The 72089-nt window shown below is 38.0% G+C and overlaps 2 protein-coding genes across 2 annotated transcripts; one reads left to right on the plus strand and one right to left on the minus strand.

Annotated features, from left to right (window-relative positions):
• Positions 1-44378: 44378 nt before the first annotated feature.
• LOC149493645 (Tetratricopeptide repeat (TPR)-like superfamily protein) lies at positions 44379-46296 on the plus strand. The gene has a single exon (XM_089725639.1). It carries the CDS (start codon positions 44444-44446, stop codon positions 46172-46174), a length of 1731 nt encoding a protein of 576 aa, XP_089581765.1. The 5' UTR covers positions 44379-44443; the 3' UTR covers positions 46175-46296.
• Positions 46297-48811: 2515 nt separating this feature from the next.
• Positions 48812-55549, minus strand: LOC105635528 (very-long-chain aldehyde decarbonylase GL1-9). The gene is made up of 3 exons (XM_089726006.1): positions 55223-55549; positions 54443-54799; positions 48812-49631 (listed from the first exon to the last, which is right to left on the minus strand). Exons 2-3 carry the CDS (start codon positions 54671-54673, stop codon positions 49086-49088), a joined length of 777 nt encoding a protein of 258 aa, XP_089582132.1. The 5' UTR covers positions 54674-54799; positions 55223-55549; the 3' UTR covers positions 48812-49085.
• Positions 55550-72089: the final 16540 nt, after the last annotated feature.

A 72089-nucleotide genomic window follows, 5' to 3' on the forward strand; every position in this document is an offset into this window, starting at 1 on the left:
CGCTCCATCCCTTTCCCCCCTCCCGAGGACATGCGAGCGGGAAAACAGATGACACTTACCGATGCTCATCTTGAGGGCTTCCCGTTGTTTTCCCCCCGGAGAAATTCGATGGTTGATTTGTTTTTTTTTTTTTTTGTTTTGGAAAAGAGGGTGATAAAAATCTTTTGGATATGCGGTGCCGATAAATCGGTCTTTACAAAATTATTTGAGTCGCCACCCATTATTTCGGCAATGAGACCATTTCCAATTTTATTTTTAAAAAAAGTGACTTCATTTAACCCGATTTTATTCAAGGCCCTTTTATTTTAGAAAACTGGTCAGGCGTACCAAGTACGATTCTAGGTAAGGGAATTGGGTACGTCGGCCCGTTGGAAGCCGACGCCTGGAAAACCGGCCTCTTTTAACCTACGATTTCTAATTGATTTTATTTTTAGAAAAGCCAATTTATTTAATTAAACCCCAACCCGATTGAATCGAACCGAGTTCCTATGTGGAAAATTAATTAACCGTCCCAATTAGATTCATTCATTGCATTCATCACAAATAAATCATCACATCCACCATTCATCCATAATACATATCAAATAAAATAAAAGACCCGCTCTTGCCTTATGGTTCAAGGCGGGCGACAAACCGGATTTAATAATATAATCAATAATAAACAATAAGAAATAAATCCTAAAATCTCATAATCATCAATAATTAATTGATCTAGTTTGATTAAGACTCAGTTTGCCCATAATTGATCATTTCTCAGATTAAGCTTAAAAGATTTATTTGATGAAATGAAACTAGACAAAATAATAAAAATATACTGGAACTGGAAGACAGTCGCGTCACGCAGGTGTTCTACGAAGAACAGTCGCGTGGCACAACTTTTGTCTTTTTATTCTGGAATTAAGAGCAGTCGCGTCACGCTGGTGTTCTATGGAAGAACAGTCGCGTGGCGCAACTCTTGTCTTTTATTCTGGAATTAAGAACAGTCACATCACGCGGGTGTTCTATGGACGAACAGTCGCGTGGCGCAACTCTTGTCTTTTATTTTGGAATTAAGAACAGTCGCGTCACGCGGGTGTTCTATGGAAGAACAGTCGCGTGGCGCAACTCTTGTCTTTTATTTTGGGATTAAGAACAGTCGCGTCATGCGGGTGTTCTATGGAAGAACAGTCGCATGGCGCAACTATTGTCTCTGTGCCGGAACTGTTTGTGACTTATTTAAAACACCCAAACATATTAATTATTTATTAAAGGTGTAACATTAATACGAATATGAAGGCCAAATTCATACTGAGTACACAAACAGCTGCGTCACGCAGGTGGTCCCATCCCGATCAAGGACTTTTGGACATGAACAGTCGTGTCATGCGGGTAATAGCCGCGTGACGTGGCTGCTCTGGTCCGCAACTACCTTTCAAACCTTCTTTTTCTACGTGTTCTTTTTGTTTAAAGTGATTAAAACCAACCCAGAAGAGTTCAACAATGGGCAAACTTACGTTTTATCAATAACGGTTCAACCAAACAATGTGAAAATGAGATTTTTTAAGAGATAAAATACTAGAAATGAAAAAAGAAAAGTTAGAATCGTTACCTAGCCCTCAGATTTGAGGATTGCATACGCTGATATTGATTTAGAGATAATGTTTCACAATCCCAGAAGCACAATCACAAGTTCTCTCACCAAAATAAAATCGTTTTTTTCTTTTTTCTTGCTTTCCTCTCTTTTCCTTTTTTTTTTATCTTTTTGTGTTTTTGATTTTAAACCTAAAATATCTATGACTTGATCTTTCTCAAGTTTACTCAGTTGAGTTCTTGAGAGAAAGCTCCAGTCGTTAGACTCAAAAAGAATTGTATATCTTAAAGGAGAAATGAGAACAAAATCTTAAAATGTTCAAAAGTCCCGTTTTTGCTGTAAAATGTTCTATTTATATGGCTAGGGCAACAGAGCATAGTTGCGTCACGCAGGTATTAGCCGCGTGACGCGCCCGTAAGCTGCGTGACGTAGCTTACTTTTCATACAGTTGCCGCGTATCCATACAAACAGTGCAGGCCGTTTGCACGGGCACGCGCTAGAGGTGTCAGCCTTGTTAGAGCTGCGTGACGCAACTAAGAGTGCGGTCACACAGGTAATAGCTGCGTGACGCAGCCCTAACGTGGGTCAGACTCCTTTAGGCAGTTTGATTCAGGTTTTGGTTCAAACACTCCTGGTTAATCGTGAAAACTTATCCCATGTCCTCATATCATCATCGGGTCAGGTGGGGGCATAAAATTACGCGTCAACAGTTTGCCCCCCCACTTTATCATTAATTGTATAAACAATTAATGTTAAAATGGTCCATTGACGCGCCTTCTATCAGGCAATCATTTCCGAAGCTCGGTTTGATTGGCTTGAAAAGATGCTGAATTAATCATCCGGTCACCTCCTAAGCTCGGTTTGATCGGCTTTGCCGGTTTCCACCCAATATGTGAATAACTTCAAAGCTCGGTTTGATCAGCTTGGAAGACACCTCCGAGGCTCGGTTTGATCGGCCTGAAGGACTTTGAAAGTTTGGTCACCTTCTCAACTCGGTTTGATCGGCTTTGTCGGTCTCCTGTGAAATCTGAAGAGATATCCTCGAGACTCGGTTTGATTGGTCACGAAAAATATTGATTTGATGATAAAGTCTTCAAAGCTCGGTTTGATTGGCTTGAAGGGCTTTGATCTGGCCACCTACTCAGCACGGTTTGATCGGCTTTGTTGGCTCCAGTCGGATCAGAAGAGGCATCCTCGAGGCTCGGTTTGATCGGCCCGACAGACGTTGGTTTTGTCCTAGTCAACTTCGCAACTCAACATCATTGACTGGGGAAGAAATTTCAAACAGCTTCGCAATACATCATCACTGTTCGGTGGGAAAATTGAAATTGGCCTGATTAGCTTCGCAACAACACCATCACTAATCAGTAAACAGGATTGACTCAATCGGCTTCGCAATACATCATCACCGGTTGGCCTGAAAAATTGTCAAAAGAAAAAGAGCAATATTTGTGTACAAACAGACCTTGCCTTTTGTTAGAAAAATGTTGGGGCGTCACATGCCCCCATGCATTAATCATGAATTGTATAATTTGATTGATTTTAGCAAAAATTTTGCAAAAATTTAGGCTGAAATTTCCATGCATACCTTTTCGATGTAGTGGTTGAGAAAGAACTTACTTGAGGGTAATCCGGGCAATTTGATGTTCTTGCCCCCTGTGCGGTGAGTAGATAAAAATTGTTGAAGTGTACGAGCCGCATATCAACGTCGAATTGCCGAAGTGGACCATTGTGGGCTTCTAAATGGACCGTACGGATCTTTTGGGCTTTGTAAGAGGATAATGGGCCCGTCACTCTTTTTGGGCTTTGAAAAGTGGGCTTGGGCCCGTTGGTTGGAAAAATGGGCTTGGGCCCAGATATTTACTATAAGTAACTTCTTTCTTAATCAATTCATTTTCACTTATTCACAAACCCTAAGCAATAGAAAACTCTTTGAACTTTTCAACTAAAAAAGATCTATGGGGAGTTCCTCCTATGAACCAACTCGCCTGGTTGAAATATTTCAAAGATTTGAAACCTGATTATGGTTTCCTTTCTTGGCTCGTTGCTCACTTTAATCCTAACACCATGGTTTTCTGGTTTGAAGACACTGAAGTAACCCCGACTTATGAGGAAATGTGTGCTGTAATGGATCATCATCCTGAACAAGATGAAACTCCTGCCCTTCCCCCAGGTCCTAGGTATAATCTAGCTGAGATCGTAGCCCTGTGTCCAGTTTACCTTCCTGATGGTATAAACGTGGATCAAGGTCTTCCCTTGGAACCTTTATTGAACAAGGTTTTGTCCGCTGATTTAGATCTTCCTTGGATCCGAGCTTGCTGCTTCTTGCTACTGAATGTGTATGCCATGAAGAACCGTCAACCCAGAATTGGAGATTTTGACTTCTGACCGTTGTTCGTGACATGCAATTGCACCATCGTACTGTCTTTATGATGATCATGGGAGAAACAATGTGTTGGGTTAGAGATATTGCCCTTCACATCACCGACTTCAATGTTCATCATCGCGGTTGTCCATTGCTATTGCAATCCTGGGCTCTGGACAAATTAAGCCTAATTCCTCCTGTTCCAGCTCGCTTGATTTCGACCTACGGGGCTGCCATTTTTCAATCTCGGTCTCGGAGACGCTTCGATTTTGGTGGTAACCCTACCATTCGGTGGACTTGTCCTTGGTGGAGGATTAGACTGGTCACGACTGGGAGTATGAATCTCAACTATGTGTTGTATGCCAATCTAGACCGTTCCATGGCCTATTTCCCTGATAGGATCAGCAGTCAGTATGGGATGATACAGCGCGTTCCCAGAATTCACAACTTTGAGAGTGGTCTCATTACGCAGCATCTGCTAACCAATCTGGTTGACCATTGGCGAGACCGAAACACCAGGTACCTAGGTGAAGGAGTGATGCAGGACACTGTGACACCCGAGTACGTGAACTGGTTTTATGCCTTATGATGGTTTTAGGTTCTGCAAGGATCAGTGTCTGATGGTAGCCCTTGTTGAAATAAATGTTGTTATTGCTTTCTCTGTCTTCTTTTAAGCTCGAGCTTTGAGCTCCTATTTAATGTATCTGCTTTCTTTGAATCAATGAATTTACTAGCTCTGCCTTTATTAACTCCTGCTTTCTGCACATGTGAATCAATAACAGACAACAAACTTCTTTCTTTCGAAATTATTTGTTGTGTTAGTTATTTGGGCCTCCTGCCCTTGGGTTAATAAATGAAAGCTCATAAAGAAGAGATTATTCTACAAAGACAAAAAGCTTACGCTTGGAAACAACAAAGAATGGAGTGATTGCTCTATCACCTGTACAAATCAGACAAAAATAACAAATGTAACTCCTTTTATGTATGCATGAACTTATGCAAGTGTAAAGGTTTATTCATGGTTTTATTGATCCTTTCAGGGAAATTACTGAGAAAATGGTATTCGTCCCTCTAATCAACGTCTTAAAAGAGTTCATTGTTTAGGCAGGGCCAACAGCCAGCCAGGACGTTTCAAACCAAGCGAGTCGATCTTTGTTTAAATAAGCAGAGAGGAAGATCTTGCATTCTTCGACCACAACCCCGAAACAGGAAGAAAGGTTTTGAAATTCAAATCTTTTATTAATCTTACTTCTTTTCAATATTATACAGAAGTAAAGAAAGTTTATTCTAATACAATGGTCGTTCGCTCTAACTACTTGATTTCCTATTCTCCTTCGAGTCAAGTTGATGGCGTTGAGCAACCAGTTGCAAGCATGTCACAAATGCATGGCATAGATTTCGCATTTAAACTAAGCACCATGCGTTAATCTCGAAACTCTTTATTTCATTTTTTTTATTATTTTTATTATGCTCTAACTTTTGCCTAGGCCGCCCTTTCGGGTTTTCAACTTAGCTGATTTTTTTTTTTAATCGAAATCATCATTTCAGACGTAGAACCTTTTCATTTGATCTTGATTGACGATTCGATTGACAGGCTCTCCTTCCATAGTGACTAATTCAGCGGTGCCTTTAGGTAGCAGCTTCTGAATTCTGAATGGTCCATGCCAGTTGGGCTTGAATTTCCCACCAGAATGATGTTGGGCTTCATGATCCAATAACCTGATCAACACCAAATCTCCATTCTTTAAAGCCCTTGGATGCACTCGCTTGTTGTAGAAACGAGCAATCCTCCTTTTTCTCATATGATCCTGGAATCGAGCATTCAGTCTTCTTCCGTCTAAGAGTGCCAGGTCTTCATACCTCTTCTTGGCCCATTCTTCTTCGGTCAGACCAGCTGTGAACCCCTTTCCCCGGATGCATAGGCATGTGATGCATATGACAAAAGAAAGAAATGCACGTGAGTGTGTGAGTCGCCACCTTGTTTAATTATTTTAGGGTAAACTAGGAAAAAACCCTGAATGACTTCAATTTTAATTAACCTAGTTACTAGATTAATTATCCCAATGTGTAAGGCATGGTATGCAAACCCGAGATGGATCCCGAGACTATGTCATGCTGATAAACTAACCGATGAATGAATGTTTTGCAAGGTGAATGATGGATTAATGAAATGTTTGAGTGATTTTGATGATTTCGACTTGCCACCCGGGGTGAAATCCCGAACGTGCCTACGTACTTCCGTTTGAATGGAAGATCAAAGTCAACGTAGTTCGATAGGCCTTGTTTCAAGGGCTTTGAAGGTGTATGCTTAATGCATGAGTGTGTGTGTGTATGCTCCGTGCATGTTTGTGTATGCTTTGTGCATGTTTGTGTATGCTTTGTGCATGAGTGTGTATGCTTTGTGCATGAGTGTGTGTATGCTTTGTGCATTTTGTTTAGGCATCTCGCCAAAGATTGATTGATTTTTAGGCATGTTGCCAAAAATGTTGATTTTGAGGCATTTGTGCCAAAATGGTTCATTTAAACGATTTGTCGCTCAAAATTGTTGATTTTAAGGCATTTGTGCCAAAATGGTTCATTTTAAGGCATTTTGCCAAAAATGTCGATTTTACGGCTTTGAGCCGAAAAAGGTTGATTTTAAAGGCATTTTGCCAAAAATGTGGATTTTACGCGATTTGTCGCTAAAATGGTTGATTTTACGGTTTTTTACCGAAAATGGTTGATTTTAAAGGCATTTTGCCAAAATGTTCGATTTAAGCGATTTGTCGCTAAAATGGTTGATTTTAGGCCTTTGGCCAAAAATTGGTTCATTTTAAGGCATTTTGCCAAAAATATCGATTTTACGGCTTTGAGCCGAAAAAGGTTGATTTTAAAGGCATTTTGCCAAAAATATCGATTTTAAGCGATTTGTCGCTAAAATGGTTGATTTTAGGCCTTTGGCCGAAAATTGGTTCATTTTAATGGCATTTTGCCAAAAATGTCGATTTTACGCGATTTGTCTTTAAAATGGTTGATTTTACGGTTTTTTACCGAAAATGGTTGATTTTAAGACATTTTGCCAAAAGATTGATTTTAATGTAGGCAATTTGTTGCCAAAAACGTGATTGAACGAGGCCGTTAGCCACAATTATTGATTAATTGGACTTTTAGGCGAAGTGTTCGAAATAAAGGCAATTACACCGTAGTTATTGATTAACTAGGCATCTTAGCCGATATTGTCGGATTTAAACTTTAATACCACGATTATTAATTAATCGGGCGTTTAAGCTTAAATTCATTTACTTGAGGCAATTTATTTGCCAAATTAATGACGTGAATGCATTTATGCAGTTGTAGAATTATTAAGAGTAGAGGAGAAGTATGCATGAAGTGCTAAAATTAAATAGGCAGAGTTTCGTTTTCGTACCTGATTTAATCGGCGACCACTTCTTAATTCCAGATTTAAGCTCCTTGCTTAGGGAAAATTAATTTAGTTTTTTGTTCAATTTTAGTGTCCAAATATCACAATAAAAATGCAATAAAAATTAAATAAAATGCAAAAAAACGGTAAAAGAATCGCAAAGAGCGCGGGGGGAGAAAGATCGTCCGTCAACACAGACAGCGGTGTCGAAATTGGACTGAAAATGGCCTATTTATAGGTCATTTTCGGGTCCAGGGCGGCAGGTGCCGCCCGGCTGGGCGGCTGCTGCCGCCCGGGAGGCGGGGCGGCTGTTGCCGCCGTGTCAGGCGGCTGCCGCCGCTGTGTCCGGCGGCCGGCGCCGCCGTGGCCGGTGGGATCCCCCGTATTTCACTCCAAGGGCTTTTCCGGGAGTTCTGGACCTCCAAAAATTATTCCGGGACCAGTTCTGCGATCCTCGCGACATCCCGGACGTTTTAAGTACCATATTGGCATACTTTCGGTGAACTTCCAAAATGGCCTTCGGTCCGGCCGGACTGTTTGCAGTCCGGGATAATTGGCTCTTTGAGCCTCAAAATTTGAGTATTCACACTAGCTTCTACTAACACTCTGAGAGACTTCTTTTCGAGCTCTACCGGTAACACTGCCTCCATCCCGTATACCAATTCAAAGGGAGAATGTGACATCCTACCGAGTCGAGTCTTAGCACTGAGTCGAGTCATTTCATAGAGTCGAGTTGAGTCGGGCCAAACCAAACCCGGTTGAGGTAGAACGGGATTATAAGTGGACTTACTTGATTGAGAGAAAAAGATCAAAGCATATGGGTGAGGATTTATTTGCATTAAAAGACCAAGCTTGGGTCTTAAGTAGTAACCTGTTGACAATTGAGGTACCATTTAGGAAGTCTCACATAAAAATTCATTGATATTTTGATGGCCTACCCGTAATAACCATTTCACTTTCCCATTTTCATCTTTATCTTCATCTTCTTCATCTCCTTCCTTTCTCCATCCATTTTCATGGTAGTTAAGCCTTAACTTCAACTTCTCTTCTATCCAAGTAAGTAAACCTTCTTGAAGTTCATAATTGAATCATTTGGTGCTATTTGTAGAATATTCATAAGAATTCTTATTTATAGGTGAAGTGAGTTCAAAGGTAGTAGAAAAAGGAAGTTAAAGAAGAGCTCAAGCTTTTTGGAGTAAAGGTTTGATATCTCTTTTCATTTACCATTTTCTTTGCATGAGAATTTGTGTGGTGTGTTGCTAATGAGACAATATTGCTTCATGTTGAGTGGGAGGACTGGTAATGGTGAGAAAACAGGGGAGGAATTGAATAAATGAAGTAAATAGTGAGTTTATGCTGAAACAGGTTTTGCTGGAAATTTTACCAGTAACTTCATCTTGATTTTGACCCCATTTAATGATGGAATTAGGAAGTGTTATAGAATAGTTATTTGTTCCTCTATGTGTTAGCTTTACATGGGTTTTTGAATCATCCAAATCAGAGTTGTATATTGAGAGATATGACCAAAAGAGTACAGACTGTGCAGGCTGGAAAACGCGACGCGCGCGCGAATTGCATGACGAGCTCGCGACTTGTGCCTGAAACTCACTGACTCTCATTTTGCACTTTACGCGCTCGCGACTTTCATTTGCGCGCTCGCGACTTTCACCTGAAACTCTCTGACTCTCATTTGGTGCTTTATGCGCTCGCGACTTGTGCCCGATAACTCACTGACTCTCATTTTTGCATCTCGCGCTCGCGACTTTGCAAGGCGCGCTCGCGACTTGTGTTTTCATGCACTTTTGGACTTTATTTTCTATGCAATTGGATTCCTTTGCTCAACTTGTATGCCTCCAATCATTTTACAACAAAAATACAACATTAGAACATGTATCAAAACAACATGCAAGCATACAAATAATGTGAAATCAAATAAACATTATGATTTATGAAGTTATGAACTATGAATATGATGTTGTGTTATATTATTGACATACCAACATTAGGCTCCATTGAGGTTAGGTAGAAACCACTTAGATAAGGCTATGTCGCGACATAGGATAGCAGATCTGCACCTCATACAGTTTGATACTCCGGCTACAGGCCGTTGAGTGGATATGATTATATATGGGCCATAGCAGCCAAGCATACAGTATTCATCTAGTTTCATACAGTTTTTCTTATCACTTCGGTTTCACTATAACCTTATGGAGCCATACAGATATCTTAACATAACATTTCATGAATCATACAGTATTATAAACAGTACGAAAGATAATCAAGGTATAAGGAAAGGATCATGCTATATGTGCTTATATGTTTAATTATCCATATGCATTTACATGCTTATTTCTATCTATGTATGTGCTTAATTGTTTCTTTATATGTTGAGATATCCACTGAGCTTTATTTGCTCAGGGAGTTACCTGTTTAACTCGAAGGTTTTGAGTTTGGACCGTAGAGAGTCAGCTTGCAATTGCTGCAGTTCATCTGTAGAAGACTCAGTCTTCAGGGTAGCTACTCATTTGGATGTGTATCTTTTGTCTACCCTTTTTATGGCATGTACAGGGCACACAGTTGGGCCCATTTCATTTTGACACTAGTATCATGTCTTGTAAATATAAATTACATTATTATTGTAAACAACATCAGCATGATATTATATTCAATATACATTATGATATCAGTATGACAAGACATAAAGTCAACCAGTTTGTAGCGTCTCGGTTCGGTTCATTCGGGTTAACGGGTGGACCGGAAAGGGATGTTACAAATTTTGGTATCAGAGCCCTAGGTTTAGTTTCCCCGGGCTTGCATGCATAAGTCAGTATAGTGTACATGCCATGACTACCCTGATGAACTAAGCAGTTGTTATTCTTTTAGGAGGATGTCTCAGGAAGGTGAGAGCGAGTCACACGCCTCCAGAGCAGTGGAGGGTGAGGCTCCAGTAGCACCAGGTCAAGCCAAAGCAATGGAGGGTGAGGCTCCAATAGCACCAGGTCAAGAGGTGTTGTTAAAGCAACTTGCAGATACTTTTAGACAGATTGCAGGGGTGATACCTCAAGCACCAATAGTAGTAGAAAGAGAAAGAAAGCCCCCCACTAGAGAAGCTTCGGAAATATGGGGCGAAAGAATTCAGTGCTAACAAGGATGATAGTCCAGAAATAGCTGAGTATTGGTTAGATGGGACATCGAGAGTTCTGGAACAATTACAATGTACACCAGAGGACAAGTTGGTTTGTGCCACATCATTGCTCATAGATGAGGCATATACATGGTGGACTACTGTTCAGCAGCGGGTATCAGCAGAGCAGCGTACATGGCAATTCTTCTTGGATGAATTCAAGAAAAAGTTCATCACAGAGGCTTACCTAGATGCGAGAAGGAAAGAATTCTTATACCTGAGGCAGAACAGAATGTCAGTTGCCGAATATGAAAGAGAATTCACCAGGCTCAGCAGGTATGGTAAGGGGATAGTGACTATAGAGGCCGAAAGGTGTAAAAAGTTTCAGGAAGGCCTAAACGATGAGATTCAAATGGGAGTGGTAGCTTCCAGATTCAGAGAGTTCTCAGCTTTGGTAGAGGCAGCTCAGGAGATAGAGCGAATTCAGGCCAGTCAGCGTACCAGACGCCAGCGGTCTCAGCAGAGGAGAGACCAAACTCAGAGTGCACCCAGTGCATATCAGTCAGAAAGCAAGAGATTCAGAGGTGCTAGTAGTTCAGCTAGTTCTAGACCTTCTTTTAGCCAAGGCGCAGCTAGGGTTACTAACGCGCCAGCGGTATCAGTTGTGGCTAGTTCTGCTGGAGGTAGTCGAGGTTCAGGCAGAGGAACTGGTAGAGGCACTAGTAGAGGTGCAGAGTCAGCCGGTTATACTTTTCCACTTTGTGAGCATTGTGGCAGACGGCATGGTGGAGATTGTTGGTTGGTGACTGGTAAATGTTGGATATGCGGAGCATCAGACCATCAGAAGAAGGATTGTCCGAACAGGGCAAAAGTTCCTATACAGTTCATAGCAGGCAGAGGGAGAGGTGAGAGCTCCGGAGGGCAGAGACAGCAGTCAGAGACTGTGGACAGACCCGATATAAGAGGTCCAGCCAGGGTCTATGCGATGCGAACCAGGGAAGATGAGGAAGCTCCAGATGTAATAGTTGGTGAGTTTTCTTTATGTGATCATACAGTTTCTGCTTTAATTGATCCTGGCTCATCTCATTCATACATTAGTGTACCTAAACCTTGGGTTAAAGGGTTAGAAGTTGCATATGTGAGTCAGGGTATGTTAGTTACTAATCCATTAGGAGATGTAGTACAAACTCATATAGTGGTCGAAGGATGTCCAATTGTTATTCATGGAAAAGAGTTTCCAGGAGATCTGATGGAGTTGCCATTTAGAGAATTTGATGTTATTCTGGGTATGGATTGGCTATCCAGACATCAGGCTATAGTTGATTGTGCAAAGAAAAGGGTGACATTATATACAACAGCAGGGGAAGAGATTACAGTAGTCGGGAAGCGGCGAGATTTTCTGGGTAATGTGATATCAGCCATGGCAGCAAAGAGATTAATTCAGAAGGGTTGTGAAGCATACTTGATATGGGCATTACAAGCAGAGAAAGAACAGTCAGAAGTGCAAGACATACCAACAGTGTGTGATTATCCAGACGTATTTCCAGAAGAGTTACCAGGGTTACCACCAATGAGGGAAGTGGAGTTTACCATAGATGTCTATCCTGGAGCAGCACCAGTATCAATTGCACCTTACAGAATGGCACTAGCAGAGCTAAAAGAGTTAAAGATTCAGCTACAGGAGTTATTGGATAAAGGCTTTATCAGACCCAGTGTATCACCTTGGGGAGCACCGGTATTATTTGTAAAGAAGAAAGATGGATCACTCAGATTGTGCATTGACTATAGACAACTGAACAAACTGACAATCAAGAATAAGTATCTATTGCCTCGAATCGATGATTTGTTTGATCAGCTAAAAGGTGCAGGTATGTTTTCTAAGATCGACCTTAGGTCGGGATACCATCATTTGCGGATAAAGGAAGAAGATATCGCTAAGACTGCCTTCAGGACCCGATATGGTCACTATGAATTTTTAGTCATGCCATTCGGTCTCACAAATGCACCAGCAGTTTTCATGGATCTCATGAACCGCGTGTTTCATTCATATCTGGATCAGTTTGTGGTGGTGTTTATAGATGACATTTTGGTCTACTCCAAAGATAAGGTCGAACATGATAAACATTTGCGGATTGTACTTCAGACACTGAGGGATAAACAACTGTATGCCAAGCTCAGTAAGTGTGAGTTTTGGCTGGAAGAAGTTTCTTTCTTAGGACATGTGGTGTCATCGGAGGGTATCAAAGTGGATCCTCATAAGATTGAAGCTATTGTTGATTGGAGACCACCCAGAAATGTCACAGAAGTTCGAAGTTTTCTGGGTTTAGCCGGCTATTACAGAAGGTTCGTAAAGGGATTCTCCATCATTGCATCACCTTTAACAAGATTATTGAAGAAAGCAGTTGTATTCCAATGGGATAATAGATGTCAGCAGAGTTTTGACACTTTGAAGAAAAAGTTGACTGAAGCACCAGTGTTGACCCAGCCAGTGTCAGGTAAAGACTTTGAGATTTACAGTGATGCCTCTCATATTGGGTTAGGATGTGTACTCATGCAAGACAGAAAAGTGGTAGCTTATGTCTCCAGACAATTGAAGCCACATGAATTGAATTATCCAACCCATGATTTAGAATTGGCAGCCATTGTTCTAGCATTCAAAGTATGGCGGCATTATCTGTACGGTGAAAAGTGTTACATTTACACAGATCATCAGAGTTTAAAGTATTTACCGACACAAAAGGACTTGAATTCAAGACAACGGAAATGGATGCAGCTTTTGGCTAATTATGATTATGTCATTAATTACCATCCGGGCAAAGCTAATGTGGTAGCTGATGCCCTTAGCCGCAAATCATTGTTTGCTTTGAGAGCAATGAGAATTAGCATGGAGTTGCAACAGCAGGGAGTTATTCTAGCACAGATGCAAGTACAGCCATCTTGGGTTCAGGAAGTTGCAGAGGCACAGAAGAAAGATGCACAAACAGCACTATGGGTGAAACAAGTACAGGAAGATCATGGTGGGAAATTCAGATTGGATAACAGTGGAGTCTTATTCTATGAAGACAGAGTTGTTGTACCACAGATAGGGGAGCTTAGACAAAAGATTTTGCATGAAGCTCATAACAGTCCATATACAATGCATCCAGGCAGTACCAAGATGTATCAAGATTTGAAGAAAGGCTATTGGTGGCCGGGCATGAAGAAAGATATCGGAAATGTTGTAACAAGATGTTTAACATGTCAACAAGTAAAAGCAGAACATCAACTGCCAGCTGGGTTACTTCATCCAATAACAGTGCCAACATGGAAGTGGGATCAGATCACGATGGATTTTGTTACTGGATTACCTCAGACGCAGCGGAAGCATGATGCAGTATGGGTGATCGTGGACAGATTAACTAAGTCCGCACACTTTCTACCAGTTCGGATGGACTATTCTCTGGACAAGTTAGCAGACATTTATGTTAGCGAAATAGTTCGACTACATGGAGTTCCATCATCCATTATATCTGATCGTGATCCAAGGTTTACATCGAAATTTTGGGGTAAACTGCAGAAAGCATTAGGAACGAAATTGCATTTCAGCACTGCATTTCATCCTCAAACAGATGGCCAATCAGAGAGAGTCATTCAAATTCTAGAAGACATGATGAGATCATGTGTCATAGAATTTGAAGGCAGTTGGGACAAATATGTACCTCTCATGGAGTTTGCCTACAACAACAGCTACCAATCAAGCATTAAGATGGCACCATATGAAGCATTGTATGGTAGACCATGTAGGACACCTGTGTGTTGGACAGAACTGAGTGAGAAGAAGATTTTGGGTCCAGATTTGGTTAGAGAAATAGAAGAGAAAGTGGAAATCATCAGAAAACGGCTGAAAGAAGCAAGTGATCGACAGAAGTCTTATGCTGATTTAAAGAGAAAGGATATGGAGTACTTGGTCGGTGATAAGGTATTTCTGAAAGTTTCACCATGGAAAAAGATCCTAAGGTTTGGACGAAAGGGTAAGCTTAGCCCTAGGTTCATTGGTCCATACGAGATTGTTGAACGTGTAGGACCATTAGCCTATCGCCTAGCGTTACCTTCAACCTTAGATCGAATTCATAATGTCTTTCACGTATCAATGTTAAGGAGGTATCGATCAGACCCATCGCACGTGTTATCAGCAGAAGAGATTGAAATTCAGCCGGATCTCACTTATGAAGAAGAACCAGTTCAGATCTTAGCTAGAGAAATTAAAGAATTACGGAACAAGAAAATAGCATTGGTAAAAGTTCTTTGGAGGAATCATAAGACAGAAGAAGCAACTTGGGAATCTGAAGACACCATGCGACAACAGTATCCGCAATTGTTCACAACAGGTAAACTTCGGGATGAAGTTTTTATTTAGGAGGGGAGAATTGTGACATCCTACCGAGTCGAGTCTTAGCACTGAGTCGAGTCATTTCATAGAGTCGAGTTGAGTCGGGCCAAACCAAACCCGGTTGAGGTAGAACGGGATTATAAGTGGACTTACTTGATTGAGAGAAAAAGATCAAAGCATATGGGTGAGGATTTATTTGCATTAAAAGACCAAGCTTGGGTCTTAAGTAGTAACCTGTTGACAATTGAGGTACCATTTAGGAAGTTTCACATAAAAATTCATTGATATTTTGATGGCCTACCTGTAATAACCATTTCACTTTCCCATTTTCATCTTTATCTTCATCTTCTTCATCTCCTTCCTTTCTCCATCCATTTTCATGGTAGTTAAGCCTTAACTTCAACTTCTCTTCTATCCAAGTAAGTAAACCTTCTTGAAGTTCATAATTGAATCATTTGGTGCTATTTTTAGAATATTCATAAGAATTCTTATTTATAGGTGAAGTTAGTTCAAAGGTAGTAGAAAAAGGAAGTTAAAGAAGAGCTCAAGCTTTTTGGAGTAAAGGTTTGATATCTCTTTTCATTTACCATTTTCTTTGCATGAGAATTTGTGTGGTGTGTTGCTAATGAGACAATATTGCTTCATGTTGAGTGGGAGGACTGGTAATGGTGAGAAAACAGGGGAGGAATTGAATAAATGAAGTAAATAGTGAGTTTATGCTGAAACAGGTTTTGCTGGAAATTTTACCAGTAACTTCATCTTGATTTTGACCCCATTTAATGATGGATTTAGGAAGTGTTATAGAAGCGTTATTTGTTCCTTTATGTGTTAGCTTTACATGGGTTTTTGAATCATCCAAATCGGAGTTGTATATTGAGAGATATGACCAAAAGAGTACAGACTGTGCAGGCTGGAAAACGCGACGCGCGCGCGAATTGCATGACGAGCTCGCGACTTGTGCCTGAAACTCACTGACTCTCATTTTGCACTTTACGCGCTCGCGACTTTCATTTGCGCGCTCGCGACTTTCACCTGAAACTCTTTGACTCTCATTTGGTGCTTTACGCGCTCGCGACTTTGCACTGCGCGCTCGCGACTTGTGCCCGATAACTCACTGACTCTCATTTTTGCATCTCGCGCTCGCGACTTTGCAAGGCGCGCTCGCGACTTGTGTTTTCATGCACTTTTGGACTTTATTTTCTATGCAATTGGATTCCTTTGCTCAACTTGTATGCCTCCAATCATTTTACAACAAAAATACAACATTAGAACATGTATCAAAACAACATGCAAGCATACAAATGATGTGAAATCAAATAAACATTATGATTTATGAAGTTATGAACTATGAATATGATGTTGTGTTATATTATTGACATACCAACATTAGGCTCCATTGAGGTTAGGTAGAAACCACTTAGATAAGGCTATGTCGCGACATAGGATAGCAGATCTGCACCCCATACAGTTTGATACTCCGGCTACAGGCCGTTGAGTGGATATGATTATATATGGGCCATAGCAGCCAAGCATACAGTATTCATCTAGTTTCATACAGTTTTTCTTATCACTTCGGTTTCACTATAACCTTATGGAGCCATACAGATATCTTGACATAACATTTCATGAATCATACAGTATTATAAACAGTACGAAAGATAATCAAGGTATAAGGAAAGGATCATGTTATATGTGCTTATATGTTTAATTATCCATATGCATTTACATGCTTATTTCTATCTATGTATGTGCTTAATTGTTTCTTTATATGTTGAGATATCCACTGAGCTTTATTTGCTCAGCGAGTTACCTGTTTAACTCGCAGGATTTGAGTTTGGACCGTAGAGAGTCAGCTTGCAACTGCTGCAGTTCATCTGTAGAAGACTCAGTCTTCAGGGTAGCTACTCATTTGGATGTGTATCTTTTGTCTACCCTTTTTATGGCATGTACAGGGCACACAGTTGGGCCCTTTTCATTTTGACACTAGTATCATGTCTTGTAAATATAAATTACATTATTATTGTAAACAACATCAGCATGATATTATATTCAATATACATTATGATATCAGCATGACAAGACATAAAGTCAACCAGTTTGCAGCGTCTCGGTTCGGTTCATTCGGGTTAACGGGTGGACCGGAAAGGGATGTTACAGAGAAGCTCCATTTACTGACTTGAAAGTAGTGCGATGCCCCAAGAGCGCAAAAGGAAGTTTCTCAGCCCAGCTTCTGTACCTTTCGCACATCTTTGACAGGATTCTTTTGACCTCCTTGTTCGCTGCTTCTACTGCACCATTAGCCTGAGGGCGATAAGGAGAAGAATGGTGATGCTCAACCTTATATCTATAAAGCAATTGGCCAACTTCTGCTTGAAAATGAGAACCATTATCTGTAACTATGTGATGCGGAACATCATAGCAATAGAAAATATTCTGTTCAATAAATCTTGCCACATGCTTGGCGGTTAGGATCTTATAAGATTGAGCTTCGATCCATCTAGAGAAGTAGTCGACTGCAACCAATATATACTGATGGCCGTTTGATGCTGCTGGCGAGATTTTACCAATGACGTCTATACCCCATGCAGAAAAAGGCCAAGAAGGAGTTGTTGGATGGAGTTCAACAGCAGGCAAGTGGCTTTTATTGTCGTGGTATTGGCAGGCTTTGCAACGACGCACATACTGAACACAGTCGCCTTCCATCTGCATCCAAAAATAACCTTGCCTCATGATTTTTCTTGCTAAGCTCATGCCGCTTAAATGAATACCACAAACTCCTTCATGAACTTTTCTCATTATGTCTTCTCCCTCTTTCTTGCTCACACATCTCAACAACATCCCATCCCAAGCTCTTCTGTAGAGTTCACCATCAGCCAAGACATAGTTCAAAGCCATTTTCCTTAAGACTGCACAGTCTTCTTTCGTCGGATCATCAGAAAAAGTACCGTCTTTCATATACCTCAAAATATCCGTAAACCATGGTTCTTCCTCCGACTCCACCTGATTCACATAATGTTCTTGATAGCACGGGATATTGGCTGCGGTAATGATAAATGGTTTCTTCGGAACTTTGCTTAAATCCTGCCAAGCCGACGCTAAGTTTGCCAAGGCATCTGGAATTCTGTTATAGGTTCTTCCTATGTGAGTGAAAGTGATCTTATCAAACAGTGCTGCCTTCTTCAACAAATACTCAACATAGGGTTTCAGTCTCTCTTCTTCGACTTTCCATCTTTCGTTGGCGTGCTCAATAACCACTAAAGAATCTCCTATCACCTCAACTTCCTTAGCACCAGATGCAAGAAGGGCTTCCATTCCCATGATGCATGCTTCATATTCTGCCATGTTGTTAGTGACCGGGAACAGTAGTCTCTTGCACATGGTTGTGACTTCGCCGTTAGGTGCTTCTATGACAATACCAGCCCCAGCTCCATTTCTGTTAACTGATCCATCAAAGTACAACTTCCAAGCTCCTATTTCAACGCACAGCAAGTGTTCATCAGGAAACTCCAATTCCCATGATTCGTCGTCTGTCATAGGGTTTTCTGCTAGGAACTCTACCACGGCTCGGCCTTTGACCGTCTTCTTCGTTACGAACTCCGCATCCACACTAGACATCTGAATCAACCACTTAGACAGCCGTCCCTCTAGAGTAGGTGTTTTCTGCAAATACTTCAATGGATCAATTTTGGAGACGAAAGTGACCTTGAAGGAATCAAAATACGGCCTCAACTTCTTTATCGACCATACTACTGCCATGCATGTTTTCTCTATCAGATTGTATTTCTCTTCGATGGGTAGTAGTTTCTTGCTGATGTAGTAGATAGCTTTCTCTACTCCAGCGGAGTCCGGCTGTACCAACATTGCTCCAACTCCTGCATCTTCTATAGATAGGTACAAGATTAGAGGTTCTCCTGGTCTTGGCGAGCTGAGCACCAGTGGATTCATCAGATATTTCTTTATGTGGTCAAAGGCCTTCTGGCAGTCCTCATTCCACTTAACTGGCTGATTCTTCTTCAGTAACTTGAAAATTGGAGCTCAGGTGATGGATAACCTCGAAATAAACCTGCTGATGTACTGAATTTTACCCAGGAAGCTTCTCACCTAACGTTCTGTTCTCGGCGGTTACATATCCTGAATGGCTTTTATTTTGTCTGGGTCAACCTCAATCCCATTAGGTCCTACAACAAAACCTAACAACTTTCCTTTCGTTACTCCGAATACGCACTTCTTGGGATTGAGTCTCAAGTTGTACTGTTTGACCCGTGCGAAGAACTTCTCCAGCATCTCTGCGTGTTCTTCCTGTGTTTTTGTCATGATCACCATGTCATCTACGTACACTTCCAATCCCTTATGGATCATATCATGAAATAAAGTAGTAGCCATCCTCTGATATGTTGCCCCGGCGTTCTTCAGTCCAAACGGCATCACTCTATAGCAAAATGTTCCAAAGCTGTGGTGAAGGCGGTCTTATGCTTGTCCACTAAGGCCATCAGTATCTGGTTGTATTCGGAGAATCCGTCCATGATAGAATAACATCCCATTCCGGCAGCGCTGTCTATCAAAACATCTATGTGCGGAAGTGGAAAGTCATCCTTAGGCGAGGCTTTGTTTAGGTCCCTGTAGTCGACACAGACCCTTATCCTCCCATCTTTCTTCAGCACCGGGACTATATTTGCCAACCATTCCGGATAGTGAACTACTTCTAAAAATCCTGCATCCAATTGCTTCTGGACTTCAGCTTTGATCTTGTCCTGCCATTCTGGTCTGACCCTTCTCCTTTTCTGTTTCACTGGCTTGATATTCGGATCAGTAGGGATGAAGTGCTCTGCTATTGATCTGTCGATCCCTGGCATGTCTGCATAACTCTAGGCAAATACCTCTGAATTTCTTTTAATGCATTCTTGAAGATCCTGTCTGAGCTCAGGTTTGAAGTCTAATCCGATTTCAATTATTTCAGGATCTTCGGTGGTGCTTAAATTAAATGCAAAATGATGCAATGCATTTATGTCAAATATGCGCGTGGTATAATCAATGCCATGAACATGACAGTCAGGAAAACAAGAAAACAAATAGTCAAAGTTCACTTCCATTGATTGAAATAAAAGAGGAAAACCATCCATATTGTTCTCAAAACAAGCATTAGAAAAACAAAACACAGGATTAATTGCCTGTTCAATACATTCATTACAAGCATCTTTTATTGCCAGGATCACTTCATCTGGATTTGCATCTCCTTCATCTTCCTCCGGGGTAGCTTCTTTCTCGGCCTCTCCATGCTCTATCATCTTCTCCGCTTTCCTCTCTGCCTCTTCGGCATCTTCAGCAGCTAGAACAGACTGGAGGATCCTCACCTTGGCTTTTTGCTCTTGCACTAACCTGGAAGCTTCATCCCCAATCCCCAAAAAGTCTTCAAACTCAGATATCTTCTTCAACCAATCAGATTCAGTGCTTGCTTCTATCATATCCACTGTAAACTCAGTCCCATCTACCAGCTGTTCTAAGGAAGGTTCGGGCGACTTGATTAGCTTCTCCTCATAATCAGTCATAAATATCTCTAAACCGGGATAGGTCTTCCCCTTACTTTGAAATTCTCCCTCGGCTTGTGGAACAAAGAAGATATGATTCAAATCTAACCCTCTAACTGGAGACCGAATCTCATACTTCTCCTTTTTCCTGTTCTCAGAATATCCCAATCCGCGCTTGTCTTGCTGCCCAGACGCAGATGAGAGAGGCTCAAATCTTCCTTGCAGTTCCCGACCTAAACCTCGGCCATACTGCCATTGCATTTTCTTCATCATCTTTCTCGAGAAAGGACTCATCCTATTTACTGCACTCTTGCTCTCGGTGGTGGACGCATTAATCATTGCCACCTGAAAACCCAATAACGGTACCACCAGCTCTAGACCTTCCACTGTAGCCACATTCAGATCCTCTTGTGCGTTGACTGTTACCACGTCTGTACCCCACGGAATTTTTACTTTTCTGTGCAGGGTGGACGGAACTGCACCCAAAGGATAGAGCCAAGGCCTCCCCAACAAAAGAGCATAGTTGGCTAAGATGTCGAGCACAACTACGTCTACCCAGCTTTCCACGGCTCCTGTGGATATCTTTGCTTTAAAAGTCCCCTTTGCATTCCGCATAGTATTGTCATAGGCTTTGACCACCATATTTGACAGCTCAAGCTCTGACTCTTCAATTTTAAACTTAGACAACATTTTCAGCGGGCACACGCACAGTGCTGATCCGTTATCCACCATCACATTCCGAGTATCTCGTCCATTGACAGTGGTCTGAATGTACAACGGCTTACAGTGGTTTCTTCCCTCCGGTGGGAGGTTTGAGTCAAAGAAATTGACTTCACCGATTCTACGCTGTAGCACGTTGATCATATCAACACTCTGGATCCGAGCCGTCACTCTGACGAAAGTCATGGCTTCAAGCAAGGCCTCTCTATGTTCTTTAGATGCTATCATCAAATCCCATATTGAAATGTCTGCTCTAGTTCTTTGTAATTGACTCAGCACCGAACTGGCGGTCACCCCACTAGGTGTCTTGTTCTGACTGCTTTCTCCAACCTCGACAGTCTTCTTTTGCCCTTTTTCTACCTCTTCCTCTTTCTTTTTCTCTCTCGGCTCCTCTCCGCCTTTCTCTGTCACCTTCTTCTTGGTTCCATCAACAGCAATCTCTTTTCCCTTAGCCTGCACACTGCTCTCGGGATTGTATACTCGCCCACTACGGGTCAAGCTCTGAACACCTACTTCATTCACTTCTTCCTCACTGCTGTAGTACCATTGTTCCTCTTGGTCGGCTAAGCTCTTTTGAATGGCTAGCTGGAGTTGCTCATCCTCTTCTTCCGGCACATCACCCACCTTTACCGTGATGCTTTTCTCGATTTCAATCTTCACTGGCACCTTTTCTTCGTCATCGCTACTGCAATCGTCCCATATGTTCAACATGGCGCACATCCGCTCTTCCCATTCCGCTTCCGCCAATACCACTTCTTCTAGCAATCCACTCCCGATCGCGTTGACCGATCCACCCGATTGAGACTTACGGGATGGATAATTATACTGATATTGGGGAAGCGGGTTGTTCTTGGTGCTTGGCTTGCTCTTGTCTAAAGGCTTAGTAATCTTCCCACTGTCGATCAAGTCTTGAATATCGTGCCTCAATTTGAAACATTCATCAGTTGAATGTCCCTTGCACTGATGATAATCGCAGTTTCTGTAACATCCTCTTGAGTTGAGTCGGGTTGAACCAAACCTGGTTGGGGTAGAATGGATGATAAGTGGACTTATTTGCATGGAAAGTTTAGGACTTGTTTGCCTCCAAACATACAGTGTGGGTATTAAGTTGTGTCTTTGTACACTTGAGGTACCAAGTAGATATGTTACACAGCCAAGTCATTTCTTCTAGAGACTACCCATTCTTATCAGCTCACTTTCCCATTTTCATATTCTCTTCTTACTTTCCCTCTCATTTCCTTGCAAGTTTCATGCACGTTAAGCACTAAGTCACCTCCAAGTAAGTAGAATTCCTTGAAGTGTGATGTTATTCACTCTTTTATTGAGTTATATTGGAGATGAGTTATGAGAATTCTTGTGTATAGGAGAAGAAAGTTCCAAAGTTGCAGAAAAGAGAAGTTAAAACAGAGCCCCAGCTTTGTGGCAAGACAGGTTTGATATCTCTTGTTATTTCCCATGTTCTTTGCATGAAAAATTGTGTGGAGTGTTGCTCATGAGATGATATGTTGCTTGTTGTTGGGTGGAAGTACTGGAAATGATGTGAAAACAGGGGATGAATATATGAAGCGGAAACAGAGTTTGCTGGAAATGTTACCAGCAACTTCATCTTGATTTTGAACCCATATAATGATGGAATTAGGAATTGTCATAGAAGAGTTATTTGTTCCTTTCTGTGTTAGCTTTACATGGGCTTTTGAATCATTCAATTTGAAGTTGTATATTGAGAGTTATGGCCAAAAGAACACAGACTGCACAATCTGGAATCACGTCGCGCGCTCGCGCATACTGGAAAGCAAGTCGCGCTCGCGATTTCCTATTGCGCGCTCGCGACTTGAGTCAGGTAGCTCTCTGACTCTCAATTGCACAACTCGCGCTCGCGAGGATCACATGCGCGGTCGCGACTTTGGCCAAAAACTCTCTGACTCTCAATTGCACAACTCGCGCTCGCGAGGATCACATGCGCGGTCGCGAGTTTGGCCAGAAGCTCTCTGACTCTCAGTGTGCGCATCTCGCGCTCGCGAATCACACAAGCGCGCTCGCGACTTCATCTCGCGCTCGCGACTTGTGCTGCGCGGTCGCGACTTCAGCCAGAAACACACTGACTCTCTGGATGCACAAGTCGCGCTCGCGACTTTCACATACGCGGTCGCGACTTGTGCTGTGACACTCTTTTACCTTTCATTTGCTATGTAATCACATTTCTTTGCTCAACATGCATGCACCCAATCATTTTACAACAAAAATACAACATAAGAACATGGATTAAAACAACATACAAGCATTCATATGATGTGAAATCAAATCAACATGATGAGTTATGATGTTGTGACACTATCTATGTGCTATTGTATTACATTGTAGTTATGCAGTAAGCTCCATTGAGGTTAGGTAGAAACCATGTAGATAAGGCTATGTCGCGACATAGAATAGCAGATCTGCGCCCCATACAGTTTGGAACTCCGGCTACAGGCCGTTGAGTGGATATGATTAAACCGTGCGGTGCGAATCCGGTTAGGGGCACCAAAACGGACAATATTGGCATAGGCGAATCCGGTTAGGGGCCTATAGCATACGGTTTTACCCAGTTTCATACAGTTTATCTTATCACTTCGGTTTCACTATAACCTTATGGAGCCATTCAGATATCTTGACATAACATTTCATGAATTATACAGGATTATAAACAGTACAAAAGATAATCAAGATATCATGAAAGTATCATAATGTGTGAGCTTATATGTGCCATATATGTTTCCATGGTTCTTTCTATATATGTATGTGTTTAATTGTTTCTTTATTTGTTGAGATATCCACTGAGCATTATTTGCTCAGCGAGTTACCTGTTTAACTCGCAGGTTTTGAGACTGGTCCATAGAGAGTCCGCGTACAACTGCTGCAGTTCATCTGTAGAAGATTCGGTCTTCAGGGTAGAAACTCATTTTGTTTTTCTTTTTATGGCATGTACAGGGCACACAGTTGGGCCCATTTCATTTTGTAAACTTGTATCATGTTTTGTAAATATATAAATTACATTATTTTTGGAAACAGTACCAGCATGTTATTATATTCAATATACAGTATGTTTTCAGCATGTCAGACCATACAGCCAACCAGTTTGTAGCATCTCGACTCGGTTCATTCGGGTTTACGGGTGGACCGGGAAGGGGTGTTACAGTTTCTGTCCATATATCTCCCTCGCACGGGTTTAGTCGGGTCAACTGGCAGCTTCGACAACACCCCATTCTTGATGCATGATCTTAACATTGTGCTCAAGGGTCTTCCTAAATCAGTGAATTCTCTCCTACCCCTTTCATTAACTGATCCCACTATGGCATTGTTGTTGCCTGACTGGTTCTGATTACTGCTTCCGGCACCTCTGTCACTATAAGAAGTCCAGTAGTTGCCAAACCCTCTATTCTTCTTCTTTTCTTCCTTATATAACTCCTCAATGTTCAAACCAGCACTTTGAACTAAAGAAAAGTCTGTGAGAGGTTAGGTCAACATCCTTTCCTTGAAGAAGGGCAGTAGGCTCCTACTGAAGATACGGATCAATTCTTTATCTTTTGGTCTTGTCTGAACTCTATACAACTTGGTTCTCCATCTTCTGTAGTAGTCGGAAAAGCTTTCATCCTTCCCTTGCCTTAAACTCTCCAGATCACGCAAACTGAATTCATCACTCTCTTCAGTCTTGAAATGCTTGAGAAAAGCTGTTTGCAGTTTGATCCAATTCTTTTGAACCTCCTCATCTAAGCCGTCATACCATCTCTTATAATCCTTGTGTAGTGTTTGCGGAAATGCTCGCAAAACATCTTCCTCATTATACCGGTTCATCTGGGATACTCGGAGAAATTCAGACAAATGAGAGCAAGGGTCATTATCTCCTTCGAATATGGTATGCTTGAATGTTTTAAATGAGGCCGAACTAGTCGGGTGTAAAACATACTCAGTGATGTGAAAATTAGTGACTGGGTCTTTCTCCTTTACTGTCGCCATTTTGTCAAATCTTTCTTTCAGATCTGTAAGTTGCTTGAGCACGTCATTCTCAACAGGGGTAGTGTTTCCCACAGAAGCTTGATTTTCTGACACAGGTTCCGGAATTTGCCTCTCTTTAGCCACAGGTTGGTTACTAGAAGCGGGTGGTACTTGATTTTGGGCCCTATCTTGGGCAAGAACAGCAGTCACAATCTGAGCAATGGTTCTTATCTGAGCCTCAGAAAATCCGGTCTCATTTTCCGTGTTATATGCCATTTCTACTGGATCTGAGTCGGACTCTGAATCTGATGAACTTGAATGGCTCACTGAACTAACTGGAGTAAACTCGGGGATTGGGGATATTCTGACGAGACGCTGACCAGGATGTCGGTTCCAAGCTCTCGAAGCAGTTTCTCAGGAAGGATCAATTCTGGCAAAAAATGTCTGAGTTAACGAGGGTCCTGTATGTATGCATGAGAAAATGGAAGCACATAGGATGGGAAATGCATTTCTAATGTGCTAATGATCAGTATGGAAATAAGATCTCAATTTCAACGACTGGACCAAAGATTCGATGTGAATAATATGACAATAACTTATTTTGTATCTAAACATTTCTGGCATTATCTGTCGTCGACTGTTCCTTTTGGATTTACGGTTGACTATTTTCTCTCGAATCCCTAACTTTTGCCTTGGAATGAAAGATTTTCCAAGCGGGATTTTTATTTCATTGTGTATATTTTGTATCCTTACTTTTTGCCTTGGAACATATGGTCCCAAGCAGGATTTTATTTTGTTTTGTTACAAATATTGTAATCTCTCACCTATCTTCAGATAATGCGAGAAATGTTAAAATACAAAGGAATTACAACCCCTTTATAACTTCCTTTTCTTTTGGGCATTAATTCACTATAAGTGATTGCATTATATTATTCAAAACGAATTTGGGGTCCAGTCTCAAAATCAATGTCAAACGTCCATACCGGACATTAGCTCTTATTAATGCATGGCTGAAAAAAAGAGAGTGTTACATGGTGCATGAATGTCACAACATATGTATAATTTATATCACACAGGGGAACGGGAGTTGGGAAATGCATGCCTTCCAACCTTATTTCTCCCACACACGGATTCCATTGGTATAAATTCCGACATCTGTTTTTTAGGAATTGGTCTAATCTTGACAACCAACAGGGGGTTTTGAGATTGACGATATAATCTCTCGGAAATGAATGCGGCATTACAACAGCAAATAGAATTGGATGCACCTTAGGGGAAGTAACTAAGGCTTTCAACTATATGCATTGGCTTTAGTCTTATTGGGCTTAACAAAGTCTGGGTTCCGCAAACAGGATTCGGGCTTTGTTGGGCCTACTCCTTTTGACGCACCTTTAAGGTACTAGGCTTGCGGTTGGTAGTAATGTTAATTCTCGGATGGATGCACCTAAATCGCATGGTTTAGGCTAGATCCACCGTCAAACTTAACACCAGTACCGAAGGGTAGTATGGGTAGAATTAGGTGAGAAGAGAGAAATGCGAATGAATGCAAAAATCCTAGAAAGAAAAAGGAAAGCAATTAAGCATATACGGACGATTAAAAATTTTCCAATGGCTTTTCTACTCAATTTTATTTTTTTAGAAAACATAGATTTTTTTAGAGTCAACTCCTAATTGCAACCACTAAATTATTTATTAAAAACAACCGGGGATTAGTGGGTGCAAAGTCCCCAGTGAAGTCGCCAAACTGTTTTCCCCCCGGAGAAATTCGATGGTTGATTTGTTTTTTTTTTTGTTTTGGAAAAGAGGGTGACAAAAATCTTTTGGATATGCGGTGCCGATAAATCGGTCTTTACAAAATTATTTGAGTCGCCACCCATTATTTCGGCAATGGGACCATTTTCAATTTTATTTTTAAAAAAAAGTGACTTCATTTAAAAAAAAAAAAGTGGTTCAAACAATGTGAAAATGAGATTTTTTTAAGAGATAAAATACTAGAAATGAAAAAAGAAAAGTTAGAATCGTTACCTAGCCCTCAGATTTGAGGATTGCATACGCTGATATTGATTTAGAGATAATGTTTCACAATCCCAGAAGCACAATCACAAGTTCTCTCACCAAAATAAAATCGTTTTTTTTTTTTCTTGCTTTCCTCTCTTTTCCTTTTTTTTTTATCTTTTTGTGTTTTTGACTTTAAACCTAAAATATCTATGACTTGATCTTTCTCAAGTTTACTCAGTTGAGTTCTTGAGAGAAAGCTCCAGTCGTTAGACTCAAAAAGAATTGTATACCTTAAAGGAGAAATGAGAACAAAATCTTAAAATGTTCAACAGTCCCGTTTTTGCTATAAAATGTTCTATTTATATGGCTAGGGCAACAGAGCATAGTCGCGTCATGCAGGTATTAGCCGCGTGACGCGCCCGTAAGCTGCGTGACGCAGCTTACTTTTCGTACAGTTGCCGCGTATCCATACAAACAGTGCAGGCCGTTTGCATGGGCGCGCGCCAGAGGTGTCAGCCTTGTTAGAGCTGCGTGACGCAACTAAGAGTGCCGTCACGCAGGTAATAGCTGCATGACGCAGCCCTAATGCGGGTCAGACTCCTTTGGGCGGTTTTATTCAGGTTTTGGTTCAAACACTCCTGGTAATCGTGAAACCTTATCCCATGTCCTCATATCATCATCGGGTCAGGTGGGGGCATAAAATTACGCGTCAACACCCGTATGTGGAGTTTATACTGGGAAGAGATTATGATGAATTCTGCAAGATGTTTCTGATACAGCCTATTGGATCTCGGTTTGATGATTTTCAGGCACCTTCCCAGCCTCCTATCACACGTTCTTCTCGGGCTTCAGGCCCCTCGTCCAGGACTCCAAGGAGGAGGCCCCAGACTGATCCTTCTTCTTCCACTCCGGTTGAGGGTCCATCTCAAACTAGGCCCAGTCGGATGCCAGGTCCTTCCAGGGCTCCCCGAGCCATTTCAGAGGCTACCAGATCACTTCATCCAGGCCTGGCCCACCTACGCCTTCCATACAGCATTTCTTACTATACTCTTGACAGCACTCTAGCTTTTCGAGAGGTTTCCCTGGAGAATGTGGATCGCCTGGATCTTCCTCCTGAAGACATTACTGAGGTATAGGCCGATAAATCTCTCACAAAAAGGATTCATAAGAGATTTGATATTGACTTAATATTTTTTGTGATTTCCAGGTTCCCCCCGGTTTGGTTAATCAGATGATTGAGCTGATGCTCGGGATGCAGCAAGAACTATGTTCGTCCTGGACTCTGAGGGCTTTTGATGATCAGAGGGGGAGGAGGCCCCGCCGCTGATGCCGTGGCTGCTAGATTTTTCCTGCTTTTTCTGTACTTTTTTCTTTTGCCTGTGCTTCTGTACTGAAGTTTGATTGTACCTGCACTGGGTTAGTACTGAACAATTCATTGTATGCATGTTTATTTACTTCAATCAAGAAAGAACAGGGTTTCTTCTCTCCATTTCCAACTGCTCTCTTTTTTTCTTTCTTTTTTTTTTTTTTTTTTGGAAAAGTATTTTGAAGAAGAGAAAAAAAAACTTATTCTGTACAAAAAAGAAAAAAAAAATTTTTTTTTTGGCGGGGGGCGTGCCCACCTCGGAGGGCGGGTCTGACTGCCTCCGACGGTGGGCGCGACCGCCTCGGAGGGCGGGTCTGACAGCCTCCGGGCGTGCTTTTTCTCTATAAAAGCCGTTTTTTGGCCCCCCTTTTTTTTTCACTCTCTCTTTCGGAATTTCGAGCCCAAAAGCAAATTTTCGGTCAGTTTCTTCTCTTTTCTTTCTTTCTTTATTTTTTTTTAAATAAATAAATAAATAAAATAAAATAAAAAACATCAATCCCTTCTACAACCATAGCATGCACAGCTAGACTAAAAGTCTCTCCAAAGTTGAAAAGATCAATTTGGGGAGGTACAGTCTTTCTCCTGTTATTACTCTTAGGGGTGTAGTAATTGATTGGGATTTTTTACGGGCCTGTATTAGACTTTGGGACCCTGAGGCCCACGTTTTTCGATTTGGGGCCATGATGGAAGAGATGTGCCCTCTTTTTGAGGAGTTTTTGTGCTATTATAGGGTGTGACCCCAATGCCCCTTTGGTTAAGCATGAGGTAAAGATTGCGTATGTTAGGTCGTTTGAAAACCCGTTTCAGTTCAGTCAACCGCAGGCTAGGGCTATGATTATTGATGACCGGAAAGCAATTTTGTTGCCCCTGATTGACGAATTTTCAGAGGCTTGTCCAGACGACCCAAACCGGATGAGGCTGAGAATGCGGGCCTTGGTTTTTTGTTTATTGGCTGGCTTCTTGTTTAACCAGGACCCAGGCTTTGGGGATTTGCGCGTCTGCCCCATGGTTCGGCAAATGGAGGATATGGGTTGTATTGGCGGCATTGTGCTAGCAGAGACTATTAGGAGCCTTGACAGAGCTGCTTTGGGCTTTGATGATTGGACAGTCTCTCCAATTATTCTCCAGGTACTTCCCCTTATTATTTTTTTCTTATTTTTTCTTTCTTCCTTTTCTTTCATTCCTTTGTAATAGAAAGGATCCATTACTCAGGTTTGGTTGAAGGACCACCTCCAAGTGGTTGCTACTCCTACTCTCTTGCCCTATAGCCCCACTCAGTATCGTATGCGGAGGATCCTGATCACACACCCATCTACTGATGCTTGGACTTCATGGCTGATTGAGTTGGGCCCAAATGAGATACTGTGGTTCATCTCCTGGTACAACATCACCCGCTTTATCCAGGTCAGCTTCCGCCATACTAGGGTTTACCTTTTAGGCCTTACACACTGTACTTGGTATTGCGCTTCGCGCGTCTTGAGGCAGATGGGGATAGATCAGACTGTTCCGATTATGGATGACTTTTCAGCTGATTCAGCCATCACTCCGGGTGTTACCCGAGCTGTCCTTAGGGCTTGGGTTAGAGATCATCATATGGTTAGGCCTTTACCTAATCCTGCCAGTGTTCAGACTTCTCCTGAGTATCGAACCTGGTTCATTGCCACTGTCTGGCCGGTTGAGAGACCAAGGAGGACCGCACTGCTGAGTACACTTGAAGGTTGGGTTCAGGTTGACGCTGATGATGAGGTTGGGACTAGTGAGGAGATTGTGTTGGCTCCTCGGATAGGCGAGATTGGATAGAGTTTACCAGCTAGGGATGACTCAGAGGACGTTGCTCCACGAAGGCGACGGGATACCTAGACTTTTATAGGCTTTTTACTGTTTTTCTTTTATTTTGACTTTTATTTGGCACTTGGACTTTGGATTTTGGATGTATGTTTTTTTTCGGACTCTTTGGACTTAGACTTAGACTTGTTTATTTTGTTTGGACTCTTTCGCTTTATGCTTGACTGCAGATAGTTTGACTTTATTGCTTAAATTGAGAATGTCAATTGGCTTTTAGGCTTTCCAAGCATTTTCCAACTTTATTTATTTAAGCTCTAATTTTTGCCTAAGTCGCCCTTTCGGATTTTCAACTTAGCGAGCTTACCCATTTTTGCCTAAGCCACCCTTTGTGGGTTTTTAACTTAGCGGGCCCCGACTTTTGCCTAAGCCGCCCTTTCGGGTTTTCGACTTAGCGGGTTTTTTTTCTTCTCTTTTTTTCTTTTTTATTTGGCAAAGAAGAATGAAATTATGAAATGATTTTTTTATTAATGTTTAGACCGCGCCCAATGAGGGCTGCCTACATATCTCCGATATATAATTTCTTTTTTTTCCGAGGAGAATCAGGTCTAATGTAGCTCTTTTTACATCATGCAATGCTTATTATACAAAATATCTTTTTAACTTATCTAAATTACATGGATTTGTGAACTCCAAACCATCTAAATTAGTCAAGATGACGGCTCCGCCAGACAGTATCTTCTTCTACACATAGGGTCCAGCCCAATGAGGATGGAACTTCCCATGTGGGTCTGTGACTGGTTGTCTAATCTCTTTCAAAACCAAACAACCTTCTTCCAGTTTTCGGTCTTTGACCTTCTTATTAAAGTGTCGTGCCATCCTTCTCTGGTAAACTTGAGTTTGGTGGATTGCTTGCAATCGCTTCTCATCCATACCCAAGAGTTGCAAATGATAATTCTCAGCCCAATCTGCTTCGCTGATTTGGCTTTCCCGGATGATTCTTGTTGACTGAACTTCTAGCTCGACAGGCAACACTGCTTCCATACCATACACTAGGGAATATGGGGTTGCCCCAGTAGGCGTTCTAATTGAAGTCCTATATCCCCATAGAGCATTTGGCAACTGTTCATGCCAAGCTTTGTGCTTTCTCGCTGTCTTCTGCAAAATGATTTTTATAGCCTTGTTTGCAGCCTCTACAGCCCCATTTGTTTGTGGACGATAGGGAGAGGACTTATGGTGTTGAATCTTCTTCTCATTCAACAAATCAGAGAATTGACCCTGAAAATGAGACCCATTATCAGTTATGATCTTGAATGGCGTTCCGTACCGACAAAGGATGTTGGTATGAACGAACTGTGCTGCCTTCTTGGCATTCAGGACCGAATAAGAAACTGCCTCAATCCACTTAGTGAAATAATCAACAGCAACCAAGATGAATTGATGGCCATTGGAGGCCTTCGGGTGGATCTTTCCGATCACGTCTATGCCCCAAGTTGCGAAAGGCCATGGTGAAGCAATAGGATCAAGTTGACCGGAGGCCGCTTTTGTAGCTTAGCAAAAATCTGACATTCATGGCACTTCCGCGCGTGCCTCACGCAATCTGCATTCATAGTCGACCAGTAATAACCCAGGTTCATAATTTTTCAAGCCAGAGCTATCCCATGCATGTGCGGACCAGACTCCCCATTATGTAAGGAATCCATGATGGCTTGAGCTTCTCCCTCATCAACGCACCTTAGGTGCAGGCCATTCCAACTCCTTTTATACATAACTCCCCCAGTAAGGAAATATTCAGATGCTAACTGTCTCAATGTCCGTTGGTCAGTCTTGTCGGATCCCTCCAGGTAGGCTTCATTCTGCAGATAGTTCTGTATGTCCCAATACCAAGGCTTGTCATCTACCAAATTCATGACGTGTGCTGGCTGTTTCTGTAGCTGAACTTTCAGAGGTCGAATGACTTGGTCTCCCCCCACATTAACCATGGAGGCCAAAGTAGCCAGAGCATCAGCAAACTGATTTTTGGCTCGCGGCAAGTAGTGGAAAGATAACTCCTCAAACTACTGAGCCAATTCATCCAAGCGTTGTAGGTAAGGAACCAGACGCTCTTCCTTAATTTTCCATTTCCTTAGAGCTTGAGAGACTATTAAATTAGAATCTCCGAAAACCCTAAGGACTTTTATCTCCTTTTCCAGGGCTGCTTCTAACCCCTTTATGCAAGCTTCATACTCGGCTTCATTGTTGGTACAATCAAAATCTAATTTGACTGCGATTGGGATGTATTCTCCACAAGGAGTTTTGAATACGACTCCAACCCCATTTCCATGGTAGTTTGAAGCTCCATCGAAGTACATTTCCCAGACTTCACTTTCCAAGCTCAACAAGTCTTCATCAGGAAATTCTACCTCCGGCATTTGGTCTTCGACTGGTAATTCTGCTAACTGATCAGCCAAGGCTCCGCCTTTCACTGCCTTCCGTTGCACAAACTTTAAATCATAAGCTGCGAGCATCGACACCCACTTAGCCATCTTACAGTCAAGAACCGGCCTCTCCATAAGGAATTTCAAAGGGTTCGATTCAGAAATAACATATGTGGTGTAAGATGAGAGGTAGTGCTGCAGCTTTGTACAAGCCCAAACTAGAGCCAGGCACAACTTCTCTATCTTGTTGTATTTGAGCTCGTATTCTAGCATCCTCTTGCTAAGGTAATACACGGCATTTTCTACCCTTGTATCTTTTGCTTGTTGAGCTAGCATTGCACCCGTCGCTTCTTCTGTCACTGATAGGTACAATAGCAAAGGCTTTCCTAGCCTTGGTGGCTGTAAAATTGGCGGGGATAGCAGATATTGCTTGACTTGGTCGAAAGCCTTCTGACAATCCTTATTCCATTTGACGGCTACTCCTTTCCTGAGTAGTTTGAAAATCGGACCACAAGTATCGGCTAATTGATTAATGAACCGGCTGATGTACTGTAGCCTTCCCAGGAAATCTCGAACTTCTTTTTCTGTCCTTGGTGCTGGCATTTCCAGAATGGCTTTAGCTTTTGAAGGGTCAATCTCTATGCCCTTCCGACTGACCATATGCCCCAGAAATACCCCGGATGTAGCCCCAAACAGACATTTTGCCGGGTTGAGCTTTAAATTGTACTTTCGAAGTCTAAGGAAGAACTTCTCAAGTGCTGTCGTATGTTTTTCAGCTGTTTTAGATTTAACAACCATATCGTCCACATACACTTCTACTTCTTTGTGAATCATGTCGTGGAAGATGGTCGTTGCCATTCTTTGATAGGTTGCCCCGGCATTTTTGAGCCCAAAAGGCATGACCCTATAGCAGTAGGTTCCCCACTCCGTGATGAATGTCGTTTTCTCTTTATCTGGCAAATGCATCATTATCTGATTGTATCCGACAGCAAGATCGGCCAAGAAGACCATCTCGTGTCTAGCCATTCGGTCCACTAATAAGTCAATATGCGGCAGGGGGAAGTCGTCCTTCGGACACGCTTTATTCAAATCCCAGTAATCCACACACATTCTGACTTTGCCATCTTTCTTCGGCACCGGCACAATGTTTGCTAACCATGTCGGGTAAGCAATGGGTTCTATGAACTTGTTTTCCAATTGCTTAGCTACTTCCTCCTTGATTTTCAAGGACCATTCTGTCTTTAGCCTCCTTAGCTTCTGTTTTACTGGCTTAGCCTCAGGATATATTGGAATCTTGTGCACCGCTACTGCTGGGTCAATTCCCGTGATGTCACTTGCTTTCCACATGAAACAATCGGCAAACTTCTTCAAACATTAACTGACCTGTTCCCTGTTCACACAATCAGATGCAATGTATGTATGTTCATTTTCTTCTTTACCAATTATTATTTTTTGCTTTTCATTTTTTATTTCATTGATTTGATTTTTATCATTTTTGCTTGGAAATGCTTGGAAAGATAGACACTCGGGGTAGCCAAAAATCTGGAAGCCTTTATTGATTAGGACGGAATCGTCCTCAAAAATTACATCAAATTTAAAGTCTGGATTTTCTAAATCCGACACAGAACTGGAACTGGACTCTGACTCGGTTTCAGACTCAGACTCAGTATAGGACTTGATTACAGACTCTAGGTTTGACTCGGGAAGAGGTTTATCAACAGCGTGTCCGTCCTCGGCATACCAGTTGGTGAGAGGCCCTTTGTACGGCTTGATCAGGCTCAGCAGGTCTCGATTCCCATCACTTCCTGTAATGACTGCAACCTCGTCAAAGAGACTGGGCTGCATGAAGTCTTCTACTTCCAGTTCAGTTATTGTTTCGGGCTTGTTGCCCCAGACATCAGAGAATATTTCTAACCCAGGCAGCATCTTCTTAGCAGTTGGGCAGCGGAATGGTTCTTGGAAGCCACGATAAGGAATCGTTTCTCCCGGTCTGCAGAAGTAACCATTCAAAGTCAAAAGGTAAGGCCGCATCTGTATACTCTCCTTCCTTCCCCTTCTGATTCTCTCAGCACGGTCTTCGTCAGTGGGCTCGTACCCCAGTCCAAAGGTTCCTTCATTCACCGGACACTCCCAGGCTTGCAGTTTGGGGTATGTTTTCCCAGATCTGGCCATAACCATTCCCGGCAGATAGGACATCTTAAGCATTAAAGGCACTATGCAGTTTATTTGCACTATCCCAAAATCAAAGAGAATTCGAGAGTTTGCAGTCTTTCCTTCTATGAACTGCACAGTGTCATATTGAAATCCCGAGAGGGGCAAGTTGGCAGTTTCAGGGTTAACCTCAAAGAGAGGCTGGCCCTTTGGCTTCTTAAGCTGGCTGTAGTCATCCCCCTGGATGGTGATAACCTTGTTCTCATGAGGAAACTTGACCTTTTGGTGCAAGGAAGAGGGTACTGCCTTGGCATGATGTATCCAGGGTCGACCTAGAAGTAGGTTGAAGCTAGTAGGCACATCAATTACCTGGAATGGTACCTCCATTATGGCTGGCCCAATTGCCAATTTTAATGTTGCTACCCCCAATACTTCCCTCCTGGTGCTGTCGTAGGCTTTAACTATCTGGTCTGATGGAGTGAAGTCTGTTTCTTCCAACCCTAGACAGCTGGCTACCCTTAGTGGGCAGACATTCAGTGCTGACCCATTATCAATGAGAACCATGGGCACAGTCTTTTCTCTGGTTTGAACTGTGACGTAAAGGGCATTATTGTGACTGCCTCCTTCCTTGGGTAAGTCATCATCAGAGAACCCGATGCTTTGCATCTTTGATGATTGGGTGAGGGTGGATACCAGCACTTCGGGACTAACCTCCACGGATGTTTGCGGTTGACTCAAAGCCGTGCAAAGAGCTTGGCGATGAGGAAAGGATGATGCTAGAAGTTCCCAGATTGACACCCTAGCCTGGGTCTTTTTCAGCTGTGAAAGTACCGGGTCTTCCTTTGGCTCCTCCGCCCTCTGGTAGGGTTTATTTTGGACTTTGTCCAAGACTAATGGTTCATATTGTCTCCCGCTCCTGGTTATAGCATCGACCTCTTCAGTTAGGTCATTCAAATCCAGGACACAGATTTCATTCATTTCTAGGAATAGCTCGAAAGGATCGATCAATTCTTGGTCAGAAATAATAGCATTTACCCCGTGATTTGGTAAGGGGTTAGTGCTAATATTTGGCTTGCTTCTGGGAATTATTGAACCGTTATCCACCAGGTCCTGGATGCGGTTCTTAAGCATCCAGCACGCTTCAGTCTTGTGCCCATGTCCCTGATGATACTCACAGTATTCATCAGCCCTGTAATTCCTTGGCAATGGATTGGGTGGTGGCTTGGCTTCCAAAGGCTTAATGTAATTAGCTTTGACGGCTTCTCGGAACACTAAAAGGATTGGCATTCCGAGATCAGTATATGTTCTTCTTGACTGATTGCCATTTCTCATGTTCCCCACACGTAAAGGGTTAGTGGGGGTGATGCTTCCCACTTCGTGGACTTTGCTAGCTTGGCTAGGTTTCTTGTATTTTGAGGTTCCTGAGTCTTCTTTCAGCTGCCCCATTTGAATCAGATCTTCTACCTTCGTGGCAGTGGCAATGAGCGACTGAAACGTTGGTAAGTACTGGGTTTGTAGCTGGTGTTGGTAGACAGGCTGCAGGTTTTTTATTATTATGTCCACCTGCTCTTGCTCAGAAGGCCGATTAATCATTTGGGCAACCTTGGCCCTCCACCTCGTAAGGAACGAGGAAAAAGGTTCATTGTTCTTTTGTTTGGTGGTTTCTAGCTCTCTCCGAGTAACATCCACCTCCATATTGTAGTGATATTGTGAATTAAATGCATTGCAGATATCCTCCCAGGTCTTCATTTTGGACCGGTCTAAACTGACAAACCACCTTAAAGCAGCACCAGTCAGAGATTGTTGGAACAACTGAGCAAGGAGCTCGCTGCTCAATCCAAACGGGTTAAGGGCACCCACATTCATTTTCAAATGAGTTTTAGGACAGGTGGTTCCATCAAATTTGTCCATGTTGGGCATTTTGAATTTTGTGGGTAGTCTTGCTTTGGGGAACAAGGACAAGGAGTCCATGTCCACCACCTCCTTGTGTGTCTTGAGGGCAGTGATAGATCTTTCTAGGAGTTCTAGTTTCTCTCTCATTTTCTGAGCTTCCAGCTCAGAAGCAGTTTTGGAGGGCATGTCATCCAGGTTCAGGGCAGGGTTTGTAGGTTCAGCAGCAGGTCCCTGATTGGAGGCAGCAGGTCCACTTCCCCCAGCGGAAGCCCCATTTCCATTTCCATTACCCAGTTCAGCTATCAGGGCAGTCCTTTGGGCAGCTAATGCCTCATTCATTCTGGCCTCCATCCTGGCCTCCAGTTGTTCAATGAGGGTTTGGATGTCGGAGATTGATGCCATTGATGCAGGTAAGGTTGTAGGAGTTGTAGGTGAAGCTGGTGAGGCTGGTGATAGCACTGTGGGCATGGCTGGCACTGATGCTGGCACTTGAACAGGGGGTACCTGTAAGTATAAGGGTAATTTGATTAGGGTACGGTGGGTAGTATCAGGGTAGTGATGTGAGGTGGATCGACTCTTTGTCCAACTGTGCATGACTAAGAAAAGGGGTGTTTTGTGTTCCTCTTAATGTGATGATATGTCATGAATGCGCACAACACCACGTCATAATCTGTTTATGATATGATTCACATCATTGGGTGCATACAGTCCTAAGGGATAGGTTCTATAGGCTATGACACAAATAGAGAATAGGCTTATAAAGGGACCCTTGAACCTTGAGCATGGATATACCTAACCACATGTGAAACAAAGAGTTTCGCGTGGGTCCAACAGTACGCATGCCTATGGGCCATCCCCAAAAGGATTAGGGATGGTTTGCGGTAACAGGGAGGACGCTTTGGCTGTCCGTCGACATAATCAAAGAGACCTGCCGATCAGCGCTACTTACTATCCAGACTCAGAAGTTTGAACAGAGAGAGAAGGAATTCATTTGAAATTCATTTTTTATGCAATGAAGAAAAGGATTCTCAATCGTGCAAATAAATCATCGAGTTAAAATGTTTTAATTAAATTGTACAAATTGAGTCCAAATTTTCCTTATTAAGCTTTCTTAAAGAAAGAACACTTAATCTTTGCTAAGGTACCCTGCAAAACAAAACCCTAAAGAAGGGCTGGTTAGTTTACACAGCAATTGTAGTCCACTTTTATGCAAAAAGATTACATAAAGTCCCCAGTGAAGTCGCCAAACTGTGAATCCCTCCCCCAAATATCAGGCATATGAATGCATATGACTAAGGGCAGAAATGCACGTGAGTGTATGAGTCGCCACCTTGTTTAATTATTTTAGGGTAAACTAGGAAAAACCCTAAGTGACTCCAATTTTAATTAACCTACTTACTAGATTAATTATCCCAATATTTAAGGCATGGTCTACGAACTCGAGGTGGATCCCAAGACTATGTCATGTTGATAAACTAACCAATAAAAAAAATGAATGCTTTGCAAGGAAGATGAAGTAATTGGACGAATGAAAATGTTTATGTGATTTCGACTTGCCGCTCGGGGTTAAATCCCAAACGTGCCTACGTACTTCCGTTTGAATGGAAGATCAAAGTCAACGTAGTTTGATAGGCCTCTTTTAGAGGGCTTTGAATGGGTATGCTTTATGCATGGGTGTGTGTATGCTTCGTCCATTTTTTAGGCATTTTGCCAAAACATTGATTGATTTGATTAGGCATTTGTTGCCAAAAGGGAGTGTTTGATTGGGCTTATTGTTGCCAAAATTGATTATTTTAAGGCTTTAAAGCCAAAATATTGATTTAGGCAAATTATTGCCAGAAAAATGTTGATTGGGCGATTGTCGCCAAAATTTGATTGACTTAAGGCAATTTATTTGCCAAAAGTGATTATTTGAAGGCTTTTAGCCAAAATGCTGATTTAAGCGATTTGTCGCTACAAAAAAGATTAATCTCATTTATAGGCAATTTGTTTACCAAAAGTGATTGATTGATTTGCAATGTAGGCAATTTATTGCCAAGAAAAAAAAAACGTGTTTAATTAAGGCCTTTTAGCCACAATTATTGATTAATTGGACTTAAGCCAGATTTGTTCGAAATAAAGGCAATTTCACCATAGTTATTGATTAACTAGGCTTTTAGCCAATATTGTCAAATTTAGGCTTTAATACCACGATTATTAATTAACCGGGCATTCTAGCCTAAAATTATTTAATTGAGGCAGTTTATTTGCCTAATTATGACATGAATGCTTTTATGCAGTTGTAGAATTATTAGGAGTAGAAAAGAAGCATGCATGAAGTGCTAAAATTAAATAGGCAGAGTTTAGTTTATGTACCTGATTTAATCGATGGCCACTTCTTAACTCCAGGTTAAGCTCCTCGTTAAGGGAATATTAATTAATTCAATTTTAGTGACCAAATAACAAAGCAAGAAAGCAATAAAACTAAACTAAAATGCAGAAAAGTAGTAAAGAATCGCAAGGAGCGTAGGGGAGAAGGAGCGTCCGTCAACACAGACTGAGTGAGTCAAAATAGAGCACCGGAGCTGTTTTTATAGGAAAATTCGGGCTGAAGGGCGATCGTGACCGCCTGACCGGGCGGTTCGGACCGCTGGTTCGGGCGGTCGGGACCGCCGGACCGGGCGGTCATGGCAGCCGGGTGGTCAGGGCCGCCGGCCCTGGCGGTCAGGGCCGCTGGACCCTGTCAAACTACCAGTTTTTTCGTTTCTGAGGCTTTTCGGGAGTTCCAGTCCTCCAAAAAATATCCCGGGACCAATTCCGCGATCCTCGCGACGTCTCGGACGTTTTAAGTACCATATTGGCCTACTTCCGGCAAAGTTTCAAAATGACCCCCGGTCCGGCCGGGATGTTTGCAGTCCAGGAAAACTGGCTTTTTGAGCCTCAAAATTTAAGTATTCACACTTGTATATTGGGACTGCATATGCTGATGCTATATATCAAGTCTCTGTTGCTGTAGTTGCCTAGCTGTTACTGCATTTTTTCCTTCCACTTCAATCTAGGAGCTTTGAATCCTAAATCCCCCGTTACAATAGCAGAGTTCTTTAGTTGTGATCTATGAATTATAACCTACTACCATTGTTTAATGATGACTACAAAAAGATTAAAAAAATACACAAATTACCATAAAAACTAAGCATTTCACAATCTTTTCTTGAATCAAAAAGTTCATTCAACCAATTCAAATATTAAAAGTAAGTGTTTTTATGAAACCTGATATGTTGTTGCATTAATCCCTTCTTTTCATTTAAGTAAACACCTATTCCTCTAGGGGCAATATGTCTTTTAGCCTGAGAAGCCATTGTTGGCTCTGCATCTCTTTCTCTGAGATGGAGGAATTAGTTATGTTCATCTAACCACAGGGTTGGTACTTTGACTTGCTTAAGGTGAATTTTTTATTGCTGCAGCTCTTGCACTACAAGAAAATCGCCAAATAACAACGGATATTTTGCAATGGACTGATCCAATTCTAATTAGCAACAGATTGCCCATGGATTAAAAACGAATCTTGACCAAATAACTCTTACTGAATATAGGAATGGACTAGCAACGAATTAGAAATGGATTTTCTAAAAACATAATATTCTGTTCCTAAGTTTCTGTTGCTATTCGGCGATTTTCTTTTAGTATCATATATCTTATAAAATGCATAATAGTAGGTGTAGCAGGCATTTGACTTTGTTCAATTGTAAATGAAGACACTGAGAAATACAACAAGTTACCATCTAACTTGCTTAATACAATGAAAGGAGATAACAAGACATGGAATGCATGATTGATCATTTACTGCTATTAGTTGGAGTGAAATTGGTATTTTGTCTCTGAGTTGCCGCTCTTGGCTGACTTGGATTGTTGTTTTGTCTTTGAGTGGTGCTCTAGGCTCAATTGGAGTTGTATATCTATTTGAAGTAACAGTTCCTCTTGGAGTTGTAGGTTTAGCATTAGTAGTCACCTATACAAAAAATTACCCAATTAGTGTTCTACATGAAATCACTGACAATAAATAGCAATTGGAAAATGTTTCAATTGATTACCTGAACTAGAGTTCTCCCTTTATATGGACATCCCCTTTTATTGTGTCATGGATTCTTGCATGGTGTACATGTCATTACAATACCTCTCTTTGAATGCTTCCCAATTTTCTTTTTTGGCTCATCTTTTTCCCTTCTTCTGTTTATCTTTTTCCTCCCTACTATTTTTTGCTCAATTTTTTTGGTGGTAGAACAATAGGATTATTAGTCTCAGGCCAAAGCTTCATCCCTAACACTGGTTGCACACTAAAACCATATGACAATAAATAATATTATTCCCTATACCACTTGGCAATATAATCTTCAGGATTCAACTTTTCGCGGTTCATGTCACAAATTGCATGTTGGCATGGAATGCCTTTAAACTCCCATGACCTGCAACTATAGGTCATTTTACTCAAACACACAGTGTATTGGTATTCTCCCTCTACTATCTCAAATCCAGTATCCCCATTCCACTTTGGTGTATAATGCATAAATAGTAGCTTATGAAATTCTAATTTTTCCATTACAACAGGTGAGATATCACAAATTCATGTCTCAGCAAATTCTCTCATTTTAACATTCCTCTCCATCACTTGTTGCCTAATCTCTTCACAGATGGTTATAATGGTTTGCAGTCTGGTACTGAGAATCCACCCATTAAATGTCTCAGACATATTGTTTTCAATCACATCACACTGGGTTGAGGGAGTAAAGAATGCCCTACACCAAGTATTGGTATTGTAGTACAACAAATCCTCAATAATACCATTTCCAAGTTTGCTAATATCTTTCAACTTCTCTTTTAATAACATTTCAAATGATGCCCTTACCACCTCCTAAAATTTTTTCCTTCTCTCTTCATCCCTCCACTTCTTTGCCCAATTTGTCCAAATATGCCTTGCACACATTCTGTGCTCAACTTCAAGTAGCTCCTGATTAATTGCTCTATCCAATCCCTATCACACACACAGTTAAAAGAAAAACCACAATGCAATATTATGAATTTGTTAATAAAAGACAAAACCATAAAAAAAAAGACCACAAAGCCCCATACCTCCTGCATATCTATCACGATTGCCCATCCCTTTCTTGTTGTGATACTCAGGTCTTGCTTCAAAGTGGAAATGAACCACATCTAATTCCTTGTGTTTATAATGTCAACAATAGCCCAGACAATAGGAAACATTTGATTGTTTCCATCTTTAGAAACAACACACAACAATTGACCTCCACATGGACCTTTGAAAAAGCAACCATCCATGAATATGATTTCCCTTATTCTAGCTAAAAATCCTTGTTTACATGCATTTAAACACATGTAGAACCTCTCAAATTGTTGTTTACCATTTTTGAGTCTTTTGCAAATAGCAAAATAAGTGGATCCTAAATTGGAATTTATTATTTGCTCACAATAGTCATGGATCCTAGCAAATTCTACCCTATAGTCACCCGTGGCAGGCAGCAAACCCTTCTTGCTACTGCTTTTCCTACATAAACCTTCAATTGATCTCTGCAAAGATCCTGTATGTCCCTTATTTTAATGCTCGGTTGTGACAAGATTCTCTCTTGGAAGTACTAAGCAATATATTTGGAATTGCATAGCTTATTTCTATTTGTCCTGTAGCACTTATGGGTTGGAACATAAGTCTTAATCATAAAATTTTTAGTCCGACTTTCTTTACTTCCAAAGAATAACCAGGGGGAACCATCTCTACACTTTGTCCTAACTCTCCTAGGTTCATTTGGGTTAATGGTAAGATGCACACCTCTAGCTATTGCATAGTTTCTAATTTCTTCTCTAAATTGAGCTACATCCACAAATATCATATCCAACTCCTAATAAGGAATTGATGTTATGGGATCATAATGTAGTTTCCTTTCTCTATTCTTGCTTGAACTACTGATCTCACCCTCATTCTGCTCATCATCAGTCACTTCTCTACTATCTGGGTCATAATTATTTGGGTAGGATTCATTGTTACTTGCTTTCCCCTTGTACCTCTCACTGATGTGATCTCCCCCTCTAAACCCAAAGTCTGCACCTACTTCACCTAGAGGCATATCTGCACAATCCTTTTGTCTAGGACCCCTATGTATTGTCTTGTAAGCCCTTACACTATTTCTAGCTTGCCTTAACTCCTCATGATTTTCACTTGCATCTTCTGCTTCCTCATCCTCACCTTCAGAATCTTCATCAGATTAAGCTTCACTCTCCTCTAGGTACTCACTCTCACTCTCTTCACTATTAGACTCAAGTTCTTCCTCTATTACATGCCCTGCCTCATCCTCAATCCCATTTAATCTAACATTTCACTATTTGAAGCATTTATTGTCTCATGTACATTATAATTAATATCATTCCTAACACCCATATTGTCTGACTCAGCTTCATTATTAACACCCCCACCAACATTTACCCCTTCTGGATCTGCAATAACTCCCTCAAGAAGTCCACCAAACTCTACTTCCTTTACCTCATCCAAATCATGCTTAACATACAAATGGAGTGTTTGACCATGACTCAAGATGTTGCACTCAAGAAGCACATCATTGTCCTTATACAAACAACTAAAGACCTATGTTTCTCCTTCTATCACAGACTTTGCAAATATCTTGAACACATTATTATACCCAAAAGACTTGGCTGTGGCTTGCAACTCCACTAATGACAGTAGGTCAGTGTCCACATTTGGATTCAACAACCACGTGGCCCCAGTATACCTCATGTGTGGTTCAAATTCAAACATGCCACCATGATTCCATCTCAAGTGTATCCTCTTCTCAGCCATTACGGAATCCTAGAGAAAGAAATATTAAAATAAGCTCTCATGTGCATTTTCCTACAAAAGTCGCTCTCTAAAGACATAAACTTTGCAATAGTACCTACCTCCAAATAACCCACTATTTCACCCAAAATATCAAAAAAATCAGTTCACAAAAAATCATTTTCCTATAACGACAAACTCAACATAATGACCATTACAAAATCTAAACTAAACACATAGTAAAGAAAAACCATCATACCAGTAAACACTAATCACAAGCAAACCCTAAATCATAAAAAAAAATGGGGAAGATTGAACTCTCATGTGCCAGGAAGCAGGATGCAATGTCGACTCCCTCTCCAACCAAAAACTAGCTACAAAGACGCAATGTAGGAACAAGCACTGTGAGAGAAAGGGATTTCAACAAGATGGAGGTGCTGAAATTTTTTTATTTTCTTTTCAGTTGCAAATTTCAGCATTTATTGCAAGAGGCATTACGCTATTTCATTTAATTTTTCGTTTTTCTCTTTCCCGTTATTTCTTGAACATGTGAAAACCAATATGGCGTCTAAATTGATGAAACATCAACTGTTTATGACACTTCAACGCGCATGTAATTCATGCAAAAACTCCACTTTGCTCAGGTTTAAAAAAACTACAAAAAAACACTAGTTAAGGGGCATAAGTGATCCCTTGCAAAATTAAAGGGCGCAAATAACAATTTGAAAAAAGTTCAGAGAAAAAATTGCCATTTTTATTATGTTTCCATTTCATATAATATTTTACACAATATTTTATATTCTAAAATTCCCTAATTTGGAACTTGGATGGGTACGTTTCAAAAGCAATTTTTTTTTTTTTTAACAAAAAGATATTTCAAACCAATTGAAAACCCCTGTTTCTCGCCTTTTTTTTTTTTTTTTTAAATACTTTCGCGGGTAGGGATAACTGAACCTGTGGATTATTGACATGGAATGGCCACCTTGTTAGCCTCTGTAATGCCCAAATGCACAACTCTTTTTCACGCCGTGCAACTCCAAGCCCATCTCATTACCACTGGGCAATTCCAATTTCGAATCTGCCCTTCGCGCTCAAAACTCCTCGAACTTTATACTCTGTCTCTTGACAGCCTCTCGTTTGCAATCCACACCTTCTCTCAAATTCTCACTCCTTCCACCAACGACTGGAATGCCATTCTACGTGGCTTCATTCAAAGCCCATCTCCTACTGAAGCCTTTGTATGGTACAAAAAAATGGTGCGTGGGTCTAACGAAGTAGACGCCTTGACATGTTCTTTTGTTTTGAAAGCTTGTGCGCGCGTTTTGGCTTCTCTCGAGTCTATTCAGTTGCATTCCCATATTGTAAAAAAAGGGTTTATGGCTGATGCTTTATTGGCTACTACATTGTTGGATTTATATGCAAAAGTTGGCGATCTTGACAATGCAAAGAAGGTATTTGATGAAATGACTAAGAGAGATATTGCATCGTTTAATGCATTGATTTATGGGTTTGCTCAAGGAAGTAACCCTGCTGAAGCATTAGCTTTGTTTAAAAGAATGGAGGTTATGGGATTTAAACCTAATGAAATTACCGTTATGGGCACTCTGTCTGCGTGTTCGCAATTGGGTGCTTTTAAAGAAGGTGAAAAGGTTCATGGTTACATAGGAGAGAACAAATTAGATATGAATGTGCAAGTTTGTAATGCAGTTATCGATATGTATGCTAAATGTGGGTATGCGGATAAAGCATATTCAGTTTTCGAGAGTATGAGTTGTGGAAAGAGTCTTGTTACTTGGAACACAATGATAATGGCATTTGCTATGCATGGTGAAGGATACAAAGCTCTTGAGCTTTTCAAGCAAATGAATCGAGCTGGAATTAACCCTGATGATGTGTCGTATCTTGCAGTAATATGTGCTTGTAACCATGCAGGCTTAGTGGAAGATGGGTATAGGTTGTTTAAATCAATGGAGAGGAATGGAGTAGCACCTAATGTTAAGCATTATGGTAGTGTGGTTGATTTGCTTGGCCGAGCCGGGAAGTTGCAGGAGGCTTATGATGTTATCAATTCTATGCCTATGATGCCCGACATAGTACTTTGGCAGACTTTGCTTGGTGCTTGCAGGACTTATAAAAATGTAGAACTGGCAGAACTTGTTTCACAGAAGCTTGTAGAAATGGGGTCTAACCATGATGGTGATTTTGTTTTGTTATCTAATGTGTATGCAGCGCAGGAGAGATGGGGTGATGTGGGAAGAGTAAGAGAGGCAATGAAGAAGAGGGATGTGAAGAAGGTGCCTGGCCTTAGCTACATTGAAGAAAGAGGTGTAGTACACAAGTTTTACAATGGTGACAAGAGTCATGGAAATTGGAGAGAGATATATGATAAGTTAGATGAGATTAGGTTTAAGATTAAGGAATATGGGTATATGGCAGAGACAAATTTTGTGTTGCATGACATTGGAGACGAGGAGAAGGAGAATGCATTGTGCCATCATAGTGAGAAATTGGCTGTGGCTTTTGGTTTAATTAGTACTAATGAGGGAATGCCAATTCAAGTGATTAAGAATCTTAGGATATGTGGGGATTGTCATGTAGTTATTAAGCTTATGTCAAAGATATATAATCGAGAAATTATTGTGAGGGATCGCGTTAGGTTTCATAGGTTTAAGCAAGGTTCATGTTCCTGCAGAGATTATTGGTGAAATAGAATAATTTTGAAAAATTTTTGAAGTGGTTCTTTGAAAAGGAAAACTTACTGGTATTTGTACGAGTAATTTGGAAGCTGATGATAGGAACAAAATTAATAAACCATCTTCCTTCTCTACTGGTTTGCTTTCTTGATTCTGCATCTAGACCGTAAATGCTATTTAGATAGACAATTTTTGTTAGCATAGCAGGATTATGTTGCCAACTAGACTCTATAACAAAACTCAAAATTCAAGATTTAACTTGATTTCAATCAAATTTTAAACTAGGTGGAAGCCGCTCGTTGCGCAGGTTGCTTTTTTACTTTATTATTGTACATTGTATTAAAAAGTTACTTTTTGTTATACATATAAAAGTAAATATTTCTAAAAAAAAATAAATAAATCTTACAACTTCAGAAAAATAAATAAATAAATATATATATATATATATATATATATATATATATATATATATATATATATATATATATAAACTATTAGGGTAAAAATACAAAAGTCCTAGACAATAAGTATTAGTTAAATTATTTTTGTAAAATTATAAATTTAAAAAACATACAAAAAAAATTCATCTATAAATTTGATAATAATAAATATATAATTATTATAAATAAATGGATAAAAAATTAAACAATTCAATCAAAAACTAAAAAAATTTAGATATTCAAATATAAATATAGTTAACTATTTTAAATAAATAATAATTTTTAAATTAAAAAGTATTTTAAATTATCTAATAAAAAATAAAAATTCTAAATTGAAATATAGATATAGATAATTATTGTTAATGAATATTAATTTTGAAAAATATGATTCTTTAGATATGATTTTTTAATATTTAGATAATAAAATTAAAATTTAAATGACAAGAATATTATTTTAACTATAAATGATAAGGTATCTCAATCCTTGTTTATTTATTAAATGTATTTATTTTTAATGTTATCAAATTCTTTTGCTATTTTAAAATATGTTTATTGAGTTTAATATATATATATATATATATATATATATATATAAAACTGTAATAGTGGAGAGATTTCTCTTTGATCTAAATGGCATAATAATAATAATAATAACAATAACAATAATAATACTAATAAATAAATAAATATTATATTTATATTTCTCTACTCAATTTATTAATTTATTTTTAGTGAAACTCTTTCAAAACTCAAAAACTCAAACCATATCAAATACTTAAATATACGCAATATATCAATAAAAACATATATTATTATAATAATAATTACATGAATTAAAATATTATAAATAATTAATATATATATATATATATATATATATATATATATATATGAATTTGAATCAATAAATAAAAAAATTTACAGCTTATACACAATTTGCTAAAAATATAATACATTTAAAAAAAAAATACATAAATGGATTTATATTTAACTTTTACTTCTGTTCATCTCCATCAATATGATATTTTTTATACCTGCAACTACACACATGTGACAGATAATAAAGAAAATATTATTAAATAAACAAAGATTAAAGATAGGAGAAATCACGGGATGCACAAGAAAAGAAGACTAAAAAATAGAAAAAGAAAAAATCGAAGAGTTAACATTACCTTGATCAAAGAAGAAAAGGCAATGATATAAAATAAATAGAGAAAGTACAATCAAAACTCAGCCCAAAAATAAAAAATAAAAAAAAAGACTACCGTGAAAGAAAATAACTGAAATTGATTAATATGATAGTATATATAGATAGATATAAGTATATATATAAGAAAAAAAATTCAAAGGTATTAAAAGTTTCAATTCCAAATTCAAAAAAATTCAAAGGATTTAAAAGTTTTAATTTTAAAATTCAAAAATTTTAAAGAATTAAACATTTAAAATTTCTATACATTAGATTAGATATGAGAAAAGAAATGTTTAACAATTAATTAAAATTTAAAAAATTTGTAAAAAAAGGAAAAAAGGAAATACTCAAAAGGAAAAAGCGCCAAGTAAGGTTTTTGATTTTTTTTTTTTTTTTTTTTTTGATTTAGGATTATATATATATATAACACTCAAATTTGGTTTGTAGAACTACTTGAATCTCTGTTTATCATTAAATAATTAATTTAATGTATAACAATGCATAAATTTACCATTTTACTTACCAAAAAAAACCTTACATAGCATGCAAACTTTTTGAGGAGCTTGTTATACCTCTAATATTACAACTTTGGTAAAATTGTATCATTTTCCATACTATCAATAATAATTATTTTTGATATGGCAAAATATTCACTTGATATGTTTGAAACAATAATTTTGACATTTTTTAACTATCTTATCAAATAAATATTTAATCGATCCAATTTCACAAATTTGCGAATTCAACAGAATAAGTTTTACAAGTTGAAGTATTTAATAAATACGATTTTATAAGTTAAAGTATTTAATATTTGAACATAAAAATTGAATGTGCCACAGATTTTTTTTTACATAAGATATAAGAGTGAATTTATGTATTGAGCCTTTAATTTTTCAAATATAGTAAAATAAATTCCAATATAATATTTTTTTAAGACAAATATTATTTGTCATATAGAATACATTAGTAATCAAATAAAAATTAAATACTGAATCAGGCTTGCAACGCAACTAAGTCAAGTTAGAACAAATAAATATGCTACATACAGAACGCAACAGTTACAATTCATCAGGTAGGCTGGTAAAATTACCATTACCAACTACATGAATAACAGCCAATTAACTAGAATAGATGGTTGAACACCCAAAACCACTCTTATGCTAGAAAGCCTACGAACATAAATGCATTAACAACCAATTCTAATTCAACTTTCCAACAATTTTAGTCTCAACCGAAAAGAATATTTCTCTGTTAAGTGATAATTTCAAAATGACAGAAAATAATCAAATTTGAACTAGTCTTTTTTCACCAACCTTGCCTCAAAACCACCTTCGGCTCGCTTAACTAGATCATAAGGCATGTGGGTTCCCAGAATTTTATCCCATATTGAGAAGAATGGCTGAGAATAATTGTACTTTGTGCCTTGAAGTTGATGATGGATGTCGTGGTAAGCAGTGTTATTCTGGAAAACAATGTGAAATATATTGCCAGGCAACCAAAGTCCACAGTGATCATCTACAGTTTTAATGATAGCAAAACAGAAGAAAATTACTCCGGTTCGTGCAGTCATTCCTGATATTAGAAAGGAAATGGCACCACCTACTGTGTCAAGCAATAGACCCTCCAGTGGGTGATTATAAAGTGCCCCAATTGCATATGGGACAACTAGCCTATGATGTTGTGAATGGATGTGGCGGTATAAGAATTTGTTCTGATGCATATACCTGTGCACAAAATATTGCCATGTGTCCATCACGAACATAGCAATAATAATCTGCATGATTTGGATAGGAATGGAGGGCTGGACTATGACCCCAGATGGATCCATCGTTGAGGTCAACTGCAGCAAAAGAGCAGGACTATTAAAAGTTAATCATTGATTGATAAAAATAAAAAATCAGCAGGTATTTCAAAATTCACAAAATATTTCAATTCAAATAATATTATCAAATAATTGATATTCTTATCATCGAAGATCCTACCAACCTCTCAGTAACTAGCTGATATCCTCATGTCAGACAAGAACTGCTTAACGTATCCAACATCAAGGAGTCAACTAATGTGCACTGTCTCTTTCAAAACTAATGCACCAAAAGCAAAAGCAAGAGAACAAAACTAATAACATGTCAAGTCATCAAACAGACCAAGCAATCTTCCATTCAGCTTTTACCGAGCAACTTTATAGAAACAGGATTTTTCATTCAAACACCAACATTACCTCCAGCAGAGCACAGAATGGAAAATTATGAATAAAAAGCATTTTCCATGTAAGATCTCTAATTAGTTTTCATAGGCTCAGTAGGCATCTCACTCAGGAAGGCATTAGGCTATGGTTCCTTTCATTCATTCTTAATTCAGCAATACAAATGAAACAACTTCAATTAGTTCTACTAGCCGAGTTTAAATGAAATGAATTTGGCCAGGTGAAGATAGGAAGCTGGAAGTTGCAATGACTTCTGTCTTAGATCTCTCTTTTCTTAAAAAAAAAGAAAAAAAATGTTTTATCAAAGTAAATTTCCAGTAGCTAATCAAATACAAATCAGGTGCTAGACCTACCAATCCAGCAATGTTATGCTTTGCTTCTTATCATCACATTATAAGAACAAGAACATGAAAGCTAAAAGGGAGTCGTGCTCAGCAGCAAGCAATCAAGATATAAACCAATGTGAACCTAGCTGACTAAGAGAATTAAGATCAATTGTGAAAGGAGGAGGAGAGGAGAGAGGATGTTGAAATAGCATCCCAAGAGGTGATGGAACAAAACAAGTTCTTTTGGAAAAGCAAGAAAACACCAAGAAGGAAAAGGTAAAAATTTAAGAATCCTAGTCATGATATTAAAAATTTAAAGAAAAGATAGTGGTTCAACAATATAACGATATCTAAAAATGTTCCTCCGCATGCATCAAGTAGCTAGCAACAAAAAGAATGGATCTTTTTTCTTTTCTTAGTAATTTGAAATCTGATTTCAATAAGAATTTTTACAATGCTATTCCTTAGCCAGCAAAATTCATGCTACCAGCATGATAAAATACGTACATGCAAGCTCAAAGTTCACATAACATATTGACAATAAATTATATAACTCAAGGTTTATATGTAGGACTGCACAAATATAATAAAAGGAAACATTCACTTTTCAGACTCAAAAAGATATCATACAATCTTTCTGAGCACGAACACCTGCCCCCCCAGCACCCCCCCCCCCCCCCCAAAAAAAAAAAAGGAAAAAATCCCAACCCAATAATAAAAGAAAAGTAAATAGGAGCTTAAAAAAGAAAGTGTCATGTGATATTGAAAATATTGACAAACTAAAAGATCATCAGGTTGAATAAATAAGATCCCTAAATTGAAGATACTAAACATTCATCAATTTGGTTTTCCACAAAGGTTTCATGGGGCTTTGGTACTTATATCCATGGCATGCTATGATCTAGTCAAAATTCCATAAAATAACATTTAATGAGTGCATCAATGGGAAATATGAGCGAGTATTCAGCTCAATTTGGAGTTTTACAAATTCTGGTTCAGTTTATCTCATGCACAAACACACACAATGTATAAATATACACAATTAGGTTCAATTTGGTTAGTTTTATCTTTTTAACCGAATTAACCAATTTATTCTAAAGTAAAACTAACTGATTGGATTATTTTAGAAAAAAACACCAGTTTGTTTTGTTTTTTTTTTTCCCCGACATGATAGTGCTCACAGTATAAAGCCATCTTAATGAGAACTAGTGAATGGGATCTACCTTGAAATAATGTATGAATTTAAGTAATAAAGGACATGCTTACTAGTCCCCATCCTCTCCCATATATGCATATCACCATGTAATCCTCTATGGAAGATACAAAAAACTCTTTTCCATGGAATCCATAGCTAAATATCCAAAGACAAACTAAATATTAGAATGGCCAATATTTTGAATTAGTGCAACTCTTTCACACGTTAGTTCTTTACTTGGAATGATGAATTTGAAAGCAAAAGACCAACATTTTATCACTAAATATAACCTGGAACAATTAAACGTCCAGGAGATGCATGTTATCATAAAATGATGACAGCATCAAACTATAAATAACTAAAAATTTTAATATATATCCATCAGTCTTAAGGATATATGCTACAGGTATGAAGGTGTTTTATTATATGAGAAACAACTAGAGATAAAAGTTTTTCACACACAACACAACAGTAATATTATAGTCAGGACGTTTAAGTTTCCTTAAATAACATATGAGTCAAAATTTCATTATAAAACATAATTAGATGTGACATTAGTGTTCAAATTGGAACTCGGAAGATGTAAGAAACAGAAAGAATGCCAAAATTATATCATTTAAGTGTATCAAATTAAATGCTAAGATGTGGCTGTAGAATACCAAATTCAAAGGTTTATGGACATTAATCTTGTTGTCAAGTTTTGATATGGAGCGGGAGCATCATATGCAAGTTGCAACATCTAGATATGGTGAGATAGCTGTATTATGTGCTTTTTTGCAAATTTTTTATGTTGCGTACAGTGTTTTAATAACAATGGACGCATGAGACAACTTCAGGAACAATAATTATGTTAAAGTTTCTGGGCCTTCTATAAATTCTCCAGATATATGAAGTCTAATGCCAATATATTATCCATTTGTTCTTTGGAGAATCTCTTACAAGCATCCAAAAAATCTTTAAAGAAAAAATAAAACAAGATACAGATAAACACAAATGTGTTTTCCTCAACTGTCCAACCTATAATATTTAATAGGATAAGTGAAAAATAAAAGATAGTATGAAATCAATATTTTTGATTGACTGGCTTCAAAAAGGAAAAAAAATGGAAGGTTTTCCAAAAACATAAAAAAATAAAAACAATTTTAGGGAACATGCTGCATATGCAGGCCAAACATAATCAACGCCAATAACAATTATATAGACATTAACCAGCCTCATTCAGAAATTGCTAGAAGTTAGGCTGTTGATTTCCATACCGCTACTCTCATGAGACTCCATAGCAATGATGCCACAGCGTTATGCAGGTAGCATATATGTGCTGAGTTCCACTCTTAGGTACTAGAATGAGCATTTTACAAACCTGGGTGAAAATACGCATACCACATACAGTTCAAAGCAAGTATTACTCAATCAGGATGCTTCATTAGTCATAATTCCATTTTCCAATCCTAAGAAATCAATCATGAAGGAATGAAGCAGGGTTTTTTGCACAAGATTTTTGTTAAGGAAAAATCTCAAAAGTAATTTTGAAAATTGTGAAGATTCTGTTGTAAACTAGCATGCCTATGCCATTAACGAGAATTGCAGGCTTTTAAAAAAATTGAGTTGAAATGTTAAATTTGATAATTCTTGTTAAATTCTTTTATTTCCAAGTCCAAGCATCTGCATTTAAAACATTTCAAAGACAGTCAAATATTAAAAGGACAAATTTTCAAACTGTATTTCCATGGTAAACAAAAGCTGCAATAAAAAAATCAAAAAAAAAAAAAAAAAAAAAAACTCTTTTAACTATTAATCATCTAATATGAGCCCACTTTAAACCTAAAAATTTGCTTCTTTCCAAGCTACCACACCCACTACAAACAATCCCCCATCTAAGGATTCAGCTATGCTCATATGCAAAATTTTTTCATAAATATTTACTGGAAGAATAACACTTCATTAAAACAACTAAACCTTAGTCCCAAACTAATTAGAGTCGGCTATATGAATCCTTTATTTACAATATCTGCTACTTGCACCTTTTGTCTAATGTGATCATTCCTAATTTTGTCCAACTTTGTGTGACCACCATCCATCCCAATATTCGCATCTCCGTAACATCCATCTTGTGAATATGTTGAGTATTCGGTGCCCAACATTCACTCTCAGATAGTATTGCCAGTCTCACCACCGTCCAATAGAGATGATCTTTCATTTTGTTAGATATCTTCCTATCGCATAGTACGTCAGTAGCACTCCTCCATTTCATCCATTGTACTTGAATTCCATAAGAAATATCATCATCTATGAGACTCCCTTCTGGAACACACAGCCTAAATATTTGACTTGTTTGCACTTGGGCACCATCATACCGTTTAATCTAACCTTGGTTTCCTGCTCCTTCCACAAACCAAACTCGGTGCAAATATTTTACTTCTGCTTAATCACTCTAATTATGATTAGAAAAAATGCTCCATGTACCAAAAGATAATTGCTACTCCTCCATGGAGAGGCTATCACGAACGTCCATCACACAAAGCAAGGTCCTAGGTGATACAAAAACTGTATTCCGAATTCTTCCATCATATTTTCAAATGTTTAGTGTATAATATATCACTAAGGTAAGTTAATTTGCAGCCATTCTAGATAAAATTAAGCTTAAAATCTCTTTCCTCGGTATAACATCAGAAGCAGCACTCTGTCCTCCTTTCCTCTCTAATTCAGCAACCTCTTTCTATGGCCTATATTTCTGTACATAGATTGAAATTTGCATGTAATTATCAAGAATAATCAGTAACCTATCTAATCAGTAATTATCAAGAATATTCAGTAACCTCTTTCAGTAACCTCTCTACTCACTATTTACATTAGCAAGAATAATCATATCATAACATCATGCCATAGATAGAAAATATAAATTTTTCTATTTAAGTTAAATAACGAACCAAAAAGAGCCCATGGGCGACTATCGCCTGAACTAACTGTTGCAGCAAAACACCCTTGACCACCTTTGGCAATGGTACCAAGTTCTTCTCTTTCTCCTCTTTTCTTGTGTGCAACCGGTATTTATCCAACGGTGGCAAAATCTGATAAAGTCCAGCATACAACCAGTAGACCACAATTGGGGCAAATGTGCCCATTGCTTCGTCACTCACATAACCTTCCCAAAACACCATAATTGATTCAATTAACCAGCGAAGAAATAGTCACTGGTACTTATTTGAAAACTTAGATTACAGCTTCAAACTCTCCACCTTTGAAGCCACATCAAAGATCTATAAGGGAATGTGAATTCCACATACCTGAGAACCAAAAAATTAAAAAAAAAAAAAAAAAATCAGAAGTTAGAAACTTTGAAGGTAGAGTGCATTTTATTTAGCGTACTCCTGCCTAAAAATTAGGCAACAAACAGAGAATGAAATTAAAGATTCACAGTTCTTCTATTCAATTTGTGGGAAAAGAATAAATTAAGATAATTTAGGGAAAGAAAAAAAGAAAAACGACAAATAGCCTGACATTGCTTTCATTTAAAAACGAACAAAGTTTTTTCTTAAGAAAAACAAAAGGCATAAAAGTTGAAGTTTGACAAGAAAATCTGTTTAAACAAAACATTTCTCAAAATTCCTCCATTTCCCAGCAACCAAACGGCTAAAAATTTAAACAGAAACAGAAATTGAAGGAAAGAAAAAAAAAAAAAAAGAAAACGGAAACGCAATGTGACTTACACAGATAGAGATCGTAAACGACTTAAAGCAAAAATGTCAATCAGATCTACCAAAAGCAAGCGCCTGCTGTGCTGTTTTGGATCAAACACTTGTTGGTGACAGGTGTGTGGTTTTAAATTTTTTTTTTCTTCCCTTGACGTTGGACCTTTTTGGTTCTTTCTTAGTTGTCAAAGGCTGAAATGCCAGACAGAAAGAAAGAGGAAGGCCTTGCCGCCTAAGACTGAAGCCTCACTTGCCCTACACTGTCAACACCTTTTTTTTATTTTGTTTGGGAGACCAGAAAATGATTGGATCTTTCTCCCTTCTGCAATTCTCTCTTTCTTTTTCTTTTAATTTTTAAATTTTACCATTTTCTGGTTATAGGCGCACGTGGAGCTTGATATTTTCGTCCGCCAATATTTTCTTTTATTTTTATTATTATTATTTTTTTAACTAGTCCAAGAGCTATGCATTGCACCAATTGTTTTATTATTATTATACATTATATTATATATTACTTTTTATTACACATAAAATAAATACTTATAAAAATAAATAAATTCTACAACTTCAAAAAAATAAAAAAAGCAAATAAAAAATTATAATATATATATATATATATATATATATATATATATATAAACTAAAATAAATACATACAATATAAAAACCTTTAGATAAACATTACTTATAAATAAAGATATATAGAATTACAAATTTGAAAGACATATAAACAAAATTCCCCATAAATAAAGATATATAGATGTAAAAATCAATATTATTCTAAATAAAGGACATAAAAAATTAAACAATTCAATCTAAAATTGAAAAATAATAAATATTCAAATATAAATATAGTTAATTATTTTAAATATAAAAGGAATTTTAAATGATCAAATAAAAAAATAAAATTTAAAATTGAAATATAGATATAGATTGTTATTGTAAATGAATATTAATTTTTAAAATATGATTATTTGATATAAATGATAATAAAACTTAAATAATAAGAATATTATTTTAATTATAGGTAGGTGTAAATGTTATTTATATATATAATATATATATATATATATATATATATATATATATATATATATATATATATATATATATATATATATATATATATATATAATTGTAAGTAAAGAGATTTCTTTTGGAAAAATAATGATAAAAAAATAATAACAATAATAAATAAATAAATAAAAATTATACTTATATTTTTCTACCCAATTTTAGTAAAACTCTCTTAAAACTCAAATACTCAAATCATACAATTTACCGACTTAATAAATTATAGGATTATATATATATATATATATAATAATTACATGAATTAAAAAAAATTATAAATAACTAATACACACATATGAATATGAAGCAATGAATAAAGAATTTACAGTTTTCTACTATCTACCAAAAATATAATAAATTAATAGTTAGCTTTTTTTTTTCTTCATCTCCATCATCATGATTGTCACACTCTAAAAATTGATGGTGTGAGGTCCTAGGGTCTAGGTAAGTTTAAGGTACTGGGTACCTCATAGAATCCACAACAAAATTAATCCAATTCAACATATTGCTTATCTTGATTAGTTATTTAGGTGAGCTACAGTCAACTTATGTACTTTCATTTAATTCCCAGGATCATCGAATACAATCTTTCATACATTTTGTATAATCATAAATCACACCATTATAATACTGTGTACATTATAGCTTACATACATCTCATACTAATATCATTCACAAAGGTACTACGGACTAACTAGAGTTCATATAACTTATCATCAATTTATAATATCTAATAATTATTTACATTATTCACAGGCTTCTTGTTGGAAGAAGGAAATCAAGAAGCTGACGGATTTGGATCACTTCCACCTGAAACCACAGACGCTTGAGTGAGTCGTCAACTCAGTGAGATTATAGTGTCATATTAGTAGCATGTACACTGAAAAGTATTTCAAAGTTCAATATTTATAGTAATACAAGATGGTAGTACAATTGTAGCTCATCAAAGAGATAAGTCCATAAAGAATGAATCATAGTACAGTACAAAAAAAAAAAAAAAGCCATTTTGCGACTGACAAAACGCAATAAATCAGTTGCTAATAAAACTTAGCGACCGATTACCATCTGTCGCAAAAGTGCTCGTCGCAAAATTTGGTCGTATTTTCCTTTTGAAACGCTGTCACAAATTGGTCGGAGAAACAGTCTGTCGCAATTATGAAATGTAGTCACAAATCGGTTGCAAATTTTAAAGTTTTTTGGTTGCAGTTCGGTCACAAATCTGTCTCAAAATACAAAAAATAATAATAAATAATATTATAAAACCATAATTTTTTTGCAATTGTTAAAATTGGCATATATATATATATATATATATATATATATATATCACAAATGCAATTCAAAAACAATATAAAAATGTAATTGTTAATGTAGTTAATGTACTAAACAAAATTTCAAAAAACCACTAGAAAGCTAAAAAGGTCTGAAATCAAATCTATGCGGTTGGTCATTTGCACGATCCAATGTCGAATCGCCGGGAGGAGTACCTACTGGATGTGTTGTAGTGTCGGCAGGAGTGACTAAGGTATTGTCTGCAGCATTGGGATCAGGAGACGGTAGTGGCTGCTGCTGAGATGTTGAAACATTTCGATCTGTAGCAGGCGCAGGATCAGAGGAATAAGTACCGCACCGGACTGACCAGACAACCGCATGACATGCGCTCTAAGTTCTACAATCTGTCTCTACTGGTCATCAACACGAGCCCATAATGCAGTAAACTCCTCGGCACTGTGCTCGAGCTGTGGTCCTGTGCTGCCTGCAGAAGTGTGAGATGCTGAGCCGCAGTAAAACTCTAATGCCTGAGACCCAATGCCATATACCTTCCTCTTCTTCTTGCCTCCTACAGCCTCGAGATAAAGTGCTACCTCATCAATTCTTGACTCAGCTTCAGATTCAGTCTGAGAAGAAACAAGACGCTTGCGAGCTATAGTATAGTTCCCCTGAAAATAAAAAATTAATTAATCAATGCAGTTGCAAGCTTTATTATATTGAACTTTGTACATATTCGAAACGACTAAAGGGTAAATGTAAATATTCTTCATTGTTACTTACATTGACGCTCACCGCACGTCTGTCGACAAACGTATTAAGATCGTGGTCCTTCGTGTGAGTGTATGTAAACACCTCAATCGGTGTGGGCTCACGACCAAATTTTTTAGCCTGTAATGAATTTTTATGCATGATATATTAATATAGTGTTCTTTCATTAAACATCAGTTTCATATACTGTGACTAGTTAGTTCACTAATAATTGAGCTGTCTCTATAGCAGATATTGATCCACCTGTATGTCGAGAAGGTCTTGCTCCATCACTGCCAGTCTCACTGCGCCTATTTTGTGCAAATATCTCCCGCTTTCTCTTGAATGTAGGATCCTCCCAAGCCTTTTGCCAGCTCTCCCATATCTCTTGAGACACGCACTGCTGCTTCTTACCACTTTTTCGCATCCTATAGGTGAAGTCAGCATAGCGATCAGCGCATAACTTCTCCCAGGCCACTTTCAGCATAGCCGTAATTGCCTCATCCCATAAGAAATGCTTCTGCAAAAATGAAAAATAAAATTTCAATAAAAAGAGGTATCTTGATTAATTGTAAACATTGAATGATGACATAACTTAAACCAAAGCGTACCTGAAACTCTTCCTAATAAAAGTCTCTCGCCTCTTGTGGTATGACATCCCATGTGTATCCTTCTTTATGGAGTTGTAGCTTGATTATCCTCATAATTTGCCTCGATGCTCGAGAGGGTGGATATATGCTGAGAAAAAAAACACAAGTGAAATATAATTAGACGAAAGCATCAAAATCTGAACAAAACCAAGTACAGAGGAAAAAGTGAATAAGTATTTACTATCTCGCTACCAAACTGAGGCTGTTATGTGGATCTGGTGAAACTGCAAAAGAAGTGACAAATGTTATAAATGCATATAAATAATTAATATATAATTGAAATGACAGTAATGACATTTATGATTACCTTGTACAGTAGGTGACTGTGCAGCTGGTGAAGACTGTACTGGTCCAGAAACTGGGGTTCAAGAGGAAGGAACAAAAGGAAGTGATGGCGTCAGTACTTGCTGCTGAGCAGAGGATGAAGCCCCAGACGTACCTGAAGAAGTAGGAGGGATAGTCCCTCCTCGTCCATGGGTACTGCGTCCTAGGCCACGACCTCCACGCGAACCACTGCAGGACGTGTCTGAATCAAACGCTCTACCTCTAGCCATTTGTACTGTAAATATTAGAACCTAGATATGTATGTATACAATTATATGATGTAGAACATGTGGCACATATGAGTAAAGAAAGTGAATAACATTGAAATTCTTCATTAATAATATTAGATATACATCTATCAATTTGTAACAGTAAAACTGTTCTAAGTATTAAGTGTCTTCATTATCATCGGCTTCCTCCTCCTCTTCGTCTTCTTCCTCTTCTTGATATTCGTCTTCTGAGGTACCCATGATGATTTGATCTTCTTCCTCTTCATCATCCGATGCTCCTATTTCAACATAAGATCAGTTTTTGTCATCCAATCTATCCGTTAAATCTTCAACAACTTGCATCGGTTGTGTATTAACCCTAACTTCTTGAAATGGCTCCAATACAGCGAGTGAAGCAGATTGTTTGGTTTCAAGTGCATGAACAACTGATCTAGCCTTGATTTTACACACTGCCATCCAATCGCAACGATCTCGTTTAAACGATCGATATGTGACATAGTACACCTGTGCAGCTTGCATTACCAACACAAAAGGTTCATACTTTGTATATCTTATTCTTTGATTAATATCTACCAGATTATACTTAGGATGAACCTTCATGCCAACATTTGGCGTAAGATCAAACCATTCACATTTGAATAAGATTGTGCACTTCATTGGTAGGCCTGGATATTCTAACTCTAAAACCTCAACCAATTTCCCATAAAAATCGTTTGACACGTCACTGTACTTTGATCCCTTTATGCAAACACCGCTATTTATTGTCTTTCTGCTTCTCCCATAACCCTGAGTGTGAAACTTGTAACCATTTACAAAGTAGCCAGAGTAGGCATTAGCAACCAGTAGAGGTCCCTTTGCTAGATCCGTAATGAATCTGTTACCATATCGCTTTCCGAGCTTCGAGCCTATGGGAAATAGTAATGACACGAGTGAGATCTAATAATGTACATTCCATGTTATGTACATTGAAAGTAACTTACATAATATTTGAACCATTTTGCAAATTCGGAGTCCAGTTTTGCATCAACTGCAGTATCAGTCAATTGGGATTTTGAAGCCGCAAAAGATTGATATATTTCCTATTTATGAACGAACAAAATTAGCATAAGTATGATTTAACTACGCCCCAGACTGGGTTTAGACTATCTACAATATGTATACTTACTATACAAATGGTGTAATCTCTTTGCAATTCAACAAAATAAAGGTTTGAGCCGCTCGTATCTCTGCATCAGTCAATCGTCTTTTTTTTATTTACCAATCGTACGCCTAGGATAGGTGAAAATTGTTAGATTTCCTTCAAACTCAGATTCTATTCGATCTCCTCCGTCATCGTTACATGGCACTCTCCGATGCTTGGTGAAAACATGTGGTTCGAAGTAGTGTGAACAGAAGGTGGAAGCTTCTTCCACCAAATATGCATTGCAAATTGATCCCTCGACCTTTGCCTTATTGCGCACATTCTTTTAATTTTCTGCAGGTGTCTGTCATTGTACAATGCCAATATGTAAGTATGAGTTGAAATAAATGATGTAATGATTAGAATGGGATGTTAGTGAATCACATCTCAAATGGATACATCCATCTATATTGTACCGATCCTGCTACAAGACATTCATAGGGCAAATGAACCGGCATATGCTCCATAGAATCAAAGAAACTGGGTGGAAAAATTCGCTCCAATTTGCATATCACTACTGGGATTTCTTGCGCTAATTGGTTCATACCATCGCATCGGATAACAGTCATCGTCAATTCCTTGAAAAAGAGACTCAATTATGTCATTGCTTCCCAAATTTTCCCTGGCAATAATTCCCGGAATGCCACAGGGATCAATCTTTGCATGAAAACATGACAGTCATGGCTTTTCATGCCAAACAATCTGTACTTCCTCATGTCCACACATCTACCCATATTTGAACAATATCCATATGGAAACCTTAATGACCGTACCCATTTGCACAATAATTGCCTTTGGGGTTTATCTAAATAATAACATGCCTTTGGAAACTTACCAGCAAGTACAGATTGCTCGAGTTCTGGTCGACGACAAATTCCTTCATGTTTGCTCTCGCTTTTGCATTATCCTTGGTTTTCCCTTCAATGTTCATGACAGTGTTGAACAGATTTTCAAACACATTTTTTTCTATGTGCATTACATCAAGGTTATGACGGATAAGAAGTGAACTCCAGTACGGCAAATCCCAGAAGATGCTTCGCTTTTTCCACCTGCTATTCCTGCCAATTCTTCCATTTGCCTCATCTGCACCTAACTCTGTAACTTTCATAAGCCCCAGATCTTCAATTTCTTGTAATATTTCAACTCCAGACTTCACAGGCAAAGGGGGTTCAGCAATAATCATGTTCTTTCTAAAGCATTGTCGATTTATCCTCCAAGGGTGAGATTTTGGTAAGAATTTGCGATGACAATCAAACCAACATTGTTTACCTCCATTTTTTAATGTAAATGCATTCATGTTCTCCATGCAATGAGGACAAGCCAATTTGTCTGCCGTGCTCCACCCAGATAACATTTCGAATGCTGATAAATCACTGATGGTCCAAAGCAAAGCAGTTCGCTTTATAAAATTCTGATTGGTCGAAATATCGAACATTTCAACCCTATATTCCCATAAATAATTAAGTTCGGCAATCAAAGGCTGCAGAAACACATCAATTTTGTGTTTTGGATTAGTAGGGTCAGGTATAATAACACACAAAAACATGTATTCATCTTTCATACACATTGACGGTGGTAGATTATATGGTGTGACAATGACAGGCCATGATGAATATTGTTGTCCTGATTGCCCAAACGGCTGAAACCCATCAGTACAAAGCCCCAATCTCACGTTTCTCATATTAGCAGCAAACACAGGATGAATGTTATCAAAATGTTTCCACGCTTCAGAGTCTGACGGATGAGTCATTATACCATCCTCATATTCATACAAAGCATGCCATCTCATGTGTTTAGCTGTCGCCTTAGATGCATATAACCTTTGAAAGTGAGGAACAAGAGGGAAATAATACATCTTCTTGAAAGCCTTCTCTCTTTGTACTCGACCAGTCCCTTGACCCCGCCGTTGATATCTTGGAAGATTACAAAACTTGCATTCTCTGAATTCGGCGTCAAGGCCCCAGTATATCATACAATTATTACGACAACAATCAATCTTTTCCACGGGTAGTCCCAATCCCCGAACTAATTTTTTTGTCCGGTAAAAATTATCAACCATTGAATGGCCTTCGGGCAACATTTCTTTGCTAACTGCACAAAATCATCGTAACACCTTTCTGAAAAATGGTGCTCTGCTTTCATGTGCAGTAATCGTGCCACAACAGAAAGAACTGAATGATTATTGCATCCATACCACAGTTCATTGTTAGCTGCACTTAGCATGTAAAACAATTGTTGTGCTGTATAGTTTGGCGATTCCTCCATATTATCCCAATGACATTCTACTCTACTCGCATCGATTACCATATCATTGCATTGATTACCATACTGAAATTGATAAGGCTGACCTTCTAAACTCACCGGAATAGAGTGGCCTGACCATTGGAAACTCGAGTCTCACCATGATGTATCCATTCGTAATAATTTTCCACGAACCCATTTTTGCATAAATGAAGTTTAATTGTATCGATATCTAAGAAGGCTCTATTTCGACACTTCTTGTAATTACATGGACACCTCAACTTATTACCATCCATACAACTGGGATACCAACTACAAATTGTATAAACGCCTCCAATCCTTGCAAGAACTCTTGTTTTAATATCCCATGACCTCGTACCTCCGGTACATCCAATCTCGATTAGTCCGCATTTTTTTTTACTTAATTAACACTGTGTTTATAAAGGGCAAATTATACGTAATTGCATTAGTCTAACCATCCTTAAAACATGCCAAATGTAATGTTCAATTTACACTTCTAACTTACTAAGGTTATTTCTATAATAAGGTTAACTATATATAAATGTAACTCACTAAGTTCATTTATTCAATACTATGGTTATTATATATATATATAAAATAAAGGTAAGTGTACGATTCCACATATTGAATAAATATACACTTCAATAAACACTTCTATATCATACCAGCATTCTCCAAAGGCAAAATGGCCACTACTAGGCTCCCAACCCAAACGCATCATTCATTTCAAAAAAAAAAAAGAAGTATAATAACAACAATAATAACAAATAAAATGCATTATTTCAATAATTACAATAACACACAAAAAACATGAAAGTTTTTTATTATTTTTCTTTTATTATTTAGATACATTTCAATTTTTAAAAAAAAAATCCGGCAACACTTCGACACAACACAAACAAATCTCAAATAAAAACACACTTCAATAAACACTTCTATATCACACCAACATTCTCTAAAGGTAAAATGGCCACTTCTAGGCCTCCAACGCAAACGCATCATTCATTTCATAACAAAAAAATTTAAAAAAATTATGAATAATAACAACAATAATAACAAATAACATAAAATGCATTATTTCATAATTACAAAAAAAGAGTAAGTTTATTTGTCATTTATTTTAGTTACACAATTATGTTTATTGTCATTTATTTTAGTTACACAATTATATTTATTTACTTACACATATTTTAATTGATTTAGTTCTTTTTTAACATTAATTAATAACATGTGATTTTTTTATTTTTCAATCAATTCAACACCAACTAAAATTTTAAAATTGCATTACATAAAATTACATTGATTAAATTACATATACAATTTTGCCTAATTCCAATTTTATCATTCTTTTCAATAACACATGTACAAAATTCACACAACTAAATCACAACTACAACACAACTAAAGCAACTAAATAACAACTCATTTTTTGTCTTGCAACTACAAGAACAACAAAAAAATAGTAGTTCACAAAAAAAAATGAAAAAAAAACAAACGTACCTGAACTGACTGACGACCGCGAACGACGAGAGAAGTGATCCTCCGGTGACCGGTGTTGCAATGGAGCGGAGAAGGAGGTGTCAGGCGGCTTGGAGCGGCGCGGCAAGAGGCTGGGACGGCGCTGCGAACGGAGGAGAAGAAAGAAGAAAGAAAGAAGAAGAAAGAAGAAGGAGGGCATCGCTGGCATTTAAAGCTCTAAAATTTACGACCGACTAATCGATCGTAAATTTCATTAAAATCGGTCATAATTTTTAACCCTACAACGTCGTTTTACTTCACACCAAAATTGCGATCGATTTGCCACCGTACATGTCGGTCGCAAATAATCGGTCTTAATTCGGTCGCAAATCGATCGCAAAATTTAATCCTTAATTTTAAGCGCACAATTTTGCGACGGAGTAATTCATGGTCTCAAATCGGTCGCAAAATCGATCGCAAATCGGTCGTAAACTAATCGCAAAATGGAAAACAAACTCGCGCGAATTATTAGCGCTACAATGATCGACTGTTTGAATACAGGTCGCAAATCGGTCGCAAAATTGCGACCGATTTGAGTCCGTCACAATTATCGGTCGCAAAATGGCGTTTTTTTGTAGTGGTAATTGGATCATATCACAAAGGCAATATCAATAATATGACAGATAATCACATAGATAGCACTGAAGAAAACTATCACTATGTACATTCTAGTGCTATCACACATTACACACTTTAGGGCAATAACTTCTCCCTTTAATCACAAATCTCTATGTGCACATAGCCTGATGGTATAACCCCCATCAAGTTGGAATTTTGTTATATTGGCTAAACAAATGGCTTGGTACAATCAAATAGGCCTAAAGGCCAAATAGGTTTCACAATCTCAATATCATAATTAACAAATGGTTTAAAATACCAATAACGGTATGCATTTGATCAAAAGTTCCAATGCAACAAGGAAGCGTTAGACACTATAAGTCACCTTGAAAGCGAGAATTTGATTCCTCTAGATCACTTATAATTTTGAAACGGTTTCACGGTAATCCTCGACCTATATTCACATTTAAACACATATTGCACTTTTAATTTTATTTCTATCTCTTTATTGACATTCAAGATTCTTTGATATTTTTGTTCATTAAATTTGAATCTGAAATTTTGGAGACAGAAATTACACAAATTAAGCTTTATGTTCATCCACTATATGCTCAAGTTCATAGTCTGTTCACTTTATTTTAATATGCTTAATTTAGTGCAAGCTTAGGAGATCCAGAACTTTCAGCATATGAGTCACTTGCATTCTCTTGACTATATTTTTCATTTTTAAATTTTTCAGCTTTTACATACTGAGCAGTCTTCTTTCTTTTATTAATATCTCCGTTTTCCCTCATCATTTGGATTTTCCCTTTTAGCAGAACCTTCTTAACATCTTCGGTTAAATCTCTATAAAATTTCATAATTTTAAAAGTTCATTTACATGGTCAAACAGCCTAAACAAAGTACTGAAATCTATTTAGAGTGTCACATTGAGCAGTCTGTATTCACTTAGCTATAAATTCTTTTCCTTTCATCTTCTGGACTTTTCCTTTTATTACGACCTTCTCAACATCCCAAGCTAGTTCTTTGTAAAATTTCATTAATTTTGAAGCTCATTATATATTTAATTTAACAGTTTCATTAAGACAATTTCATTAAGACAATTTTGAAAATTTAAGTTTCTAACTTCTCCATGTTCAATTTCTTTCAATCTAAATCAATTTCAACATCCTAATTGATCAAGTAACATGTTTAAATGATAATTTTGAGTTTTGATTCATCAAATTAAAGATTTAAGCTTAGAAAATATGAAAATCAAAGACAGAATTTGAATTACATACCTTTCTTTTAATTTCTTTTATTTCTCTTCTCTTGTTTCTTTGTTAGCTTAACTTTTCCTTTTGATATTCTAGTAGATACTTAATATTTTATTATGAATGAACTTTAGCAAATGTTAGAACGATAGAAAGAAGAAAGTGAAAGGGAGAAGCCTATGTTGGGAATGAAGAGGCGAAGAGGTGTTGCCTAAACTTGTCTTCTTTCCTTCAATTTGGTGATGAGTCACTCATATGCTTGTCATTCCTTCCCTTAGTTTGGAGATGAGTCACTTGCTTTGTTGTAGAAAAGATGGACTGCCACCTAAATGAGTGAATTATCCTTCTTACCCCTTTTAGTTACTTTGGTTAAGTAGTAGTCTAGGTGCCCTTTTAGGTCATTTCACATTTTTACTACTGAAGCTTCTTTTTTTTTTTGTATATTTTAATTCATAGTTTTTGATTTACTTAATTAGATTAAGATTACATTTTATTTTTATAGAATTATGGTGCATTTCAATTTAATTTCCTTAGGAGATTTTCTTATGCATTTGTGTTATCATACCTTAGATGTGTTGGCTCAAGGGTCAAATTCTAATCTCGAAATTTTGATGATTAAAACAAATAAATAAATTTAAATATATTATTTGTGCTAATATTATTTTATGCAGAATTCTTATGGAAAGAAAACGAACAAGGCAAGTCCTACAAAATCCATAGTGTGTGAAATATCCAAGACCCTAGTGGTTAGGCATTAGGATACATTGTAGGATAGAGAGAAAATTCATCTATAAGCACAAAACTAATTTTTTCTCTCAAATTTTTCGAAATTAGATTCTTCAAAATAAATCTTTCGTCATAGTTGTTTTCGAAATTCCTTTAAAAGAAATCAAAATGATTCAATTACCTAAATTAAAGAGATTATGTCTCTAACGATTTTGGTAATAAATCGTTGCTTTCTTTTTCGGAAAACCTCTTTGAAGATCTAAAGAATTTTAATTTATTCTCTTACCTAAAAAGAAGATCTTATCTTTTCGTTTTAGTAAGTAGATCTTTTGAAAATATTTCTCAAATTGCTTTCGAAAATCTTTATGTTTAAGGAAAGGAAGATCGTCTCCTATTTTCTTACCAAAAGGATAAAACAAATTTTTGGTAACTAAGATTTCGTATCTTCTAAATAAGGAAAGCAAATATTCTGATTTCAAAATGAAATATCCACTTTCTAAAAACGAGAGTCACAATCTCTCTATAAAAAGTTTTTCACGCTTTGAACTATGTGGAAGAAAGAGTTTTCGTTTTAAGAGTATTCACCTATTGATCACATCTTTATCTCTCAAAACTTACTCTCTACCCCCTTTTTCTTTTCATCTTTACACTTCACGTTTTTATCTTTAAAGAGAAAAGAATTTTTAACTAACTACTTTTGAAAAACGGTTCTGTGTTCTAAACGATTTTCTAATCTGAAAAATGTTTTTCCTGTGCTTATATTGCATTTCTGTCTGTCTATTTAGATTCTGTAATCTTTAGTAGACAGGTTTTATTTGATAAAATTGTGTAATAGCTTAGGTTAGAAGCTATTGTGAAAGAGGTTATCAAGCAACCTTCTCCGTGAGAGAGATTCTAATGTCTTGAATTGAGTTTCTGTACAAAAACAGAAAGGGTTGAGGTTAACTAGAACCTTTGGAAAATCTAGTGGGATAAAGGGTAGATCTAGGTGTTGATCTATTGCCTTACTGTTGGTTTGTCTCTTACCCTTGAAAGAGATAACATAGTTGAGGATCTCAAGATGAGTCTTGGGGAGTGGATGTACGAGTTAGTGCCGAACCACTATAAATCACTGTGTTGATCTTTTTAATTTTGAAGTTTTGCTTGATACTATTTACTCACTTCTGTTTATATTTTAGAAATGCTAAAGTTGTTAATATTTGATGTTCTAAAACTGAATAAGTCTTATCTTCTCTGAATATTAGAACTCTGGAATTCTGATAAGTGAATATACCAAGTTCTAAACTGTTCTTCTATTTACAGTATATTTCACTACTTGGGTTTCTAATCAGTTTTCTAAACTTGATTAAAGCTCTGTGAAGCAGTTCTAATTTCAATAACTGTCTCTCACACAGTCTTATATGATTTTCTAAACTTTATGAGGAAGTTCTAAATACAATAGCTTTCGTCATAAAGAAGTTCTAATATTGAATAAGACATTGTGAAGCAGTTCTAATTAATAGCTGCACTTTGCATAGTCTTTCTATAGAACATTGTGAGGAAGTTCTAATCCATAATTATTCTCACAAGTTTTTATTTTTCCGCTGCACTTAGAATTCTATATTTGTTTTAAAATCTAAAATTTATATTTTTAGAAAACCCAATTCACCCCCCCTTGGGTTGTGCCATACATATACGGGACCCACAATCTGGTATCAGAGCTTGGCTCTTGACTTACAAGCTTAACCGCTTAAGAGATAAGATCCCATGGCAACCTCACTTCCTCTTACTTCTTAGAAGGTCAATCTGTTTCTAGACCTCCTTTGTTCAATGGTTCTAATTACTCTTATTGGAAAACTAGAATGGAAAATTTCATGAAATCAGTTGATATAAACTGCTGGAGGAACGTTATTACTGGTCCTCGTATTCCCATGAAATTGTAGGAGATGAGAGTTAGAAAAAAGAAGAAGAATATACAGATGCTGATTGGAATGATATTGCTATAAATGCAAAAGCTATCAATATTCTTCATTGTGCTTTAGATGCAACAGAATACAACAAAGTGTCTGGATGTAAATCTCGACAGAAGTTTGGGAAAAACTTAGTTACCTATGAGGGTACAGATAGAGTAAAGGAATCCAGAATAAATATCCTTTGGAGAGAATATGAAATGTTTAGTATGAAGGAAGGAGAAACTATTGCAGAGTTAAATTCTAGATTTACTAATATAGTTAATCCTTTGAGAACTCTCGGTAAGGAAATTTCAGAAGATGAGCTTGTTAAGAAAATCCTTAGAATTCTACCTAAAAAATGGGATTCTATAGGAACTGTCATGAATTACAAAGAGACTCCCGTCACTTATGATTATCTTATAGGAGCTCTTGTTTCAGAAGAAATGAAATCTTCTTTGACTATAGAAGATAAGAAAAAGAAAGGACTGGCTTTGAAGTAGATTCTAGTGAAGAAAGTTCTTCTGATCTTGATAGTGATGATTTAGCACTCGTTGCTAAAAGATTTAAAAAGTTCTATAGAAAGAGTGGAAGGCCACAGAAAAAGTTTAACAAAAAGAACTTTCCACCCAAAAATGGTAACTTACCTAAGAAAGAACCTGAAGTGGTTTGTTATGAATGCAACAAACCCGGACATATCAAGCCTAATTGTCCTAAATTGAAAAAGAAGTCAACAAAGAGAAGCTGAAGCAGGCTTCGTAGCTGCTTAGTGATTCAGATAATTCTAATTCTGAAAGCCACAGTGATCAAGAAGAAATTGCTAATATCTGTCTAATGGCTACTATCGATTCTGACTCCAAAGAAATCAGTACTCTGACTTCAACACAGAAAGCTGAAATCAACGAAACAAATGCAACGGTCCAGAAGCATGAAGAAAGCACTGTAAGTATTTCTGAACCTGAATCAGAAAATGATCTTCTAGATACTTACAATAATCTTTGCAATGAGTTTGAAAAGCTTGTTAGAAAGCATAAAGTTCTAAAGAAGATTTCAGAAAATTAAACTGAAAGTAATCATTTAAAAGATGCTTTTTATCAAGAAGTTACATGCAAAGATCTCATCATAGAAATCAAAGATCTTAAAAATTGTAATAATAGATTTTCTGAAAATCTGAACATCTTGAAGAAAAATGTAAAAATCTGAATTCTGAAAATGAATCTTTAAAACTGAGATTAGAATTCTAAAATCAATTTCAGAATCATTTTCTAAAGAAAAGACAAGTTCTAGCTATGATAGCATTTCTAAACTGAATTGTGTTTCTAATAAGAAAAATGCAGTTTCTAATGTTGTGACTTTAGAATATCAAAGTTTCAACAGAAAGAAAAATCATAGTAAGCTAAATGCACCTGTTACCACTAACCCTCCAGGACCCAATATGAGTTGGGTACCTAAATCTGCTTGATCTTTTCAGGTGTGCCTAAGGAGTGAGCTGAAAACAGAAATGTGGTACATGGACAGCTTGCTCTAGGCATATGACTGGTGATAGAAAGAAGTTCACCAGATTAGAAAAGAAAAAGGGAGGTACAGTAAGCTTTGGAGACAAAGCAAAAAGGTAAAAATCGTTGGTATGTGTAGTATGTTCTAATCCTTCTATAGAAGATGTATGCTTAGTAGAAGGATTACATTATAACTTAGTAAGTGTTAGTCAGATTTATGATAAAGATAGAAGAGTGGACCTTTGAACCTTCTCATTGTGAAGTTCAAAACATTCATGATAATAAAACCGTATTTGTTGGGAAAAAGGTTTGGAAATATATACCTGGTAGATCTCTCTGATATGCATAACTAGGATATATGTTTAGTTTCTATGATAATTCTAGTTGGTTATGGCATAGAAGACTTGGACATGCAAGCATGCACCTTATTTCTAAACTGTCTAAGAAAGATTTGGTTCGAGGTTTGCCAAAGTTGAAATTCGAAAAAGATCACATTTGTGATGCTTGTCAAATGGGCAAACAAACCAGAACATCTTTTAAATCCAAGGGCATGGTTTCTACTTCTAGACCTTTAGAATTGCTACACCTTGATCTATTCGGTCCAATTACTCCTTCTAGTCTTGGAGGAAAATTCTATGCATTTGTTATTGTAGATGATTACTCTAGATTCACCTGGACACTCTTCCTTAGAAATAAGGATGAGTCATATGACATGTTTGTTCATCTTTGCAAGAGAATACAAAATGAGAAAGGATACAACATCTCAGCAATTAGAAGTGATCATGGAGGAGAATTTGAAAATCAGAAATTCGAGCTTTTTGCAAGAGTCAGGAATCTTCCATAACTTCTCAGCACCTAGAACACCTCAACAAAATGGAGTAGTGGAACGCAAGAATAGAACACTTCAAGAAATGGCCAGAACCATGCTAAGTGATTCTAAACTACCAAAGTATTTCTGGGCAGAAGCAGTTAACACTGCCTGTTATATTCTAAACAGGGCTTTGGTAAGATCTAAACTTAAAAAGACTCCATATGAGCTATACAAAGGTAGAAAACCAAATATTGGTTATTTTCACATTTTGGGTGCAAATGCTTTATTCTAGATAACAAGAAAAATCATCTTGCTAAATTTGATGCTAAATCTTATGAAGGTATTTTTCTGGGATATTCTAGTAATAGTAAAGCATATAGAGTATTTAATAAAAAGACTCTAGTTGTAGAAGAATCTATTCATGTTGTGTTTGATGAATGACTCTACATCTAGAACATTAGAAAGTGATGATGTTGTAGATTCTAATCATGAAAAGCAGAATGAACAATCAGAACAACTAGAACAGCCAGAAAGTGAGCAGAACACTGATAATCAGGCTGAACCAGAAGTTGAACATGAAGATCAGAATATAGTTGAAAGTCAAATGCCAGAAAGAGAAAATGAAGATTCTCAATTACCAAAAGAATGGCGATTTCATAAGTATCATCCCAAGAAGACATTATGGATAATCCCTCAGAAAGGATGATGACTAGAGCTCAACTTAAAAGATATTTTGGTAATGTTGCTTTCGTTTCTCAATTAGAACCTAAAAATTTAGAAGATGCTCAAAATGATTCTTGCAAGAAGAGCTAAATCAATTTGAGATAAACCAAGTTTGGAAACTTGTTTCTAGACC

Source organism: Jatropha curcas, chromosome 9 (assembly GCF_041381405.1).
Source record: "Jatropha curcas cultivar XTBG-Jc1 chromosome 9, XTBG_Jcur_1.0, whole genome shotgun sequence".
Lineage (NCBI taxonomy): Eukaryota > Viridiplantae > Streptophyta > Magnoliopsida > Malpighiales > Euphorbiaceae > Jatropha > Jatropha curcas.

Excerpts from the sequence above, each read along its gene's own strand:
- LOC149493645 (XM_089725639.1), top strand. The coding sequence starts at position 44,444 with ATGGCCACCTTGTTAGCCTCTGTAATGCCCAAATGCACAACTCTTTTT.
- LOC105635528 (XM_089726006.1), bottom strand. The coding sequence starts at position 54,673 with ATGGTGTTTTGGGAAGGTTATGTGAGTGACGAAGCAATGGGCACATTT. Across the intron at positions 49,632-54,442 it reads TCGCCCATGGGCTCTTTTTG|TTGACCTCAACGATGGATCC; the intron begins GTTCGTTATTTA and ends CTTTTGCTGCAG.